Below are 72,089 nucleotides of genomic sequence, written 5' to 3' on the forward strand. Positions count from 1 at the left end.
AAAGACGACCATTTCCCCCATTTTTGGGAAATATTGTGTTCGATGTTTTTTTGTAACGTAAGTAGGATTGTGGCCTTAAAAGATCGCTTTATTAAATCACCGTATCGTTTACCCAACATGAGCTATTTTATTTTTCCTCAGATACTAAATTTTATGAAATTCCAAATTTAGTGGACTAGAACTTTTGTGGAACAACATGGAACAAAGATCTGCTTTCACAGAAAGATGACCGGGAGTCTCCTCTTTCAGTCCATATATACTTTTGTACCCGTCCCGTTCCGTCCGTTTAACACTTTTTTCAATTTATTGAAATTACCTGTGGTAAAAATGTGTGTTTTTCTATACTGTTTCCATATGAATTACAGATTTTTGACACAAATTAACATTTTTTGAGTATATGAGTTTTTATACGAGTTATATAAGTTTTATGGAAACCCAATGAGTATTTTTTTAATTTTTAAAAAAATTTAAATTTTTTTGTAAAAAAATTTTAATACAAATTTTTGAAAACAATTTTTTTCGACATTTTTTTTTTGTTTTTTGTAATTTTATTGTTTATTTGTTTGTGTTTGACCATCTTTAATACATAGGAAGACATAAAAACCACAAAAACACTCATATTTTGATGAAAAATAGTTAAAAAAACTCAAAAGTTTAACTTTGACCTTGAATTTCTCTGCAACTACCAGACCGAATTTGACCGTTTATAATTCGTCTAAAAGCTGGTTGTGTTATCTGTTTAACAAAAAAGAAATATGAAAATATCTCTATCCGTTCAAAAGTTACAGAATTTTGACCAGTAAAAAACGATTCTGAACCACTGTGCGCCGATTCGGTCCAAAATTTGTCCTTCGTAATATTTTGTCCAAACATAGTTTAAATTTGCAGATAAGCCGTATCGTTGCACTCCTTCAGGTACCTCCCCCACAAAAGTTCAAAAATGTTCGGACAAATTGTGCGCACGATAACTCTTGAAGGGAGTAACCGATGTAATCCATACTTTGCACATCCTTTTATATCTACCAGATATAGATCAGGTTCGAATATGGACTATATTTGTCTACTCCTTTTGGTAACTCGCACACACAATTTCGGATAAATTCACTTTAAGACCTGCTCTCGAATCACTTTGATTTTTGTTGATGCGATTTGCAGTCGCTACCTCCATTTCGACGGTAAAGGTTTTTTCAGGGGCAAGTCCATATTTCTTGGGACAGCCCAAAAGGTGTTAAAAATCCCTATGTCACCATATGTGGCTGTCGGAGAGCACGATAACTCTCGCACTGTTCAACCGATTTGGTCCAAAATTTGGTCTTCGTCATATTATATCCAAACTTAGTTTCATGGGGCAATACCTGTCCACAACTTCCGGTACATCTCCCCAATATTTAAAAAAAAAAATCACTAACATACTAGGACGATATCACTTGAATGGGGCAACCAATTTGGTCCAAACTTTGGATCTCCTAATATTTTGTCAAAATTTAGTTTAACTTCTAAAATGGCCCATATCGGTCCTCCCTAAGGGTACCACCCCCACAAAGGTTTAACACTTGTGCCTTAATGTAGTTAATTCCTAATCCAAATGTTTGTCGGCAAGTTCAAATGTCCAAAAAGGGCCACAAAATTCTGAAGAGACCTTAAATACATTCGATCTGTCCGTATGTGAAAGTTTCACTTCACATTGGCTGAGGGTATATATCTGTCGGTAAAGCCGACTGACACTTTTTTACTTGTTGTACCTAAATTCAAGGCACCTACTTCAATTAACGGCTAGAATTGGTTACTTTTTGTGAATTTTAAAATAATTTTTGATTATTCAATAGAAAACATGTTCCTTTTTTGCATAATGTTGATATATAAGGAAGAAGTATGGTAAATTACATTTTTAGAGTCCGTTGGAGAATGTTCAATGTCGATTGTAACATTTATATATCAAAACTTATAGTCAAGATACACTAATATTTGTACCAAAAATAATATTTGAAAAAAACTTTTACGGTGTCGGTATGAGAATATTTTGAACAGAAACGTGGCGAAGGCGCCCCATGTTACCATATGTGGTAGAATCCGCGTATGGCCGCGTAAACTTATAGAAACCTATTAATAGATATTGTGACACATAAAACTTTGGATATTTTTATGTATTGGGTTGGGCTGGGAGTGGGACTTGTCAATATGACACAAGTCGCCAATTTTGATAGTTATCTTAATTAAGTCATACCAAGTATTGAAATCCTTTTTGTTCAAGATCTCTTAATTTAGTACCCGGGACTACAAACTCTAGAAATATGCGGAGTTCTTCTTCCAAATCATCAATTAATGATAGAGGTCACAATTACTATTGTATTGTATACCTATACGTCTAATAATCTCTGAGATTTCGCGTTTGTCTAAACCCCGTTGTGGGGAAGTTCCCCGCACCCTCCATTTTTCGGTATAAAAACTATCTTACGATATATTCTAAGATCTAAAGAATCTACAGTCAAAGTTTTATCAAATTCGGTCCAGCCATTTCAGAAGATTTATATTTTGAACAGGTATGCCATCTGAATAATTTTCTATATATATGTAGATATATACCTGAACCGATCAGAACCAAATTTTCCGGACGTGATTCTAAATTGAACAGGATTTACCATATCAAATTTAAAAGCAATCGGATGCAAATTGTGATTTTAGTGCTGCTTAAATATAAAATCGGTTGAAACATATATATGAAAGCTATATCTATATCTGAACCGATTCCTTCCAAATTTTGCAGATGTATTTTTTGCTCATTATAAACATCGGGATGTAATTTGACAGGTCCAGCAGCTTCCAGTGACTTGTTGCCTCAAAAACCTGTCATTGGGCCCATAGTGCGATGGTTCGTACACGAATGGACTGATCTTCATATATTTGTGGGCGCTTAAAGAACCTTCTACTCTTGTCTTTAAGCGAAACAGAATTAGAAAACATCTACTTTTAACACGATTTAACGATTTTAACGATAATTATTTTGTGCAAAAAATCGACCAGTTTTTTAAATTGTATCGCTTAAATGCAAACCTTTTATGTATTTAATAAGCTCACCAAAACATGTGAAGATCGTTTTCGAGCTATGGTTGGTACTGTCTTCAAAAATGTCATTTCAAGAAACTAACTTTTAAAGTTTCTATTATTTCACAATAATTTTTTTCCTCCCAATGCTCATATCTCAGCCAATCCGATCGACTTAACATTTTTTGCGGTATACTTCATACTGCCTGTACTTCAACTAATCAACGTTTTAAACTAAAAATAGAATAAACGTTGCGCGTTGACAAAAAACATCAACCATATAGCAAAAACAAGTAAGCAAATGCTATAGTCGGACGCAGCCGACTATGTGATACCCTACACCACTTCCCCTGCAATTACCTACTAGCACATCAACATTCCTTAATTTATCAATAAACTCATTGTAAGAAATAACTTTGTGGATTCTACCGTGCCCTAGGAATCCACTTGTAAAGAAGTTGTTCAAGGAAATGTCGCCAACATTACTGAGGGATATTTTGCCAACATTAAACATTTTAAAAATTATTTTCAATTATACGTCAGGAGGCTATGGGTGCCTTCGCCTTCACCAAAATTTATATTAAAACAACTTTAACGACAGCCACACCTAGCACATTTTGCAAAAAATGGCTAAGCGACCCCATGCTGTAATATATGTATAAAAATCCAATTGGACAATTAATACGCTGAGGATCCACGTAATTTGCAATAATGCCAGAACTGGGAATTTCTCTGTCATGATAGAGACAATTTGTAGCATGGGAGGAAACTGTGGTTCTCTACAAAAAAAAACCCCCACGGAGTAGGCCGGTTATGTAGCAGACACATTTTCGCAATTTGCATCAGGGGAAGCGTCAGTAGCTCTTTTTTCATATGAAGGCTACTTTGCCGGTATACGAGGGGCACTAAAAAACTTTCTGGCCTAGGCAACACGCAGTGTCGCCAGGTGTCATTTGACATTTTTTTGGAAAGTTTGATAGTTTGACGTACGACCATGTGTTGTGTTGCTTACATTGACTTGGAAAATTCACTCAAAAAAATGGAATTATTTGTGAATCTTTTTGTCCTATAATTTTTCACAAATTTCGACATGGATAATCACGGCAAGAGTGCATGTATCAAATTAAATCTGTATATGTTGATAAAGGGTCATCCTATATCACTATGAAAAACTGCCATAATGAATTCAATCGTGGCCGACACTCGCAAAAAAAAGCGAAGGTCGTGGGGGTCGACCGAAATCGGCCGTTGTTCCAGAAAAAAATTAAGCCGTGAGTGAACGGATAATGCAAGACCGCCATGTTATATACCGTGAGATAGAGGCATCCTTGGGCATTTCTTCCACCATTAAGATTTGATATTTCATTATTTTTCTCGCTGGATCCATCAAAAATGCTCAATCGCTCAAAAAAGACTCTTGTGAATTTGAGCAAAAAATAGTGTATAAAAACGATCGCGGTGCTTAAAATGACATTTATAAGATCGCTATAGACGAATCTTGGATCTGCGGTTAGGATCCCGAAACAAAACATCAATCGACCATTTGGGTCTTCGAAAGCGAGCCACCTTTTGGATCGAATCGGCAGATCCGTTCGAGAGATATCTTGCGCTCCAACCACTACACACGGTGTCGTAGGGTTTTTTTATAACTTTCAGGCTATTTTCTCAGGAAGTATGGACTTGCCCCCCCATGACACTAATACCGTCGTATGTGGGACGGTACAATAAAAATTGAAGCGATTCGAGCGCTGGTCTTAAACTGAACTTTTCCGAAATTTTGTGTGGGAGGTACCCGAAGGAGTAGACCGATTGAGTTCAGATTGGAACACCATCTAAGTCTGGTAGAAATTTCACGATGTGCAAAGTATGGACCAAATCAGTTGATCCCTTCAAGAGTTATCGTGCGCACAAATTCTCCGAACATTTCCGAAGTTTTGTGGGGGAGGTACCGGAAGAGTGGACCGATATAACCCATCTTCGAACTTAATCTAAGTTTGGACAAAATATTACGAAAGCCAAATTTTGGATCGAATCGGTCGATCCGTTCGAGAGTTGTCGTGCGCTCCAACCAGCCAGACAGGCCGACAGACGGACATGGCTAAATCAACTCCAAATTTTCTGAAACACATGACAGTGTATATCACGAGTATTGTCTATTATTTCATATTCCATTTCAGAAAAAAGGATACATTTTTTCGCGTTACATCAACGATTTTTGATATGTAGGTTAAGAAAAAAATTCGAATCGAATCTGGTCGAGAGCCAATTTTTGGTTGTTGCGGACAAAAGTTATGGCGCTTTTATTTCGCTTTTTAAGAAAGAAAATATTATAAAAACGCTAATTATTTTAATGAGCACAATTGTTACAAAAAAGTCCTTTGGAAGTGACTTCAGCGAGTAGATTGCATAATACCTGCAAAATGTTATACAGAATTCGCGAAATGTAAATAAAATCGATAAATTACACTGTGAACCGAAATTTTGGGGGGGTGGAAAATTCCTTTTGGGGGTGAAAGCCCTTGATGAGTATATACAGAACGCCAAAGGACAGATCCGCCGTGAGTCGAACTTCTGAGTTATGGCGTGATGAATTTTTCACTGGAGACCCTATAAGGCATCAGCAATTAGCTTTCTATCTTTGTTCTCTGGTGTTTTGGCTTATTTTTGATATGACATATCTGCAGTCAAATCTAATGAGGAAAAATTTATCACGCCATAACTCAGAAGTTCGACTCACGGCGGATCTGCCCTTTGGGGTTCTGTATATACTCATCAAGGGCTTTCACCCCCAAAAGGAATTTTTCACCCCCAGACCTCGAGCTCCATTTTGTTGCACAGTGTTATTAAATATAAGTCAACTTTTTTAAATTTGATTGATTTTCATGTACAGCAAGATCATATCTATTAAGTTGTATATATTTTTCGAAATATAATTTGGACTCTAAGATGTAGCATCGGCTGCATCTTAGCATTAAAAAACTTATAAAATATCGGTAATTTGTGCAAAGTGCATGCAATTTTTGTCCGCATCCGATTTCAGTGTCCACCATGAAAATCTACATCGATATATATCTATTTGAAGGCGATCAATCAAGAACCTTGGATGTAGCATCACACACTATTTTTTGGGATAAAATGAATGCAGCTACCTTATCAGTGGAGTTTTCAAATCTCTGTTTCCGCTAAAACGAAGATGCTGCACTAGTTTTTTCATTGCAGTGCAAACGATCCGCAGAAAACGCGATAAAATACGCGATATTTTCAAAAACAATTTTAGGTCATTTTTCTAATTTGGAATTTCTCGTAACTCGCGCTTTAGTAGATGGATTTTCACGAGTAATGATTTTTTGGATCTGGACCGTAAAAAACCAAAATGTGCGATGGAGTACGAGGTATTCTAAGAATATGTTCGCACAAAATTTCCGCATTTGGATGCTGATTTCTATAAAGCTGTGCAGACTACATTCACAATATACGTATGAAATAACTCAGAATCGCAAGTACTACAATCCTATATATAATTTTTTGAAAAACCTGTTTGCGGAATGAAATCCCATCAAAATTTGACGGAAGGGGTTCTTTGCGATGACGTGATTTCATGTCATCTTTTGCATTGGTTCAAAGGAAGTCGTGGAAGATCCGATCTTTTCATTAGGATTTGAACCAATGCAAAGGAAGTCGTGAAAGATCCGATCTTTTCATCAGCATTTGTACCCATTCCATCGATCCAATAGAGATGATGTTTGTGTTTTTATTTACACACCTGTTTATTTTCATTTTGGTATGTTCCAGTACTGCAAAAATCTACTAATTTTTACTATTTATTCCGATAACATAAAGGAAAAATTTTTATCGTAGTAAAAATAAGTAGATTCTTGCAGTTTCTGGAACAGACCAAAGTTGTTAGAACTGTCGTAGTGATGTTGTCTTACATTTCCTGCATATCAAACAACTAAAACTTCTAAACAATTGGTATTATATGAAGTCCCAACCATCGAGCTAAAAATAGAATCGGACTGCACACATTGCTATTCTAAAAGTTCCCTTGTCTGTTCTAAATCTGACATAGAATGAAATCAATCAAATCTCGCTTCTTGGAATTTGAAAAAAAGTCCGAAACGAAAAGGAACAAGAATCTGAAAATAAAGAAGAAACTACTTTTGGAAAGAAACAATTAAAAATAAATTAATTAAGCATAAATGGCATTTTCCATAAAAAGTCTCTCCTCCCCGTTCGTTACATTTTGTTCTTAGAGATCCCTAAAGCAAGCCGGGTTGTAGATCCCTACATATTTCCGTCACTAAACAAAAGAGTATAAATTACCAAAATGTTGTTATAAAATAACAAAATTATAAAATGAAAGTAATTTACGAAATAAAAATACTTAAAGGAGTGCATTTGGAGTCCATGTCGAAATCTGAACTGGTGATGGGAAGATAATTGAAAAAACCTTTTATAAGATGAAAGAATATCAGTTGCGGAGAACGGAGGAAGAAATCTTTTGCGTTGCAGCGGTGGTGGTTACATTGCAATTTTGGATATAAACTTTTGAAAAACTAAACTGATAAATTAATTGTAGTTATTTCAGGAATTCGTTTGAATTAATAAAGAGTTTTGTTTTTCATGAAAACCATATTTCAATACAGCATTTCCATTTTCCAAACAATATGAAAATTTCATGCCAAGGGGTTGGTGAAAATGACATGCCAAAGCATTGGTTAAAATGACATGTCAAAGCATGGGTGAAAATGACGTGTCAAAGCATTGGTGAAAATGACATGTCAAATCATTGGTGGAAATGACATGCCAAAGCATTGGTGGAAATGACATGTCAACGCATTGGTTAAAATGACATGCTTAGGATCCAGAAAAGAACGTCATCTTTTGGGGTCCACGCTCATATAAAATTCATCGATGAAGATGCTAAAAAGATGACATGCTAGATCACTTGCACCCATGATTGAATGTCATCTTTGGCATCGAACATTTTGCTGGGATTAGAAGAAATTTTCAAAAAACACTGTAAATCTGGCTTTAAAATGTCAGCATCATTTAATGGTGAAAGCAGTTCAAATTTGGAAAAGTAATACAGTAGTGAGATGGTCCTTATTTAGTTTGCTTCTACTTCTTCTTCTTTGGCAGGAAAATCGAGGGAAGTGTAGTTTACTCACAAATCGAGAGAAAACAAAAAAAAATTTGGATTCAACCCATTTTTACCCATTTTTTAACATAAATATAGCCACAGCTTCCACGCAAATTATATTTTAATGCCAATATTTTTGCCACGTCCAAAAACATTTCATTTTATCCAAAAATATTTAATTTGTATAATATACGATCACAAGTCGCGTGTTCTCAAAGATAAACCTTGGCTTCAGCTATGTTAAATTTTCAAAAATATTTGTGATATACTCTCGTTAGCATAAATGCTGAGGGTATAAAAATATTCACAATTTTCCCACAAAAGTTGTTGTCCAATTGACCCTCTAAATATTATCTGATAATCATCTAAACTTGCGAGCTTCTTCTTTGTCATATACTCTTACCTTATTTAAAATTTCAAGGCGATCGGACTATTATTGTGACCTACAGAGCCTACAGAAAGCTGTCATGAACTACAAAAGGTCATGTCAAGCGTTTATTCTGTTTTCGTCATTATACTAGAAACCCAATGGCCTTATATGGTTTGGAGATAGACGGACGGACATAACTGAGCCGACTTCAAATTGTCTGAAACGGATTTAGCATTAACACAACTCTTTTTAGTTACCGACAGAAATCGGTAGCAGCCGAAAAGAGAAACCATAGATTCGGGCCATTTCCTAATTGCATACACCCGTCTAAATTGTTGGGAGTTTATAGACCCCCTTATTACAATGACAGAACCAAACAACACAGTCCACAAAAAAAAAAACAAGTGAAAAAGTTAAGTCCTGCCTGAGTCGATCTATACATGTCCGTTCGTCCGTTTGTGGTAAGCACTCTAGCAACCACAAAAATGGAGATAGGACACTGAATTTTTGGGAAAATGTGAATTTTGTTAGCAGGCTATATTGGTCCACGTTTTGGTATAGCCCCCATATAAAGGTATCATCCGGTCTTTCGACGTTTTGGACACATTTTCAAACCGAATAACCTATAATTTGACATTTATGGTTCCTAGAATTTTAAAAAAAAAATTATATTCCAAAAATTTTTACGGTACCTCCCTATTTTCGGTATTTACAGGATTTTAGCTAAAATTTTTATCCGAACTAGCAGTAATTAAACTGTAGACGTAGGGGATGAACGATACCAAGAAACGGTCCTGACCGGCTTTAACATGGCAAAGCCCAGGATCTATCTTGGTCTCTTTCATCTCAAGTGGACAGTGACCTCCCCGTGGTGTCACCTGGGGAGCTACCTTTAACACCCGTTAAATATAGCGAGCTAACATGTGCAGCGCGCTCACCCATAAGAACGTTAAAAAATTGGGGTTGAGCGTCCAATAGAAAAAAAACTGCCTACTATGAAAAAACGAAAGAAAAGAAAAACAAACCCCTCTAAAGTTGACGAACCTAGCAAACGTTTTAAGGACCATGAACTGCGAATCTGCACTTGGAATGTTCGCACTCTTTATAGAGAAGGTGCAGTTTAGGCATTGACAGATCTACTTGAAAATTACAAGGCCGACATTACTGCCTTACTACCACAACACTAAAGGTGACTGTATTATAGCTGCCATGCCACAAAGGCAGGTAGTTAGTCGGATGTTAAAACATCTGGTTTCCAGCTTCATACCAGTGAATTACAGACTTGCAACAGTACGGATCAACGCAAAATCTTCAACAGACCACCGATATATTCTATTAGCGCTTAGAAGAAACATACGACCGTTGTCCTGCCCATGACATTAAAATTATTCTAGGCGATTTTAAGGCCAAAATTGGAAAGGAGAATATCTTTGGCCCAACAGTCTGGAAATTCAGTCTCCACAGTGAAACATCTGACTACGGATCAGAAAACAAGAAACAAATTGATCACGTTGTGATAGATGGCAGACATTCATCAAGCGTGTTCGGACTACTTGTTGCAGCGAAGGTACGTACCCGGTTAAACGTAGCGAATAAAGCACGAACAGACACAACACGAAAGTTAGACATCGGTAAGCTGCAAACACAACAGATAGCCACAGCATATTCCACTCAACTGGCCAAACTGCTTAATCAAAGCACTCCTTGTCCCGATAACATAACAACACAATGGCAACATTTTGCCCACTCCATGCAAACAGCCGCAAAATCCATACTTGGATTCCAGAGACCTCCACAAAGGAATTCATGGTATGACCAGGAGTGTAGTGCTGCTACCGAAGAGAATAATGCGGCATATAGAGCTACTTTACAATCAGTAGCAACGCGTAGCGCACGAGAGAGATATCGGGAGAAAAGGAGAGAAGAGAAACGTCTTTTCCGCAAGAAAAAGAGAGAAATGGAAAAGCGGGAGTGTGAAAAAAATCGAGATGTACAGGAGCCAGAATAAAGTCCGAAAATTCTACCAAAGAGTGAAACATCAAACAGATGGCTTTGGTACAGGCACATCCTCCTGTAGAGACCAGCAAGGTAATCTGGTAACAGATACAGATAGCGTGCTCAGGATATGGAAGGCACATTTTTCAAACCTGTTGGTATCCAATAGCAGCGAAGACGACGAAGATACCACAGATCTAATCCCAGAAGATGGTATTGACTGTATACCGTCCAGTCAAAATGAGGTTAAGTCTGCTATAAACCGGCTAAAGAATAATAAGGCATCAGGAGCCGATGGCTGATAAGGTGTACACATCATCTAGTTAGCACCATCTGGCAGGAAGGACCCGTACCCGACGATTGGAAACTGAGTATCCTGTGTCCGGTCCACAAAAAAGGAGACAAGACTGTATGCTCTGCATATAGAGGCATAAGTCTTCTCCCTATTGTCTATAAGATAGTGCCAGGGATATAATGCGAACGACTAAAGCCTATGGTCAATAAAATAATTGGACCATACCAATGCGGCTTTAGACCTGGCACAATTGACCAGATATTTTCCCTGCGGCAAATCCAGGAGAAGACCAATGAAATGCAGATCAACACCTACCACCTTTGTGTCGATTATAAGGCAGCCTTCGACAGCCCCCCACGCCCAAAGGTATTCCAAGCCATGTCTGAATTTGGTATCCCCGCAAAGCTCATTCGGCTTTGTAAGATGACTTTAACTGATACTAGGTCTTCATTAAAATTGCAAAGAAAATATCCGAACAATTCAGTACCAAAAGAGTCTTCAGACAAGGAGACAGCCTTTTGTGTGACTTGTCCAACATCCTGCTGGAAAAGGTTATACAAGAAGCAAATGTCAAATGAAATGGCACAATATACAGCAACAGCCACATGTTACTTGCTTATGCTGATTACATTGACATCATGGGACGATCAGTAAAGCAAGTAACTGATACAAAGAGAATCAGCGAAAGTTGGTCTGGCAGTAAATGGCGAAAAGACAAAGTTGATGGTGTCGACGCGCAATGCTTCCATAGAGATAGGACCAACAGTGGAAGTTGGTTCCTATAATTTTGAGGTATTAAAAGACTTCGTCTACATCGGCACCGCCATAAACACAACAAACAACAGCAGTTGTGAAATAAAAAAAAAAAAAAATTGTGTTGGCCAAGAGATGCTACTTTGGCTAATTTAAGCAGTTTAAAAACAAGGCAACATCTCGTCATACAAAAACAACGCTTTACAAAACACTGATACTACCATGGCAATCATACAGGTACCCGCATCAGCCCAGCGCACGGTGGTCGAAACCACTAATCTAGCGGCGCAAAATTAATAACTTGCAAACGAATTGAGATACGTCACTGAAATTTGGTACAAACTCAGCTTGTACCTATGGGTAATAATGGGCCAAATATGAACAATATCGGCTGATGTTTTGGTATAGCCCCCTTATAACGGTACCTTAAGATTTGCGGTATTTTAGGGATTTAAGCCACAATTTCGTAGCAAATTACCTGTAATTTGGTACTTAGGGTTCCTAGTGGTCACAAAATATTTTCACCAAAAATTATGGACATAGGTGCATGTTTTGATATAGCCCCCATGTAACCGTACCTCCCAATTTAAGGTATTTTGAATATCATGACTACATTTTTAAACCAACTTGGCTGCAATTTTGCATTCCATGTTCTCACTGCGTAAAAAATCTTCTTACAGAACATTTTCAACACGGATTTATGTTTCGATGTAAGCCCTTTATGGTACCCCCGATTCGTTGAATTTGTACTTGTTATCCCATATTTAATAACATATTTAGCTATAATATGGTATTATAGTGTCTCCGGGGGTAGAAATCCTCCTTGCAAACATTTCTCAAGGTAGGTCCATATTTTGATTTAGGTCCCATACAAATGCACAGCTAAATTTGTATGCATTTCATGCAAAATCCCTTATTTTAAAAGTGCAGTCATCAAAAGATTTGCAAATATTTGCAGCCCTAATGTGGTTATTCCGTATCCAGAGAGTCCAATTTCATTCCCCAAAAAATTATTGAACCTAAGTTCGGCCAAGTTTACAAGATGCACTCTATAGAACAAGCGCGTACAGCCCATAAAAACACTAAAAAATTGAATTTTTTGAAAATTTATTGCTACATAACTAAGTACCTCCAGACCCCAAACTAATTTTTATAATTTAAATCACACCCTCTGCTATTAATTAAAAATAAGTCTTGTCCAGCTTCATTACGAATTTATTTAACATTTAAACAAAAATGAAGTTAATTTTTTTGCAAAAAATTTTTAAATTCTGATGCAACAAAAACTCTTGTATTTGATAGTGAATAACTGAGTGAATATTTACAACAACAAAAATGAAAAAAACAAAAACAATGGAAAATATTTCGCTATTTTATAGTTCGATTTTTTGACTTTCGCGCCGCTAGATCAGTGGTTTCGACCAGTGTGCAGCGGATGTACTGTGAGCTGTCAAAAAGTTGTTTTAATTGGAACACAGGCAATTAAAAAACAAAACTTTAAATGAAAAATTGTGATTTTTGATGGAATTCTGTCATAATGCATTTATTTATACGACCCTAATGAAATTTTGTTTAAAAATTTGTGTGAATCGCTTTATTTTTGGAAAACATTTTTGACATTTCACAGTACTAAGCTGGTTTTTGTTGTAGTTGTTGGCTGATGCATCTACCTGGTAATTGTGCCATGGATACTACCTATGCTATTGTATGGTTCCGATGGCTGGGTACGTGCACAAGCAGATAAAGCAGTGCTTGGTGTGTTTGAGAAAAAAATCTTCGAAAGATCTATGGGCTAATCTGCGAGCTTTATCTCCTATACAACGACATCAGTGTAGATAAACGTATCGAGATGCAACCATTGCGTTGGTTAGGCCATATCATAAGAATGAGCGATGATGAACCCGCTAAAAAGGCGTTTAAATAGGGACCACATGACAGTACACGCAGAACTGGCGGGCCAAGGCAAGACAATTTCTGCGTACGTTCCTGACTTCAATAAATCTTCAGCCTATAGACGACTTCACAAGGTCTTCCATCCATTGAGTCTTCTGTTTATATGGGCTGTTAAGTAGTCTTCTGTCTATAAAATATCCCAAACAGGCTTCTTGCTATAGATGACCTCAGAGTTTTCCTTTGTTTTAAGATATCTCAAAAGGGAACAAGAAATAATTTACCCCCAGGAATAACTCAAGAGATCGTCAATCCACAGTAGGCATCAAAATGTCTACCTTAGCCGAAATTTCACAACTTCAATTTAAAATATCAGATTTCAACATTATATTTTATAACTAATTAAAAACAAATAACAATATTTTAATGAAAATAAAACAAATGACATTCTAATGATGTTGATGATAAGCTTGTGGGACTGCGTGGAATTCCTTCACAATTGTTGGTTGTGGAGCAACATAAGTTACAGGGGTAACTTTCTTAACAACTGTCTTGACATGGTCCAAGGGATAACGGTTAACAACAGCATTGAAACCACTGTGTGGGTCAACGGTATATTGGACTACCCGTCTGAAACCATCAGCATCAATCAAGGAGTATTCACCATGAACAATATCACCATCACGTTCTTCCGATTGACTGTGGACATCACCGGTATGTTCATCATTAACATCGTAGTTGTAGTTATATTGAGAATGATCATCAAAGTGGGTATCATGTTTCACCAAAACAGGTTTAGCATGGGCATAGGCCACGGGAGCAACAGTTTTGACAACAGTGGTGGGTACCGCTGCTACTGGATGATATTCCTGATGTACTGGTTCGGCATGATAATATTGTGGCAATACTCCAGCATTGGCAACAGCGATAAAAGCAAGGATAACAACGAACTGCGGATAAAAGAAGAAGTAAATTTATTAAGTTATGTATACATTTGTTAATAATTTGTTTGCCTTCTTACCTTGAATGCCATGTTTTCGAATTTACAAAATATTGTTGTACAAATTATGTGTGTTATTTGAATGGTGTTATAATTTCGTATGATATGTTGAACAAATATTATTCAGTATTTATAGCCGCATAATAAAGAAAGCTAAAACAATTGATACATATTTTGTTTTGGTATTGAAGGTTTTTGTTGCTTTTTGATGTGATTTTAACAAAGCAAAACATTATGTGTAGGAAACAAAATAATTTGCTTTCATTTTGATTTTGAAAGTTATGAAATCATAATGCATTTGGCAAAGTAGAAATAAACACTTCATACCTATTGATGTAGATTAGAAATTGTCATGAAAGACTAAATCAAATAGTTATTTTTAGTTAATGTTCCAACATTATGTAATTATGGTCCCGTATATTGTTTTCCCTCACCAGGTTTATTATGTTGTGCCATTTTGGGGAATTATCTCAGGAAGTATGAACATGCACTCTTAGCGGCAACCTGCTTAGAAAATCAAAACGATTTGAAGAATGTCCTTAAATTGTACTTGTTCGAAAAAAACTGAATTATTGTCTGATATATAAATGTTTATAATTCTGTTTCTAACCCCTTTTTTTGTAAAAAAAAAATATTCTTGTTACGCAAATTTTCAAATTTTGTAGATTGATTGATCGCAAATGTAGATGGCTGATTTTTAAATAAGGAATTATTAACGATATATGGAACGGGTATAAGAAAAAACAGGTATGTATGTATGTGTTCTGCGAGCTGAGCTATTTATGCCTAAATTATTACAAATATAGACGAACGAACAAAAATTTGTTACAAAAACAGGGGGTAAAATTTTATTTTTTAGAATTTACAAAATGACAAAAATGTGGCGAAGCCGGCCCCTGGGTAGCTTCGCCATCAACACGAGACATACACCAACGGATATTAAACCTATAATTTACCATACTTCTTCCCTTCCCTATTAACCAAAAAATGTTTTTAAAATTTACAAAATGAAACAGCTAATTGAAGTAGATACCTTGATTTGGGTTATAGGTTTAGTATAATATTCGATTTTAACTTCTCATTATAGTCTGGTGTGTCTATAGCATAAACAATTTAAATTGAACACGATAAATTCTCATATTAACCCGTAGGCGTAGGCGCCCCAACCCCCCAACATATTTTAAAATATGAATTATTTTGGCATTTGTAATTATTTTTTCATACAAAATATCCCAAAGGCAAACAAGATATCACAAACTATAAACCGACCATTAACTATGTTCACTATACCCTGAAATACACGAAACCGCGTACATTTTAGCGAAACAGTTGGAGAACTGCCAAATATTTTTTTCTAATTTTTCTAATCAGAGTCCATATTTATATTAGGCAATTTTCCTTGCGGCAATTGTCAGTTTGAAGGAGAGAGAGGTGATGCATATTGCAACCCTTTTCCTCTCAACACCCTCTCTCACATAATAACATGGCATCTCTATAAATTAGGTTTCATATTTTTCTACACATTGTCTAGATTCGGTAGATATTTTTAATTTTTCTTCCTTAACCACTATACCAAAAATTGCAGATGTGCTCGTATTTTTTTTTTAATTTTGTTCAAATGGAATTGCAAAAGAAATTTGATTTTTACCATATAATAAAAATGATATATATGAAAAAGTTTACGTCATTTTGGTTATGTCGAGTGACTCTAAAGTTTTTTTTTTCTGCACGGAGGAAAAAAGGCATAGCTAACAGATGCCCCAAACATATTTTGCAGCAACCATATATTTGTGTGCAACCAGTCCCAAACATAAATTTGTTTGGATCCAAACATATTTTTAACATATAATTTTCTGCGTGTAGCAAAAGAATGGCACTACTACGATTTTTTAGCTAAATCCGGAGAACATGATGGATGATCCCAGCATTTTTTCCAAATGAACTATATGGAACTACACAGTAAAATATTCCATGCCAAAGATGATATTTAATCATGGGAGCAAGTGATGTGTCATTTCATATTTTTATCAGTTTCACTCATGAATTTTTGGATCCTATGCATGTCATTTTAACCAATGCATTGCCATGTCATTTTAACCAAAGCTTAGACATGTCATTTTCACCAATGTTTCGGCATGTCATTTTCACTACCCTTTTGGCATGAAATTTTCATGTTTTGTTTGGAAAATAAAAAATTATTAATTCAAACGAATACATGAAATAACTGCAATTAATTTATCAGCAAAAAAGTGATATCAAAAATTGCAATTTAATCACCGTCGCTGTACCGCAACTTCCCCGCTATCCGCGACTGACTTTGCTTCATCTTACAAAATATTTTTTCTATTATCTTCCCTAGGCCAGTTCAGATTTCGACATGGACTCTAACTGCACTCCTTTACGAAATTCTTGTTCGTGAATTACTGTTAATTTTTATAACGAAATTTTGGTAATTTATACTCCTATGTAGCGACATCATTTCTTCCCGACTTGCTTTTAGGGATACCTAGCGAGATTTTTTCAGGAAAATATCATTTATGTGTTACTTTATTTTATAAATAAGTGTGTAAATAATAACACAAACCTCATCTCTATTAGATCGATTGAAATGGTTCAAATGCTGATGAAAAGATCGGATCTTTCACGACTACCTTGAATGGGTTCAAATGCTGATGAAAATATCCGATACTCCACGACTTCCTTTGTATGAGTTCAAATACTAATGAAAAGATCGGATCTTTCGCGACTTCGTAAGAGAAAGTGTAAAAGATGACATGAAATCACGTCATCGCACAGTGTGTCCAAATTCAATATTTTGTGGCAAAAATGCGAAAAACAAATTGTTGAAAATTGCCAAAAAAAAATTACGTGAAGGGATAGAAAACATGCTAGCTAAGAGGTTGTACCTTTATAATTGAAGTAACGGTACCTATAACATGACTTTATTTTCGTTAAAACAAGTATTAAAAATCGCAAGGAATTCGTCGATTTTGTGTGGACCATATTATAATGAGTTTTTGGAATTTTTTAATGGTTCTTTTTTCTATCCGATAATACGAAATCTGACGTATTAAATTGTGCTTGTATTTCTGTTCCTGTTCTGTATAATAGCCTGAATTGTTTTGAACATTTTTACGTGTATATTTTTAATAAGTTCTTTTTTTAATAGGATATAACTAAAAAGTTCCACGGGGTTCCACTGTTGTAATGGTACCCAAATATAGAGGAGCTCTCGGACTATCAATTTTTCAATAGAGAAACTGCGACCAAGTGCGACTCCGGAAAATAGGCCCTTTATAACGTTACCACCCGATCTTACGTGTTTTGAGGATTTTACCTACAATAATCAACCGATCTTGCTAAAAATTTAAATATAAAGTTTTCTACGAGTAAACTACCTCCTTACTTAAAATTGTATATATAGGTCCACTTTTTGATGTAGCCCCCCATATAAGGGTACCAACCAATTATATATTGATATCGTCTGACCCGTTTATTTGTAGTTCAAGGAATAACTAAAAAACATAATTTAAACAGCGAACTATTTCCATTTTTACGCTAAATATTCATCAATGAATTTAATTTGTTCTATTTTTGTTATAGTTTACATATTAGATGAATTATTTTATGTTGTTAAAACACAAGTCCGTATTTGAGAATATATCGTTTTATGTTTCTATATCTCCAAAACGTATTCTAAATTACTCTAAGAAGTTATCAATTCATATTTAAATATATCTATATTACACAAATTTTAAAAATTCGAAAAACCTTTTTTTATTCAATAAAATTCTATAGACGACGTTGACGGAATAGCTTGTAACTACTTTGAATAAAAGATATATATCTGATAAACATCTCCAGCAAATTTCATACCTCTATCTTTATCCGTTTAGAAAATATAGATTTTTGACACAAAAACCCATTTTGGACACACTGTGCATCGCATAGAACTCCCTCGTTCAAATTGTGCTAGGTATTTACTTCACTACACAGTTGCAATCACCCACTTCATTGATATCAACAAACTGCGTATACGTACTATCCAACGTTAGATTTTATGACGTTACACAAACGTTTAGGAACTAGTACAGTGAACCAGATTACCCATCTCTACACCATTTTTACATGTTAATCGAATTATTTTAGTTGTAATTCGAAGTATTTCAATGGTAATTCGAAAATTCCATTTGTAATTCGTAACATTCCAATTGTAATTCGAGAATTCCAATTTTAATTCGTAGCATTTCAATTGTAATTCGAAAATTCTATTTTTAATTCGTATTATTTCATTGTAATTCGAATTTTTCTATTTGTAATTCGAATTTTTCTATTTGTAATTCGAATTATTTTAATTGTAATTCGAATAATTTCATTTGTAATTCGAATTTTTCCATTTGTAATTCGAAATGCTTAACATAAAATAACATAAGGCGGCTCGTATTTAATATATTTATATATTCCATTTATTTGTTTTTACAAATGTACATTTTTAAAAAGGAATAACATATTTTATATTAAGAAAAATAATATAAGAAAATGAAATGGATAAGAAAATGCATTATTCTAATTTTTAAAACATAAATAGTAAATAAATTAATTTTGTATTTTGTTAAACAAAATTGTTTATAAATTCAAGAAATGTCGATTAGCAGAGGAATAATTAATTAATAATAATAAAAACAAAAGGACAGTTGTTAAGATATAATAAAAATAATATAATTTTATGATAAAACGTGGATTATAAATAATAGCATTTAGGATCTCACTGGAATATCATCTAAAGATAAAATTAGTTCATGTTATGTTGTTGAATGAACTATAGCCCTACCGCAGTCACCTACATTAACATATTAAATAGCGTTCCGAACCAGGCCTTCCATATATTGCAACCGTTGTTCGGCCAAATTTAGAGGTGGTACTTGTGGAACTTAAATATTTGTACTGACGGATCATGCTCCTACTTTGGACCAACCATATTTACGGCTGCGAAAGAGGTTAAAATTGGTCTCGGCAACGTAAATAATTTGTTTCCCCAGTCTTATATGCTCGTTGAGTTTTCTTAAGTATGACACACTTTTCTCATTGCAAAATTACCCAGGTGGTGGCATCGTAAAATTTTGAATATGTTATGTCAAAACTTTCTTTATGTTGTTGGGGAAATTACAACAAAAATATTTTTTTTTATAAAGGGATTTGACTTTTCATATTCGATCAGCTGGTGTGATACCACTACCTGGTAGTTCTGCCATGACTTTTCTCTTTATTTCGGGTGCAATTCATTTCCTGTGGTTGGAATAAAATTGTCCATGCAGCATATTGGATACTGTCGAAATTGGTATCATTTTTGAAAACTGGCTGTAAACACGCTCTTTTATTGCTTTTAGTGTAATCGTTGGATTTTCTTCTAGCCATAATATAATACATAGTAGAAATTTCAACATCCGTCAGAATTCTATGTTTAATTCCTTCCCGATTCTCAGTTTCTTCTTTGTTTTTAGAAACCCAATAAAATGCCGTTGTGTATGGTATATCCATTAGGGTTATGACTTTTTTACAACCTCATAGCGTGATGAGTTTTGCCATAAGATTACATAAAATCTTAATTATAAGGTGATTCGCTGAAAAAACCTCACGCACAAAATGATTTTAAAATTTGAATTTATCAAAATTATGGACAATTTTTTGAAGTCACTGAAAACAGATATATAATTGAAAATAAACTTTAGAGCAACATGCGATAATTAAAATGACATACAATTTATTTCTCACTATTTTTCTTCAATTCTGAGAATCGTAAAAATGTCGTAAACGCTTTTATTTATAAATACAATTTTTTAACAAAAAAACAAAAAAATTTAAATTTTTTCAAAGTGGTTTGTGTATGACCTTTTTCAATATTTGAATGAAATAAACATTATTATAGTTATTAGTAGGCTTATATTTATTCATTCGTGTAAAAAAAATAATTTTTGAAAAAAAAATTTTTTTTCATTTCATAAATTTTTTCAAAAAATTATTTTTTTTAAAATCGATTTGTGCGTGAACTTTTTTATATTTCAATGGAATAATTGATAGCGTAGTGATTATTAGGCAAAAATTCATTCATCCCTGCTACAGGAAATCATTTTTGAGAAAAAATGTCAAAAAGTCATTACCCTAATATCCATACTTTGTGCAAGCTCAATCAAATTGTTGCCTTTATTTGCACATTCAATTATCCGTTTTCTGTCTTGCGGAGTATACGCGTTGTATTTCGTCCGTTCGACGTATTCTAAACTTTCAATTCTTTCCCGACAGAGAGGGCAGAGTTCAGTTTGCAACTGTTAAACACATTTTGAATGGGAAAATGTCCACATGCAAAAATTTTTTTATTTTTCCGCGGTTCATTTTACGTTGACAAATAGCACATAAATCTTTAAATTCCATTTTTGTTGAAAACGTAAAACATTCTCACAAATTTAATTGATGATTCTTTTGCAACTAATTTTTGTTTCGATGTTTACAAAAGTTGGAATTTTGCTAGGTATATAATAAGTATACATATTTAATAAGTATAAATATGTAATAAGTATAAATTTATATTAAGTATCCAACAAATTGTTCAAATCTTTTTTATTCAAATTACCAATGAGATCATTTTAATTACAAATGGAAAAATCTATTTCAAAGTCCATACTTTCCGAGATATGGGTCTTGACATTTCGGAAATTTCGTACTTTCACACATTTAGGTTGTTTATGGGCAACTCTCGGCTCGGGCTGAAAATTTTACAGTATATAGCCCTTGGTATCCTGAATACAACGATATATAATTTTTCGTGGGAAGTCCATACTTCCTGAGATATGGGTCTTAACATTTCGGAAATTTCGTACTTTCACACCTTTTTACAGTAGATAGCCCTTGGCATCCTGAATCCCACGATATATAAATTTCCGGGGGGAAGCCCATACTTCCCGAGATATGGGTCTTGACATTTCGGAAATTTCGTACTTACACACCTTTAGGTTGTTTATGGGCACCTCTCGGATAGGGCTGAAGTTTTTACAGTAGATAGTTCTTGGTATCCTGAATACCACGATACATAATTTTCCGGGGGGAAGTCCATACTTCCCGAGATATGGGCCTTGACATTTTACAATTCTAACGTGGGCAATATGGGCATCGTTTTAAAGCTTATGGAGAGTACTTTTATGCACGATAAATTCCTTTCAAAGCCGGACACTTAGGAAACTTTAAATTTACAAGAGAGTTTTGATCGCGTAGACCACTTTTGACCCTGTCCATAGGAGAAAGTCTTAAATCCCCGGCCAAAGGCCGGCTACTTAAAAACACTTTCAATTTAAAAGAGAGTTTTGATCGCGTAGCCCACTTTTGACCCTGTCCATAGGAGAAAGTCTTAAATCCCCGGCCGAAGGCCGGCTACTAAGAACACTTTCAATTTAAAAGTGAGTTTTGATCGCGTAGCCCACTTGTGACCCTGTCCATAGGAGAAAGTCCTAAATCCCCGGCCAAAGGCCGGCTACTTAAGAACACTTTCAATTTAAAAGAGAGTTTTGATCACGTAAGTATGAATTATCTATTTTTGATTTCTACTAAGTGTTATGATTTGTCATATGGTTATATGAACAACTGTCATCGCGAATTCCGTTTTTTATGTTTTGTGATTTCCATATGTAATCGTGAATTCCGTTTTCCAATATATTGTAATTTGTAAAAACAACAATATTTTGTAATATGATCAGCTGATCGTGTAAGTTCCCTTTTCTAAAATTCGAGTTACCGTTACTTTTAAATGTTTTTTTGATGGAAATTTTGCTTTAAATTAACAAAAAATTTTTACAAAAGTGGTGGAAATAGCAAAATTATTCGAACTAGAAGAAAAAGGTCAAATTTCGATGATCGTTTTAAAAAGTCTACAGGAGTGGGGGCTTATACCGGACGAAGGGGTTTTACAGTGCCCAAGGGGACATTTGTTGGAGTTGCGGCCCTGCAATAATATTGATGGTTGGCTGTGGAGGTAAAGTATTTGAAGAAGAAAATAAAAAAAAAAAACAAATGAAGAAATCTTTTCTTCTTCTTTTCTTCTTACTAAGATGCGCACAGCGTTTTAGGTGCCGTAAAAATGGCAAATGCGATTTGAAGCGTTCCCTCTGGAAAGGAACGTTTTTCGAAAATTCGCATTTGTCATTATATCAAATTATTCTTTTTTGTTTTTTATGGGTTAAGAGGAAATGTCCATTATCCGATATAATGGAAGAAACAGGAATAGGAAACAAATGTGCAGTTGACTGGAACAACTTCTGCAGGGAAGTTTTGGTTTTCAGCTCATTTCAAACGTTATTGCAAATTGGTGGCCCAGGAATATATGTCGAAATTGATGAATCGAAAATAGGCAAATGGAAGTATAACCGTGGGCATGCCGAAGAGGGACAGTGGGTGTTTGGTGGCGTGGGGAGAGGCACTAACAACTGCTCTATAGTGCCTTTAATAAGGAAATATACTTGGTCGGGCTCCATCATCGTATCGGATCTTTGGAAGGTAAGTGGTTTTAGATTGATCCTTTCTTAATATTAATGAAATTTTTTAAAGGCGTACGACTCGTTGAAAATTGAGGGTCACACTCACTATCGGGTTAACCACTCAAAAAATTTGGTGGACCCAAAAACAGGGCAGCACACGAATACGATCGATTGGATCGGATTATGGCGCCATCTCAAGGGATCACATATATATATATATATATATATATATATATATATATATATATATATATATATATATATATATATATATAATTGTTCCACAAACATCCCAGATGGGACAAGGGAGACTTCTCTCATATCAATGAGTGCACGCCGATTCATATTGGCTCAATGATATGGGACCTACTTTTTATTGTCGAGTCCGAACGGCGTGTCTTACGACACCACTTGTAGAGAAGTTTTTCATGGCTTAAATACTCAGGAAATGTCGCCAAGCATTACTGAGGGGTAATTTTGCCACCGTTGAAAATTTGATGTTGCTTGGCCTGGTATTCGAACCGCAGACCTTCTGAGTGCAAGGTGGACGTGCTAACCATTGCACCACGGTGGCCCCCCGATCACTGAATATAACAGTCGAAAAATTTATTTCAACGGTTATATGCAGAAGTTTATCTTTTTGAGATGGTGCAAAACGAATAAAAAAGACCCATTTCTTGAATTCCTAAAATTTGCTAATCAGCTGTATGACCCAACAAATCTACAGATGACAGCTAATTGGATGAATTAAGAATGAGTCTTACAGAAGACCCTATAGCACTGGATGTAAGCTGCCCCGTGGATAATTGTGAGGAAGACGAAGTTGCTGCCGAAAACCGCATATTTGGTTTTAATTATTGTGTTTTTTTTTTATTATTGTTTTCTTTTTTATTATGTTGACGTATAATAACTTAATAAATTATTATTGAAAAATCTAATTACCATTATTAATTATTGGCGGCATTGGAAAGTACTCTTCGTGAGCTTTAAAACGAGTCCCATATAGCATAGGTTTTAAAAATAATGATGATAAAAGTAAAGAAGTCAAGACCCATATGTCGGGAAGAACGGACTTCCCCACGGAAAGCTATATACCGTTGTGTTCAGCGTGCCAAGGGCTATCTACTGTAAAAATTTCAGCCCGATCCCAGAGGTTCCCCTAAACAACCTAAAGGTGTGAAAGTACGAAATTTCCGTAATGTCAAGGCCCATATCTCGGGAAGTATGGACTTCCCCCGGAAATTAGATATTGTTGGAATCAGGGTTACCTATGGTAAAAATTTCGGACCGATCCGAGACGTGTGCCTAAACGACACTTGTTCCTTTAAAAAACCCTGGAAATCCGTTTCCAGGGCTTGATAGAAACCGCGAATACCCAAAACCTTACCTAGCATGCATACAACTGAAAAACATAAAGCGTTCCAATTTATTTGGATATTCACAATTAAGTTGTTGTGTCGTTGTAACATTGATGTATTAATAATAACATTAAATATAATAGAAAGTCGGGTAATAATTCAACAGTTTATTCATAGATAACTAATAAAAAACAATTAACAATATTCTAACAAACAGAAAACAAATGACATTCTAATGATGTTGATGATAAGCTTGTGGTACAGCGTGGAATTCCTTGACAATTGTTGGTTGTGGGGCAACATAAGTTACTGGGGTAATTTTCTTAACAACTGTCTTGGCATGATCCAAGGGATAACGGTTAACAACGGCATTGAAACCACTGTGTGGGTCAACAGTATATTGGACTACACGTCTGAAACCATCAGCATCAATCAACGAGTATTCACCATGAACAAAATCACCATCACGTTCTTCCGATTGGCTGTGGACATCACCGGTATGTTCATCATTAACATCGTAGTTGTAGTTATATTGAGGATGATCATCATAGTGGGCATCATGTTTCACCAAAACAGGTTTAGCATGGGCATAGGTCACAGGAGCAACAGTTTTGACCACAGTGGTGGGTACCGCTGCTACTGGATGATATTCCTGATGTACTGGTTCGGCATGATAATATTGTGGCAATACTCCAGCATTGGCAACAGCGATGAGTGCAAAGATCGTAGCGAACTGAATAATGAAGAATTAATTTTATATAATAAAATAAAAAAAGTTGCAAGGGCTGCCTTAGTATTTTACCTTGAATGCCATTTTTACAAATTTATGAAATATTGTTTACGAAGTTGCGTGTGTTATTTGTGCTGCGTTTTGATTTGATATGCTCACTACTCCCATTTAATGAAGTATTTATAGCCACAAAATTAAATAGTAAAATTCCAAGTGATACATTTATCTTGTGTGTGATTTAGTTTTGTTGGTTTTGGATCAACAAACAATGCAAATCATTGTGTGTAGGAGACAAAACTATTTCCTTTCATTCGAAAGTTTTTGCATTGTTTTATGTTAGAGTTTTTGTCTTTAAATTAGTGTTGCAGACATTTTGATAAAAAGTTCCAACTATTTAGCAATGGCAGAAGGATAGTTTTTGGGGTGCAATGGAAACTAAGATGTACCATTCTGTTCTCACAGGATGGGAGGATGAAAAATGATCTCTTGAGCCAGTTTTACATGGAGAAGTTTTGTAACCATTTAGAACCTCAAGTGCTACATAACCGGTAGTTCGGTCAAAAAAGTAGCTAAAATCCTCAAAATACGCGGTGCGCCTGAACTAAATTTAAATGAAAGTTGCTTAGGCAAATTTTCGCGGATTCTGAAACTATTATGTTCAAAGATGAGAAAAATAAAAAAACGCGGCAGGGTTTTTTTTTTTAAATTGACCTTTATGATATTTTCACATGTCTTATTGTTTTTGAGATATAGAAGATCAAATTGGGACAATGCACTGACTGTATCACCTCCTTATAAACAATATCATACACGGTCTTTCAACTTAGAATGAAAACCACATCAATGTTCGTAGATGATAAGAATAAAAAAACTAAAAAGTTGCTGGAGGGACTTTTAAATAAATCGCGGTCAAAGGCACATTTTTAAGGTTTTTTAGGTTTTCACGGTCTTGCATGGAAATCGCAAGTCCCATCGCAGTGAAAATTCTCTACAAAATTGACCTTTATAACATTTTCGTAGGTTTCACCATTTTTGAGATATAGAAGTTCAAACTGGGACAATGTACTGACTATATCGCCTCTTTATAAAACGGTATCATGTACGGTGCGCCTTAACTAACTTTAACTGAAAACCGCTTATATCTGGGAAGTGTTCACGGATTCTGAAACAGCAATGTTAATAGATGAGTCCCAATTCGATAGGGCTTGAAATGTCCAAACAAAATCGTAAAAACCTAAAAATATGAACTTTTTACGCGATTTATTTAAAAATCCCTCCAGCGATTTTTTCTTGTTTTTGGATTCTTCTTCTCTATAAACGTTGCTGTTTCAGAATGCGCAAAAACTTCGCAGGTGTAAGTGGTTTTCATTTAAAGTTAGTTAAGGCGCACCGTATATGACACTGTTTTATAAGGAGTCGATATCCAAATGTCCAAATTTGAACTTCTATATCTCAAAAATGGTAAAACCTACGAAAATATCATAAAGGACAATTTTGTATAGAATTTTGACAGCTATAACATTTTTTATTCCCATTTCGATAGGTCTTGCGATTTCCAATCAAAATCGCGAGAACTTAAAAAAAACCTTAAAAATGGAAATTTTGACCGCGATCCCTCCGGCGATTTTTTTGCTATTTGATTTTTCTCATCTATGAACATTGTAGTTTCAGAATCCGCTAAAACTTCCCAGGTGTAAGCGCATCCGATTTCAATGATCTCCATTAATAATACATACATCATTCTATGACGTTTCAGTGCGATCCATCAAGAACTGAGGATGTAGCATCGTACTCAATTTTTAGAAAAAAATCTATTATATCTCCGGATTCGCAATAGTTTTTAAATATTTGTTTTCGCACAATCTAAGAAGACGCATAGCTCTACTTTTTTTGCATAACCCCTTGTAGTCCTTTCCCAGAACAAAATATATGTTAAGCTGTATTTTTTTGGTATTTTATATTGGGTTTCTTGATCACCACACTCAATTCGAACATACTCGGTGAGAGCATTCCGTCGTCTATATATAATTAGTCTATGCGTTTAGATAAATCCAGCTGCGCATCCGGATTAGTGCAAAAATTAAATAAACACATAATTTTTCATTCTTCAAAATGTCAGCATCCGTTTGAGATAGATACAGTGGATATATAAAAAAACATACATTAGAAACCTTATCATTTAAGTGTATTCTTCAATTTACTCTTTGAACATTGAGCTCTACATTGTGTTGTAAAACCACTAATTGAAACTTTGTCGACAGACCTATAGCCTCAGCATATAAGAATTGAATGCTTCATCTGCGGATGGATCGAATTCTGGCTACAAACCCAAAATCCTTTTTCCCAACAATTATGTATATAGAACTTTGTAGCCCTTTGGGACATTTGAACTAAGGATACGTAAGTCGACTTTCGATTAATCGATTGATCGACTTTTTGCAGTCAAAAATCTAAAAATCGTAGTCGACTTATGAATGGAGGGAAAATCGCATAATCGATTATCTTGTGATCGATTTTCGAGTTTGCCCATAGATTGTTGACTTGGCGGTTTTACAGTAGGTCTGTACGATAACTTCGCAAGTAAAAAGTACTTGCAAGTACTCAGCAAGTTCTCAGTAACTTCTCTCCACTTATTTTACTCTCTCGAAACTGAAAATTTGAAAATTGTTATAGAACAACAACTTGCAAAAACTTGCAATAAGTCAGCTGATTTGACAAACAAGAAGTTTGGCGGATAAGATTTAACAATCGAAGATTGTTAACAAGAATTGTTTGATTACCCATTGCTACAAGAATAATTCTCTTTCCATATCATAAATTAACGGCTGGCCGTCCACATAGTGTTCCTCCTACTCCATGGATGCGCCGCTTTTTGCTGGGATTTGATACCTTAGAAATAAAACAATCACCACAAACTACAAAATAAATTATTTTACAAAATAAGTCGTTTTCCATAATTTATTTAGTTATCCCTTCTCTTTTTTATCTTGTAATTATTTTAGTAACCAAATGCTTGTTTATATGTTTGCCAAGAATTGCAAAGCCCGCCACAAAACATTCGAATTTAAATCAGCTGATCAAACTTGCAAATTCTTACAAAGAAAATTTTGCTTGCAAAAACTTGTTCTCTCACAATTCTCTCCAAATTCGCTCTCTTTTACTTTACAATTTTGTTATCGAACAGCATTTTGTAAAAGTTTTTACAAATTTTTACAAATTTCTGGGTTATCGTACAGACCTAGTTTCAAAAGAAAACTCGAAAATCGACGAATAGTCGATTATAATCGATTTTCTGCGGTTATAAAAAGTCAAAAGTCGAGTTTGAAGACAACTAAATAATCGCCAGACCGAAAAATCGCATTTTTAGTTTAAGACCAAAATCGAATAGTCGAAAAACTCGATTATTGCTTTTCATTACCTATCCCCAATTTAAACTTGCGATATTTTAGGACCACTATGTGAGAAAGCATGGACTTGCCCCCGAAAACCATAACATCGCTGTAAACAGGACCATAAGATGAAGCAACGATTTAATGTTCCACAGGATTTTCACTTAAACAAAAGTGTTGAACTTTTGTGGGGGGTACCATAAGGAGACGACCGATATGAAAAAATTTCAAAGTTAAAATGCATTTGAGAAAAATATTAGGAGATCCAAATTTAGACCAAATACCGTAAGTTGTGGACCGGTATTGCCCATCTTCGCACTGAAACTAAGTTTATTCAAATAATGACGAAGAACAAATTTTGGACCAAATCGGTTCAAACGTTCGTGAGTTATCGGTTGATCAGTTCGAGAGTTATAGTGCTCTCATCTCACTATATATGGTGCCATAGGGGTTCTTTACACCTTTCGGACTGTTTTCTCAAGAAGTATGAACTTGTCCCTGAAAAACTTTTACCGTCGTAATGGAGGCAGCGAATGCTAGTTGCTTCAACAAAAATCAAAAAGTGAGTGTGATTCTCATTCATATGGGAATACTAGACACTTAAAGAGTTCGGTTTTTCGCTAAAAAGGCATCATTTCAAAAACTGAGAAGCCAATTGATAATTCCCTTCGCCGGGATGAAATCATGATATTGGTAGCGATCAGTAAAATTTTGCAACTCTGTCAGTTCGTTTTGAAAAACATTACTCTCTGTAATAGAGGGTAATAAATGAAGTTGAGCCAATGGGGGAATACTCCACTCAAGCAATCGAAAATGAGATTGAATCTTCAACAATAAACAAAACAATCAAAGTGATTCGAGAGCAGGTCTTAAAGCGAACTTATCCGAAATTTTGTGTGGGAGGTCCACGAAAGATTGAAAAAATATAGTCCATATTCGAACCTTATCTATATCTGGTAGATATATTAGCGAGTGTAAAATATGGACCAAATCGGTGACTCCCTTCAAGAGTTATCGTGCGCACAATTTTTCCGAACATTTTTTAACTTTTGTGGGGGAGGTACCTGAAGGAGTGGAGCGATATGGCTTATCTTGGAACATAAACTAAGTTTGGACAAAATATTATGAAGGCCAAATTTTGGACCGAATCGGCAGATCCCCATCGGTAAATCGGGCTAGAACAATATATTTTACCGAAGTGCGTTTAAAAGTTCTGGTATAATACAACGGCCCGCGAGTTACAATACCCCATACCTCAGTTTCGACATAAGTAAATTTTCTACAAAAAGGCTGATATGAAGCCAGAAAAGTGTGGTATTCCAAATTGTAAAGAAAATTATTTGGCCGCAAAAATTGCAAACGTGTCTCAAATTCGGTTTATGGCACAACTATTCTGATATATTTCCAAGGTCTAATTTCCGACTAAAACTAAGTGCTTTATAGGCCTAGTAAAAATAAAAGTATAGGTTTCAATAATTTTCAGCTATATTCGTTTCATTGGATGACTGCATTTATGAACTCAGACAAACCTTCTGAGATCTACAATGTTTATTTCATTGAATTATAAACATAAATAACTTCAAAACAAAGAGCCAATATATTGCTATGACACCTACAAATAATCACATCGTTTGTTTAGCATTGCATAATCAACAAAAATGCCTTTCACATTTAGAGTAAAAAATATTTGAAATTATTTGTTACAACTGACATTTTGTTTTCATTATTAATTGGCTATAAATATTCAGTAAAATGTGGATAAGAAATCATATCAAATCGCAACACCACACAAATAACACAAAAATAATTTGTTAAACAATCATTTACAAATTTGAAAACATGGCATTCAAGGTAAAAGAGCAAAAATATTATTAACAATCTTATACATACTTATGTTATAAATTTATTTCTGCTATTTTCAGTACGTTACAATTCTTGCATTAATCGCTGTTGCCAATGCTGGAGTGTTGCCACAATATTATCATGCTGAACCAGTACATCAGGAATATCACCCAGTTGCAGCAGTACCCACCACTGTGGTCAAAACTGTTGCTCCTGTGGCCTATGCCCATGTTAAACCTGTTTTGGTAAAACATGATGCCCACTATGATGATCATCCTCAATATAACTACAACTACGATGTTAATGATGAATATACCGGTGATGTCCACAGCCAATCGGAAGAACGTGATGGTGATGTTGTCCGTGGTGAATACTCGTTGAATGATGCTGATGGTTTCAGACGTGTAGTCCAATATACTGTTGACCCACACAGTGGTTTCAATGCTGTTGTTAACCGTTATCCTTTAGACCATGTCAAGACAGTTGTTAAGAAAGTTACCCCAGTAACTTATGTTGCACCACAACCAACAATTGTTAAGGAATTCCACACTGTCCCACAAGCTTATCATCAACATCATTAGAATGCCACTGTTTTCTTTGTTAAATGTTTGTTTGTTATTTGTTTTTTATAGTAATAAAATAAACTGTTAAATTCTGTAAAATAATGCTCCTTCTAATGTTATTTCGAATCTAAGAAGGGAACATCACTTCTGCAATTTTGTAGATATATCTTCAGTGGGCCAAACTATGAAGACAATATAACCAAATGGGAATCTTCTCCCACCCATTTCAGGTATTGAAAATTATGAAGGATTATCCTCACTCACACAACATAGCCGACGCTTATACTTTAGAAAACAGGGTGAAATCTAACTGGAGCATTGTGTTGGCGATATATTGTGTATTGTGGTTCTTCTAAAGAACACATGGGCAAGTACCGTTATAATGTGAAGTAGAACTCTTGAACCTTGGTTCTTGGTTTCCGTTAATTGGACATCTCCTCCGAAGCGAAATGTGTGAAAAATTTCTGCGCGTCCCTGCAACCTTCTGAGATATATCAATATTTTAATGAATAGTCCATTTTACTTACTTACCGCCATGTGGCATGTATTCATACGCCTTTTTAGCGAGTTCATCATCGTTCATTCGTATGATATGGCCTAGTCAACGCAATCGTTGCATCTCGGTACGTTTAACTATATTCATGTCTTTGTATAGTTTATATAGCTCGTGGTTCATACGACGTCGATATTCACCGTCAACGCAAATCGGCACGTAGATCTTTCGAAGAATTTTCCTCTCAAACACACCAAGCACTGCCTTATCTGCTTGTGCAAGTACCCATGCTTCGGAGCCATACATTAGCACGAGATGTGGCTTTGTTTTTAAATTGCTTACTTAAACCATAGTAGTATCTGTTGGTCAATACAATTCTTCTTCTTATTTCACAACTGATGTTGTTTGTTGTGTTTATGGCAGTGCCGAGGTAGACGAAGTCTTTAACTACCTCAAAATTATAGGTACCAACTTCCACAGTTGGTCCGAGCTCTATGGACGCTTTGCGCGTCGACACCATCAATCATTTCGCCGTTTACCGCCAGACCCACATTTGCAGATTCTCCTTCGACCATCCTAAAGGTATCAGTTACTTCCTTTACTGATTATCCTATGATGTCTATGTCATCAGCATAAGCAAGTAACATGTGACTATTGGTGTAAATTGTGTCATTTCTTTTGACATTTGCATCTCGTATTACCTTGTCCAGCAAAATATTGAATATGTCACACGAAAGGATGTCTCCTTGTCTGAAACCTCTTTTGGTACTGAACTGTTCAGAGAGGTCTCCTTGTCTGAAACCTCTTTTGGTACTGAACTGTTCGGAGAGGTTCTTTCCAATTTTAACTGGGGACCTAGTATCAGTTAAAGTCATCTTACAAAGCCGAATGAGCTTTGCGGGGATACCAAATTCGGACATTGCATGGAATACCTTCGATCGGAGGGGACTGTCGAATGCTGCTTTATAATAGACAAAAATATATGTGTCGATCTGCATCTCTTGTGCCTTCTCCAGGATTTGCCGCAGGGTAAATATCTGGTCAATGGTGGACTTGACAGGTCTAAAGCCACATTGATATGGTCCAATTATTTCGTTGACAATTGGCTTTAGTCGCTCGCACAATATCCCTGACACTATCTTATAGGTAATAGGGAGAAGACTCATGCCCCTATATGTGGAGAATACGGTCTTATCTCCTTTCTTGTGGACTGGACACAGGTTCCATTCGTCGGGTACGCGTTCTTCCTGCCAGATGGTGCTAACTAGCTAATGCATACACCCTATCAGCGCGTCGCCTCCGGTTTTAAACAGCTCGGCTGGTAAGTCATCGGCTCATGCTGCTTTATTTTTCTCAAATGGTGCTAACTAGCTAATGCATACACTTTATCAGCGTGTCGCCTCCGGTTTTAAACAGCTCGGCTGGTAAGCCATCGACTCCTGCTGCTGTTTTTACCTCATCTTGGCCGGGTGGTATACATTCTATACCATCTTCTGGGATTGGATCTGAGGTATCATCGTCTTCGCTACTATTGGATACCAGAAGATTGGAAAAATGTTCCTTCCATATCCTGAGCACGCTATCTGTATCTGTTACGAGATTACCTTGCTGGTCTCTACAGGTGGATGTGCCTGTACCAAAGCCATCTGTTTGATGTTTCACTCTTTGGTAGAATTTTCGGACTTCATTCTGGCTCCTGTACATCTCATTTTTTTCACACTTCCGCTTTCCCATTTCTCTCTTTTTCTTGCGGAAAAGACGTTTGTCTTCTCTCCTTTTCTACCGATATCTCTCTCGTGCGCTACGCGTTGGAATAGTCCATTTTATATGAATAAAAATCTTTACATTTTCTCCTTCTTTATGACATTGTTGCCACTTCTTTTGCAAAAAGAAGGATTTGACCTGGGTTGCTGAATTTTTGTACAAGTAGTTATGATGGCATAGGAATGAAAAATTCCAATTTTGGTACATTTTCTTTGTCCTCTTTTGTATGGAAGCGGCAACACTGTGCGTACTTCTAGTTACTCTTTTCCTAATAGTCGTCTCCCCAATTGTTGAGTTTATAATTCTACATTATAGCATTTTATTTATCCAAGGGTTTTTGACGTGTTAACATTTCTGAGGAAGTTTACATTGTTGAAAGTTTCCTCTATGCCAAGAAAAGCGTGCAAGGCAAAGCTTGAATTCTGCATGTTCCTCTACCAACCAAATCATAAAGAACTCTTTTTACAGATTTGCCTTTAATGTAGGTATGTTGCAAATTGCTAAGAGAGGTGGTGTTCATAGGGCTCTTTATCTCCAAGCCAATCAGGATAAGCTAATATGTCATTCGGCGCAGAGTGACAGGGTTTCTCTATCTGGGATTAAGGTGATTTTTAACTCTTTCCACAGACCGTTTACTCAAGAAAAAGAGAGACAAGCCTTCTCCTTCAAGATCCAGTATATTCGCGGTGAAGCAAATTAGTCATCGCCGGCTAAATTCATTTGGACCAGATGACTTATACCATTTGAATGTGTTGACTGTCCATGTTATTTTTTTCTGCATATTACCTTTACTTCGAAGTCGAAATCCACATCCAATCAAAATTGTAAGTTGTCACACTTTGCGCTAACGGTTCCGACGTCTTTACAAATCCGCGCTAGGTGGCTTAGAGTCTGAAAGCCAGAGTCGATCCACCTAGCATCTGATTACTTAAAGCTCCCAATGAATTTGGGGTCGTTGGAAAGTATTCTTCGAAAAATAGGTGCATCCGATTTTAAGTATTTTTAAATTTTTAGAGGCTGTGTATATGAAATTTGTCATTCCGTTCATGCATGGAAGATTTCCAGAGGTCAGAAAACTTCTCTACCAACAATTGGGGCCATGTGTTGGTATAACCCCAATAGCACGTTACCTCACGATTTTAACTAAATTGCCATTTAAAGTGGCTAGATGTTAGACTACTTATCCGCTAAAAAATTAAACATATAAAGGTTCCCCCTGGCCGAAATTGCTGTAATCTGGTATTACGGTCTATTACATTAAAAGGTGCATCCATTTTTTTCATGTCTGTTTAGTTCAAATCTAGTAACTAATTTTTAACACCGTTGCAGGTGACCAATCCAACTAAAACTTTGTACACTTTTCAGATTTCGATGACAATACATGACTCAATAAATTATCACAAGAATTGAGTTTAGAAATAAAACGATTCAAAAATCAAAGCTGCAACAGATACCTACAAGGTCTTAGCAATGATAAAACGACGGATTATTCTCTATGGAAATCGATGAAAAACCTAAAAAGACCAACATCACTAGTCTCTCCATTACATATGTCAGATGGCACTTGGGCTAAATCCAATATTCAAAAAACCGAATTATTTTCCACCCATCTCGCTAAAATATTTTCCCACGATACGAATTCGTCCACTAGATCAGATAATATAAATGTAAATTATGTCAATGATGTCGCCATTCAACAAGTAACACCACATGAAGTTAAACAACTTATACACAAAGATCTTAAACAGAAAAAATGTCCAGGATTTGATTTAATTGCATCCGAAGTGCTTAAACATCTCCAAACAATATAATAAGTAAATTAACACAAATATTCAACGCATCATTAAAACTCTCATATTTTCCATTATACTGGAAAGTTGCGGAAGTTATTATGATACTTAAGCCGGGAAAACCTCCAACAGAAGTAACATCGTATAGACAAATTTCTTTACTGCCGACACTGTCCAAACTATATGAAAAACTACTTCAGGCTCGCCTTAAACCCCTAATCGATAGCAACAATATAATACCTAGCCACCAATTTGGCTTTAGTAATTCTTATTCCACAATTGATCAAGTGCATCGGATCACAAATATTATTGAAAAAGCCCTAGAGGAAAACATGTGTGCTCAGTCGTATTTTTGGACGTGTCACATGCGTTCGATAAAGTATGCCACGAAAGTCTACTGAAAAAACTTGAATCATTGTTGCCTAGAAATTATGGCAAACTACTAAAGTCGTATCTAAAAAATCGGTTGTTCCGCGTCAAATATGAAAATGAGTATTCTCAACTACAGGAAATTCAAGCAGGAGTCCCACAAGGAAGTATCTTAGGCCCAATGTTATATCTCTTATATACAAATGATGTTCCGGAATATGCACAAACGACTATGGCCACATTTGCTGACGATACGGCAATCTTATCAGTAGGCAGAACAGAATATGAGGCCAAACAGAAATTACAAAGTGCTGTTAATTCTTTAGTAGAATGGACTAAAATATGGCGTACCAATTTGAATAGTTCCAAATCAATACACGTGGACTTTACTAACAAATCTACCACAAACAGCCCAATATTTATTGACGACGTTCAAATTCCTCATGAAAATTCGGCTAAGTATCTTGGAATGACACTCGATGCAAAGCTTCGTTGGAGTGAGCATGTTAAAATAAAATTAACGGAATTACAACTAAAATGGAAAAAACTAAATTGGCTAATAGGCAGGAAATCCAAACTTTCAACGGCAAACAAAATAATGATATATAATCAATCTTTGAAACCGATATGGACGTATGGCGCTCAATTATGGGGGTGCACAAGCGAAAAACATATAAATATGATCCAACGATTTCAAAATAAAGTGCTAAGATGCATTGTAAACGCACCATGGTATGTCCGTACACAAGATTTACATCGGGATCTTGGGATAAAAACTATAAAAGAAGAAATAGAAAATATAGCAAGAAAACATAACATCCGATTAAGAGGCCATGTGAACACAGAAGCATCAACCTTAGCTGATGAGATTGGTTCGGACAGAAGACTTAAGAGAAGGAAGCCATTGGACCTAGTTAGAAGTTCTATGTAACCAGAATATAATGTAAATTTTATATACAAACACATAAAAAAATATTATGTATTGTTTAAATTTGTTTTAAATTGCTTGTTAGTTAAATGTAACTAGTTGCAATAAATAAATTAAAAAAAAAAATACATGGGTATGAAACCAAATTCAATATGGGTCAATTTTTTCTATAGCGATTTCAGGTATTTTGAGGATTTTTCATTCATTCTTTGCCCGAATTGGCAGTAACTTGGCATTTGGAGTTCCACTAGTACCCTACCAAAATTTTTTGACATCGATCTATGTTTTGAGATAGCCCCAATATAACGGTACCACCAGATTTCAGACATTTTAAAGTTTTTATCTACATTTTCGGCCAACATTGGCTGCAATTTGGTTATGGGGTACTCAGTAGTCAAAAAATTGTATTTACTAAAAAGTTAAAAATAAGAAATAATTAAAATAATTAAGGTTAGCATCAAGTAGTATACTCTTCTTCATGATGGAATTTCTCAAATAAAACGCTTGCATTTGGAATAAACGTTATTTTAGTGATTAATAGGTTCATTCAGGATTACAGGATTAATTTTTGAAAAAAAAAAAATTCGAAAAGTCACAACCAAAAAGCGAGCAAAAAATTTTTTTCGGAACTCTTGCTCAGGGTTTAAAAGCCAGCATCTAAAAACATTAGCATTAGCTGTACACTTCAACTGCTACACAATATTCACACACACGGCTAAATAAGCAACCGAACTCATATTTATTTTTGTACATTTTTGCCATATCGTTTTTTACGTCTAATCTTTTTTTCGTTAGGCATAATCGACAAAACACCGTAAAGAGCCAAAAGGCGACAAAAATTTTAACAAAGCAATGATGGAAATTTCTTCAGGAATATTCGATCCAAACTTCCAAAATAGCAACTGCCGAAATTTCTGGCATAATTAAATGTGGGACTTCTTGTTGTTCAAGAGATTAAACATTAACTCCGAATTTCCAGGAGGCACACACTGGTCGAAACCACTGACCTAGCGGCGCGAAAGTTAAAAAATCGAACTATAAAATTGCGAAATATTTTCCATTGTATCGATTACAGACACTTTGCAGACAAAGATTATTTTTTTCATTTTTGTTGTTATTCACTATCAAATACAAGAGTTTTGGTTGCATCAGATTATAAAAAAAAATTTGCAAAAAAATTAACTTCATATTTGTTAAAATGTTAAATAAATTCGTAATGAAACTGGACATCATTTCTTTTTAATTAATAGCAGAGGGTATGAATTAAATTATAAAAAATAGTTTTGGGTCTGAAGGTACTTAGTTATATAGCAATACATTTTTAAAAATCAATTTCTTAGTGTTTTTATGGGTTGTACGCGCTTGTTCTATAGAGTGCATCTTGTAAACTTGGCCGAACTTGGGTTCGATTATTTTTTGGGGAATGAAATTGGACTCTCTGGATACAGAAAAACCACATTAGGGCTGCAAATATCTGCAAATCTTTTGATGACTGCACTTTTAAAATAAGGGATTTTGAATGAAATTCATACAAATTAAGCTATGCATTTGCTAAATCAAAATAAGGACCTATCTTGAGAAATGTTTGCAAGGAGGAGTTCTACCCTGGAGACACTATAATACCATATTATAGCTAAATATGTTGTTAAATATGGGATAACAAGTAAAAATTCAACGAATCGGGGTACCATAAAAGGGGCTACATCGAAACATAAATCCGTATAGAAAATATTTTGTTAGAAGATTTTATACGCAGTGAGAACACGGAATGAAAATTACAGCCATGTTGGTTTAATAATGTGGTCATGATATTCAAAATACCCTAAATTGGAAGGTAAGGTTACATGGGGGCTATATCAATATATATATATTTTGCGACTACTAGCAACCCTAGGTACCAAATTACAGCTAATTTGCTACGAAATTGTGGTTTAAATCCTCAAAATACCGAAAATCGGAAGGTACCGTTATATAAGGGCTATACCAGAACATTAGCCTATATTTGGTCCATTATTATCCACAGGTGTGCAAAATTTCAGTGACGTATCTCAATTCATTTGCACGTTATTAATTTCGCGCCGCTAGATCAGTGCTTTCGACCACCGTGAGACGCAAAGGATGGTAAACAACTTGAAAGTTGCGAACAACATACATAAAACGGTTGATATTTTATCAAATTTTATATTTTTGCATAGTTTAATAATAAAAAATTGTATTACGATACCATATTTTTATACCCTACACCACACTGTCATAAACGGTTTCAATAACATAATAATCTGCTGAATAAATCGACGTTAAACTGTCAACAGTCTTAGTTTAGAACACTTTAAGTATTTTTCGATAGTTTTTCCAACTTTAAATGACAATTTTACGACTTTTATGACGATTTTCGGTTAAAATCTTATTTCATATTTTGCATATTTTTTGCATATTTTTTTGCATATTTTTTGCATATTGTTTGCATATTTTTTGCATGTTTTTGATATGACCCCAAATATCAAATAATTGACCCTTAAAACGCCTAGATCCAAAATTTGAGTCCAATCGGACAAGAAATAAAAAACATGCAAAAATCCGATGTCTACTAATTATTATTGTTAAAAAAATGTATTTTGAACGGCTTAAACAAAAACTCACATGTCCTTTGAACGAAAAACTGGAATTAATTATATCGTGATCTTTAATGCATTACACTGGTAACCCTTATCTCAAAAACAATTGTTTGCTGAAAACATGACTAAAGTCCTCGACACATACGGTCCGTTTAGTGACACGTTGGGACATGCGTTGTCCCAAAACAGTTAAATTATGTTTAACTTTAATGCGTCAGCCATATTGTTGTTTTTAAAAAACTTGGCTTCACTTACACTTTTATCATGTGTTTGTTGTAACGAACGCACAACGTACCGTATGTGCCGAGCGCTTAAGCCGTTGAAACTTTGTTGTTTATTCTCTTTTCTGATATGTGTTGATCATGTGTGCTGCAAAATATGAGTATGCGTGTCCGCCGCTTTTTTATTATAGCAACAATATCAAATAGCATAAGCATCGCTAGCAATATTTTTGTGAAATTTGTTGCTACATGTTGCCGCTGTTCATTGTTGCTAAAAATATTTCGAAGAAATTTTAGCAGGCAAAGCTGCAAATATTCGATGCTTTTGCTAATATGGCGTTAGCATTTTAAACCCTGCTCTGCCCCCTAATTTTTTTCCTTTTGACCCAAAAACCCTATATATGAAATTTTATGACAATCGGTTATCGTTAACCCGTGCTACCCGAGCAATTGTTGTTTCCATGGTAATTTGTATGAAGCCAAAATTGCATTTTAAGGATAATTTTCTAAAGTACGCATTTATGGTCCAATCGATGAAAAATATTGACCAATTCATTTATTTAGCTAAAAGCGAATCATACAACACGTTTTGAAAGTCGGATCTGAGTTTGACAAAATCATAAAATTTCATGTATAAGGTTTTTGTATCAAATTAAACAAAAAAAAATCGACCTATTGTACACGCATCATCAGGTTTGTCTGTTTCTTAGTCTTATGCCAGACTATGAAAATTTTCATTTCCAAGTAATGGGAAATCTACCCACTGATAGAGTGAGAGCTTTACGTCCTTTCTTAATAGTAGGCGTAGACTTTTGTGGTCCCGTTGATATTACATTAAAAATACGCGGGCGACCACCTACCAAAATGTATATTGCCGTCTTCGTTTGTTTTACGTCCAAAGCGGTTCACCTTGAATTAGTATCTGATTTGTCATCTGATGCTTTTATTCTTTCTTTTAAAAGGTTTGCCGCAAGGCGTGGGCTCCCATGGAAGATATGGTGCGACAATGCGACAAATTTCGTCGGGGCCAGCCGAGAGCTGAGGGAACTGCAAGAGAGGTTCCTAGCAAGCCACAAAGCCGTGGAGGAATACGCAGCCTCGTGCAGCGTGCAATTCAAGTTCATTCCTCCGAGGGCTCCTCATTTCGGGGGCCTGTGGGAAGCTGCCGTGAAACAGGCGAAGTTCCTGCTTCTGCGAGCTGTCGGCAAAGTGTTGCTGACACAAGAAGAGATGGTAACGATGCTCGCAGAAGTAGAGGCGGTGCTAAACAGTCGCCCCATAACACCGCTGTCTCCAGACCCCAACGACGAGGAAGCTCTGACACCCGGGCATCTACTCGTCGGAGCGGGTCTGCGTTCGCTGCCGCCAGAATTCGTCGACGAAGACAGCGTCAACAAGCTGACGTTCTGCAAGCGTTGGCAGATGCTCTCCGCTCTCAAGCAGAGGTTCTGGCGGGTCTGGTCCAGGGATTATATCCTAGGACTGCAGGACAAAGGCAAATGGAACCAGCCTCAATCCAACCTGGAGATCGGACGCCTGGTGGTAATACACGAGGACAATCTACCGCCTCAAGAGTGGCTGACCGGCCGAGTCGTCAGCGTCACCGAAGGCCAAGACGGAAAGGTCAGGGTGGCGGAGATAAGGACGAAGAGAGGCATATGTAAGAGGCCAGTTGCTAAACTTGCTCCATTGCCAGTAAATTGAAGACCTGTGGTCCTTCAATGGGGCCGGAATGTTGGAGCGTATTAAACATTTTGTTTTTATTTTTGAATTTGGTTTTATTTTGTTTTAATTTTGATTTTTTCTTCTCCTTCTATTTTTATTAATTTCATTTTTTACATATTTTAATTTGATGTTTTTTAATGTAAACATACTTGAATTTCGTAGTTGTAATAAATAGTATAAAAATAGTATGTAAGTAATAATGAAGTTAGCTGTAAAGAAATAGGATAAGAAAATGAATTAGAAAATGAAATATGAAATAAAAGTTAGTTGTGTTGTAACTTACCCGCCAACTACAAGCGTTTTTCCTTCAACTTTCTCCACCGTCCGAAAGAATCCCAACCTAAAAAATAATAGTAAATAAAATTTAGATCGAAATCATAAATAAATCGTTTTTTTTATAATTCTTTACTCACCGCTTAAAATAAAGTGGAACAACAAGAGTTTTGGTTGCATCAGATTTTAAAAAAAATGTTGCAAAAAATTAACTTCATATTTGTTAAAATGTTAAATAAATTCGTAATGAAACTGGACATCATTTCTTTTTAATTAATAGCAGAGGGTATGAATTAAATTATAAAAATTAGTTTTGGGTCTGGATGTACTTAGTTATATGGTAACATGGGGCGCCTTCGCCACGTTTTTTTCAAAATATTCTCATATCGACATCATTAAAGTTTTTCCAAATATTATTTTTGGTAAGAATATTAGCATATCTTGACTATAAGTTTTGATATATAAATGATTATAATTTTGCTTTTAAAATATTATTTTTGAGAATTTACAAAATGTCTAAAAGGTGGCGAAGCCTCCCCACCCATGGGGTAGCTTCGCCATCGACATAGGACATATATCAACGGACTCTAAAACTGGAATTTACCATACTTCCTCCTCAAATATCAACATTATGCATAAAAGGAACATGTTTTCTATTTAATAATCCAAAATTATTCTAAAATTTACAAAAAGAAACATATTTTAGCCGTTAATTGAAGTAGGTACCTTGAATTAAGGCATAAAAATGAAATTTTTGCCAAATTAGATAGGTTTAGCACAATATTTGATTTTAACTTCACATTATAGCGTGGTATATCAATAGCATAAACAATTTAAGTTAAACCTGACATATTTCTCACATTAACCCACAACACCTCTGTCATGGCGTAGCCGCCCCACCCCCTATATAGTTCATAATATGAATATATTGACATTTGTAATTACTTTTATCATGCAAATTATTTGAATTTATATTCTTCAGTAGTTGTCTATTAACGGTATAAAATATAATTTTGATATCGCAAAAGGTATACAAGATATCGCAAAATATACCTACCATGAATATTTTTCGCAATACCCCAAAAACATGAAACCGTGTGCATCAGCAATCATATATTTGATAGAATTGCCAATTATTGGGAGATGAAAGATCTTCGTTAAACTCACAATTTTCCCTTTAACGGCATTTCTCTAGCAGTTATAGTTATCAAGAAAATCGGCGCTGGCGAAGGCGCCCCAGTGGCGAAGCCGCCCCATGTTACCATATAGCAATACATTTTTAAAAATCAATTTTTTAGTGTTTTTATGGATTGTACGCGCTTGTTCTATAGAGTGCATCTTGTAAACTTGGCCGAACTTGGGTTCGATTGTTTTTTGGGGAATGAAATTGGACTCTCTGGATACAGAAAAACCACATTAGGGCTGCAAATATCTGCAAATCTTTTGATGACTGCACTTTTAAAATAAGGGATTTTGAATGAAATTCATACAAATTAAGCTATGCATTTGCTAAATCAAAATAAGGAACTATCTTGAGAAATGTTTGCAAGGAGGAGTTCTACCCTGGAGACACTATAATACCATATTATAGCTAAATATGTTGTTAAATATGGGATAACAAGTAAAAATTCAACGAATCGGGGTACCATAAAAGGGGCTACATCGAAACATAAATCCGTATTGAAAATATTTTGTTAGAAGATTTTATACGCAGTGAGAACTCGGAATGAAAATTACAGCCATATTGGTTTAAAAATTTGGTCATGATATTCAAAATACCCTAAATTGGGAGGTAAGGTTACATGGGGGCTATATCAATATATATATATATATATATATATATATATATATATATATATATATATATATATATATATATATATATATATATATATATATATATATATATATATATATATATTTTGTGACTACTAGGAACCCTAGGTACCCTATTACAGCTAATTTGCTACGAAATTGTGGCTTAAATCCTCAAAATCCCGAAAATCGGAAGGTACCGTTATATAAGGGCTATACCAAAACATTAGCCTATATTTGGTCCATTATTATCCACAGGTACAAGCTGAGTTTGTGCAAAATTTCAGTGACGTATCTCAATTCGTTAGCATGTTATTAATTTCGCGCCGCTAGATCAGTGCTTTCGACCACCGTGAGACGCAAAGGATGGTAAACAACTTGAAAGTTGCGAACAACATAGCAGGGCGTTTGTAAGTAGTCAGCTGTACCCAGATAGCTCCAAAACCACATGATGTCTGACGCTTGTATAAATTTAAACTAGAACAAAATGTAAAAGACATTTGTTTTCATTTCAAAAATTGATAAAAAAGGAAGAAAATGATTTTTTTGAATACACTCCATTTTCACGTTTTTTGTGACATTGTCTTTATTATCTCGAATTCAGTAATACATACGTATTTTGTTGTTCAGCAAGAAATGTTAAGAATAGAATGGCTTTTAATTTAATGCCTAATATGCACAACAAGTATAACCATTGCAGAGAAATGGGTCCTCGAAGTCGCTAATTAGCCAAAAAATCGAGATTTTCATAACTTCGAGGCCCCAGTGGCACGTGTTAACATATTCTGATTGTGCTCAAACTTTGACAGTCTTAAAATCTGACCAAGCTCAACACTATGCGGCATAGATTTGTTCCCTTTGAACAAAAACCAGCCCAATACTACAAATTAAGACACAGAAAATATTGAATTTACATAAAACGGTTGATATTTTATCAAATTTTATATTTTTTGCATAGTTTAAAAATAAAAAATGGTATTACGATACCATGTTTTTATACCCTACACCACACTGTCGTAAACGGTCTCTATAACATAATAATCTGCTGAATAAATCGACCTTAAACTGTCAACAGTCTTAGTTTAGAACACTTTAAGTATTTTTCGATAGTTTTTCCAACTTTAAATGACAATTTTACGACTTTTATGACGATTTTCGGTTAAAATCTTATTGCATATTTTGCATATTTTTTGCATATTTTTGGCATATTTTTGGCATATTTTTTGCATATTGTTTGCATATTTTTTGCATGTTTTTGATATGACCCCAAATATCAAATAATTGACCCTTAAAACGCCTAGATCCAAAATTTGAGTCCAATCGGACAAGAAATAAAAAACATGCAAAAATCCGATGTCTACTAATTATTATTGTTAAAAAATGTATTTTGAACGGCTTAAACAAAAACTCACATGTCCTTTGAACGAAAAACTGGAATTAATTATATCGTGATCTTTAATGCATTACACTGGTAACCCTTATCTCAAAAACAATTGTTTGCTGAAAACATGACTAAAGTCCTCGACACATACGGTCCGTTTAGTGACACGTTGGGACATGCGTTGTCCCAAAACAGTTAAATTATGTTTAACTTTAATGCGTCAGCCATATTGTTGTTTTTCAAAAAACTTGGCTTCACTTACACTTTTATCATGTGTTTGTTGTAACGAACGCACAACGTACCGTATGTGCCGAGCGCTTAAGCCGTTGAAACTTTGTTGTTTATTCTCTTTTCTGATATGTGTTGATCATGTGTGCTGCAAAATATGAGTATGCGTGTCCGCCGCTTTTTTATTATAGCAACAATATCAAATAGCATAAGCATCGCTAGCAATATTTTTGTGAAATTTGTTGCTACATGTTGCCGCTGTTCATTGTTGCTAAAAATATTTCGAAGAAATTTTAGCAGGCAAAGCTGCAAATATTCGATGCTTTTGCTAATATGGCGTTAGCATTTTAAACCCTGCTCTGCCCCCTAATTTTTTTCCTTTTGACCCAAAAACCCTATATATGAAATTTTATGACAATCGGTTATCGTTAACCCGTGCTACCCGAGCAATTGTTGTTTCCATGGTAATTTGTATGAAGCCAAAATTGCATTTTAAGGATAATTTTCTAAAGTACGCATTTATGGTCCAATCGATGAAAAATATTGACCAATTCATTTATTTAGCTAAAAGCGAATCATACAACACGTTTTGAAAGTCGGATCTGAGTTTGACAAAATCATAAAATTTCATATATAAGGTTTTTGTATCAAATTAAACAAAAAAAATCGACCTATTGTACACGCATCATCAGGTTTGTCTGTTTCTTAGTCTTATGCCAGACTATGAAAATTTTCATTAGAAAATTCTTTGTTATTCTCTTTTAAATTTTCATTGACGTCCACACACACATATGAAAACATATGAAAAAATTGATATTTTCATTGCTTTGTATTGTACACAAAAAATAATTTCAGATTACAGAACTTTGTGTACAGAGTTTCACCACCTTCACACCTCTTGCCTATAAACTCATTTTCACGTATATCAAAATGTTCATAGTCTGGCATAAGATATAGTATTTCATATCCATACTTTAATAAATGAATGGAAACTAATGGTTCCATTTTTCTGCACGTGGGGGAGGGTATAAAAAGTTCGGCCTGGCTGATCTTAACGCTGTTCTTACTTGTTATTTTGTATTCATGTTAAAAAGAAACTCCGAAGTTATATATACAAACATACTTTTTTAAAAATGCAACAATTTATTCTACAAACTATAAAAACAAAAATCACAACCATGAACAATGACATTCTAATGATGTTGGTGATAAGCTTGAGGTACTGGATATTGTTTGACCAAAGTGACTGGAGCCACCTGTTTGACAACTGTTTTGACATGATCTAAGGGAATACGGTTAACAACGGCGTTGAAACCGCTGTGAGGATCGACAGTATATTGAACAACACGTCTGAAACCATCAGCATCAATCAAAGAATATTCACCACGGACAACATCACCATCACGTTCTTCCGTCTGACTGTGGACATCACCGGTATGTTCATCATTAACATCATAGTTGTAGTTATATTGAGGATGATCATCATAGTGGGCATCATGTTTCACCAAAACAGGTTTAGCATGGGCATAGACCACGGGATCAACAGTTTTTACCACAGTTGTTGGTGCAGGATGATACACTTGAGGCAATGGCAAGAGACCAGCACTTGCAACAGCAATGAAGGATAAGATGGTGATGTACTGCAAAGACATGAAAACAAAGGATATAAGGTTTAGGTAGTTACAGATTCCCTAAATATATATAAATATATATTTACCTTGAATGCCATTTTTAAATGTTGAAAGATATATTTGCAGCCCACTAAAGCTTTAAAAATGTGTTTTGATTTTGTGTGATACATTTTCGAAATTAATTTCATATTTATACCAAAGTTTGTAAATTGTTTTTACACACCCCCATCCCACATAAATATTCATTTATTGTTGATACACAAAAGTTTTTTGGGTTTCTTTGCAACTGTCACTTTCATTTCGAATCCAAATCTGATAAAAATTTATCTCCCTATTAAAAGATATGACCTTCAGTTTTTTCATTAAATTCAATAAAATATTTATTTTTGTGTGTCTTTGCAAACAGGTGTCTGTCTATTGGATTTTTACTCTCCCGAATATCTACTGAGATATTACTCACTCTTAAACAATATTAGTTATAAACACTATCTATCGCATCATGGATATAGGGCAATCAATACTTATAACGAAAAATATAACAACTTGCGGATTAATGTTATTGTTTCGATTTTCAAATTATGTATTACCAGTAATCAATAAACATAAATATGTAGGTCTAAACCATTGCACAGTGGTTTCATTGTACCGTTGAAATTCTTTAAAATAATTTAAGTGCAAATAAACATCATCAAAATATCAGGAACACTATAACCGATTTAATAAGAGAAGGCATTTGGAAGGCGTGTGGTCGAATTGTAGTTCGCTATATGTTCTCTTGGTGTAGTGCCAATTCGACCCTATGCTTAAATTTGACATACAGTTTTATTTGTGATGCCCACAAGTGCCCACCACGGAAATATTTTTCCAATGTAGGTCATGTGTTTAAGATTATCCACTCTTAATATGAGCTGCCGACTATTGCCTGAAATTAACTGATGGGTCACGTACTAATGCTGCACCAAAATATTGGTTCTTTAATTAAAACTGTGATTGCTATGACTTAATTATTGAAAGTGTTTTTATTCATTTTTATTATTATATTTTTAAATTCAGTTATAACAAGTAAAAAAGTATTAGTCGCCTTTGCCGACAGAGATATAGCCGCAGCCAGTGTGAATTGAAAGTTTCATCTACGGACGGATCTTTTTAGAATTTTGTGGCCTTTTTTTTTAAAATTTGAACTTGCCGACAAAAATGTGGATTGGGATTTAAGTTCAAAATTTGTTGCGGATGTGGATCTTATTTTGGAAGTCATGTCATGACCAAATTGGTTCACCCGTTCAAGAGATATCGAGCATAGCATTTTATTGGGGGGAAGTACCGGAAGTTGTAGACCTGTATTGCCCATCTAAGTTTGGACAAAACATGACAAATTCGGGCTGTTTTCTCAATTTTTCACAGTTTTGAACTTTTGTGGGGGAGGTACCTGAAGGAGTGGACCAATATGGCTCATCTTCGAATTTAAACTAAGTTTGAACAAAATATTGCTAAGGCCAAATTTTGGACAAAACATCAATTTTGGACCGAACTACTTTTGATTTAACATTAGAGGTTCTCAGCGTTCACAAAACATCTCTACTAAAAATCGCCAACATAGGTCCATGGTTTGGTATAGCCCCCCATATATAGGTACCTCACGATTCTCGGTATTTTGAGGACCGAGTAACTTGTTAATTAACAGTTGAAGTTCCCAGTAGTCACAACATATTTTCAGCAAAAATGTTCAACATAAGTCCATGTTTTAGTTAGCCTCAGAGTTCATCATTGTTCATTCTATCCTTTGACTAAACATAACACCAAATTGCGGCAATCTCGGTTCGAAAAACTGACCAAAAACCCTCGAAATACGTAAAATTTGGCAATACTGGTCCGTGCAGGTTAGTCTTAAACCCTGCATATACATATGTATATGGATAGGTTTTTGCGAGTAGGTTTTCTATCTTCTAGGAACAAAAAATTCCAATTAACAGCCAATTTGGGAGGAAAAGGTGACTAGAATCTTAAATTGGGTCGTACCTTTACATGTGGCCTTTGGAAAAACGTGGACGTATGTTGTCTGCTTTTTTGCAAGGAATGTTTTGTACCTTTTATATTTGTTTATCCCTGGCTGAAACTTTTAAAATATCGACAATTTTTGAGTGCCGTTCTATGGGGGCTATATAAAGACCTATGCCGAAAAATCTTAGGTGGAAAGTTTTGTAGCCCCAACGAAGACTAAATAACAAATTTCAGCCAATACACTTGTATATTGGGGCCCAAATCTTCAAAATACCGAAAATCGGGAGATTCCGTTCTATATGAAGACTTTTACCTATAACGACAAATTTAAGGCGGAACGTTTTATACTCCCAACGAAGACTTAATACCAAATTCCAGTCATTTCAGTGGTATATTGAAGCTAAAACCTTGAAAACTCCGAAAATCGGACTAAGTACCAAATTTCAGCCATTACGGTGGGATATTGAGGCTAAATCCTTCAACGTACCGAAAATCGGGAGGCACCGTGTCGTTGGGATATTGATGCTAAACCCACCGAAAATCGGTAGATAACGTTCTATGGTCGCTATATTGAGACGTGTACCTATACCGACAAATTTCGAGTAAAAATTTGTATACCCCCAACGAAGACTAAATACCAAATTTGAGCCATGTATATATATATATATGTAACTAGTTATTCTATTTTTAGAACAGTTGATGTAGAGAATTTGTTTTTAATTTCATCACACTTCTTACTTTTATTAAATTTCGCTGTTGAACCCACGTACCCTCTGATTTCTAGCCAAACACACTACACACTATGCCACGCACACGAATTTTAAGGGTTGCTTAAGAACTTAACTTATTTTTTAATTAACAAAAACTCGCGTGCCGACGCTGAGCGTTGAACACACAACCCTAGGATTTATAGTCGGACACACACACTGTACCACCGTCCTCATTACTTAGTGAGGAGTAAAGAAAGTAGGTTTGCCTTGTAATTTTTTAAGAAGTAACCTATTACTTTTCAGATTACTTGTAATGCGAAAAATAGCTTGTTTACATTACTTTGTAATGGGTTACGTGATATGAAGACGTGGAGTTACACCGCAAATTTCAGGTGGAAAGTTTTATAACCACAACGAGGACTAACAGCGTGTTTTTGTAAAAAGTTTTTGCCCATTCGTTCGTCGATTTCATGAACGAAGACACAATTTGGTTTTCATAGCGGTTGACGTTTGTATTCGTGTGACAAACAAATGAGAGTTTTTTATTTTCGTAACTTTTTTGGTTTTCGTAACAAAATCAGACGAACGAATACGTCAAAAATAAACGAATGGAAAATACCCATCGTTTTGAATGAAAATTAAATAATTTGAGTAATAAATGGCACAAAACACACGAAAACTGGAAGGGAATCAAATTTTATTTATTTCCATAGAATCACACCCGTATATGTACATCCGTTTCTTCATATTATCATAATTATTTTTGGACAAATTTGATTATTTTTTTTTTTTTTTTGTTTGTCATCTGTTTATCGGGGTTGCCATCAAGTAATACATTTTACGTGCAGATGCCTTCGCAAAATTCACAAAATAAGTGTCATGGAAACCCTGAAATATAAAAGCTTTTATGAAATAGACGAAAGCTTTCAGATAAAAACGAATGGTTCGTAAAATTTTACAAGAACCAAATTTTGAACGTATACGTTTTAGTACGAACGGTTCGTGTGACAGGCAAGCATTTTTACAAAAACACGCTGTTAGTACCAAATTTCAGCCCTTTCGGTGGGATAATGAGCCTAAATCCTTCAAAAACCTGAAAGTCGGGTGGTACCGGTACAACTTGTACCGATATAGCTCATTTTCAATACCAAACATTCTAGTAGTAATAGAAACTTTTATATCGAATTATAAATTACACATTTTCTGATTTTATTTAGGCATTTAGGTATTCGTGGTCACCAAATATCTCCACCAAAAATTGTGGACAGGAAACAAAACTAACTAGTATTTAATGGTGTAGGATATGAGAAGCTCGGCCCAGCGAACCTAACGTTTTTTTACTTGTTTTTAATTAATTTTTTATTAGAATACTAGCAGGCACCGGTCCGCGTTGCTGGCCCGTCGTAATTAGTTTTATTGTTTTTTGTGGACTTTATGCCTGACAATTCAAACACAGGTACTTGCTACTCCACTTCTTCGCTCCATTGTCATACCGAGGGGAATTTTAAATTTATCAAAAGATTTTGTCTCTAACCTTTATTCTGCTCTTTGTGCCCATTGATGCTGCTTAGGATTTATTATCATCCACGTCCCATGTCTTTACAATAAAGCAGTCTAATTATAAAAGTTAAAAAATTAAGTCTAATTCTCCCGCTTATTGAGACTTATATGTTTTAGGAAATTTTGTAAATACACTGCCTCTCACTTGAATAGAACCCCCCTGCAAAATTGTTTTCAACTTCAATTTTTTTCCGAATTATACAAGATATGAAGTTTTTTAAGTTTTATTTTATTTTGCTTCATGTATTTGGAGTAAACTTAGTGATTCATTTGCATTCAAATCCAAAATAAAGCCAAAAATCGAAGTAAAAAATTTGGTTCATTTGAATAGAACCCTCCTTTAAAACTTGGGAAAATAATCAGGTGTAATGCCTAACAAAGCTTGCTTTTTTCTTTCAACAAGTTTATTTTTGGGGCAATTTTGCATGTTTGTGTATGCGTATTTCCCACACCGTTTGAGATATTTATAAATACTAAGTGGGTGTCGGTAGATTAATTTCAGAAGAATAAAAAAATGGAAATTACTTTTAAATAAATAGCTCGATTGGCGAAGTTATGCTTGTATAAGTATAAGTAGTCGAGTACAAATTTGGACATGAAATATTTTAGGGATTTTATAAAATGCCGTTAAATGTCAAACGAATTGAATAATTGCAGCTAACATTTTTTGAAAAATCTTACTAAGATGATTATCTAACAAAATAAAAAAGAAACATACAATTTACAGTTCCAATTAGTAGTTAAAAATTTTTGAAATTTGGAAATTGCCTGTGGGCAACGTTGGGTCATTGTGGTAATAAAGTGGTTACATTGGTGGAAGTCGAAAATGCTGGTTAGTGGTATTCAATGTAATACAAAGGGTAATTGCGACATTCGGGGTTGTGAAAAATTTTGTATTTATATTGTTATTCGAAGATTGGACTTGAATCAAGAGGAGATTGATTGTTATGAACTTGTATGATATCAAGCGAATATCTGTTCAAATATCGATGATGATAATTTTATGTATTGGATGAAGGTCAATATTATCAGGTTTAGAGTCTGTATACAAAATAGAAATTATTTTGCAAACGCTTCTACTCTGAAAAATGTCAATATGAGCATTTCAGGTTATATGAACACCACCATATGCGTCAAAATTGGCTAATTTGTGAACTATATATGATAAATATAGACCAAATTTCCATTCCATTTCTATCAATTTACTTCTAGAATTAAACAAACTCATCAGATTATGCTTTTCCACATCATGAATAATGAAAAATATAACGATAATAAAAAGACTTAAGAAACAAACATTGTTCATTTTTATAACCACAATGGCCAGATGTTGCCCACAAGCAACATTTGGTACCTCCCTAACCGCAAGGAATTGATAAGAATTTTTTGCATAAAGGACTTATTTTGCGACTACTAATCATAATAAATATGAAAAATATTTTTATGCATCGATATTCTAATACAATCTTTCTGTATTCTCAAGTTTTAAAGGGGGGTTCTATTCAATTGAGCCAAATTTTTTACTTCAATTTTTGACATTATTTTGTTTTCCTTGTATAATTCTTATACAAATTGGATTTGAATGCAAATGAATTATGTACTAAGTTTAATTCAAACACATGAAGCAAAATATAATAAAACTTAAAAACTTCATATCTTGTATAATTCGGAAAAAATTGAGATTGAAAACAATTTTGCAGGGGGGTTCTATTTAAGTGAGCGGCAGTGTATATCGTTATTCTTGATCGGGGGCGCAACCATCGCAATTTTCAAGCCGTTGCACTTATACGTTTACCAAATATAGCGATTAGAAAACAATAGGCCCCCGAAATTCGTCTACAAATATATAGCATTTTGGACCACGGGACATTCCTGAAGAATTTTTAAAAATTTCATGAAATAAGGTTCAGTGGTTTTCGAAAAATATGTATTGAAAAGAGTGAGAGTGGTAGTCAGTTTTCTAGATATAACATATTTATTTTGGCTCCAAATCATAAGTTTTGCTTATACATATAGCGTTTTAAAGACAGACGTGGGAAAGGTACCAAACCTCAACGTAATTTTTGCAAATATGAAATTGAACATGCCGTGATTTTTATTTATATAGATATAGCATTTTTAAAGAAAATGTTAGCCTATTTTAATTTCAGGAAAATCGGATCAGTAGTTTTTGTAGAAAAGATTAAAATTGAAAAAAGTGGGCGTATACGTGGGCGTGGTCAAATTTCACAGAAAGAATTATCGAAATCAGTCCACCCCTTCTCAACTGATGCAATTACCAACGAACGACATTTGATTTTTATTTATATAGATATTTTTAAAGAAATAGGGTATAGGGGAAGTACCCCGTCCCTTCCGAAATTCAACTACATTTGTAGCATATTTAAACCGGGGGCCATCCCAATACATTTCCTGACAATTTCCGGAAAATCGGTTCAGCAGTTCTTACAGAAATGATAAAAATTGAAAAAAATGTCAAATTTTCCTTGCATAAAAACCCAAGTCGGGTTATGGCGCACATTTTACAGAAAGAATTATCGAAATCGGTCCAGCCATTTTCAAATGATGCCATTAACAACGAACGATATTTGATTTCTATTTATAAAGATAATAAAAAATTCCGTGGTGTCCCCTTCTTCTACTGATACACAAATTTGGAGAAGCTTTCGAAGTTTCAATTTCTCAATATCATAGCTCTTTCTTTATCCGTTTACAAAATATAGATTTTTGACAAAAGAAGCCATTTTGGACACATTGTGCATTGGTGAAGAAGTACACAAAAAACACTGATAGAACAACCGCAAATTTTAACACTATTATTTTGATATTTTCATAGGCTTGGACAAATAAGTCGGTTTGAAAATGACATGATAAGCCGTAGTAGACATTATCAACCTAAAACAGATTTCGTATGCATGCGCTACGCCAGGCCATTTTACTCAGTTTGGAGGTCCTTAATTATATATTCTTGGTTCTTATATTCTATGTGGATTTGGTAACAAAATATTGACTAAAAGATTATGTTCGAAGGATGTAATGGCATTAATCGGCAAGTTGTTTAATTTGTCGTTATAAGAAATCATTACACAGTGTGTCCAAAATGGGTTTTTTGTGTCAAAAATCTATATTTTCTAAACGGATAAAGATAGAGCTATGAAATTTGGAGGAGATGTGCATATATCAGACATGGATTCTTTATTCCATGTAGTTACAAGCCATTCGGTCAACGTCTTCTATAGAAATTTAATGAATAAAAAAAGTTTTTTTTGAAATTTTAAAGTTTGTGTAATATAATTATACCCTACACCACTATGTGGAAAGGGTATTATAAGTTTGTTTTGGGAAAAATTCATGTAACACCGCGAAATATTCGTCGGAGACCCCCAATGTGGTATACCAATCTTCATATCTCGGCGAGATAAAGCGATTTTGAGATGTGTGTCCGTCCGTCCGTCCGTCCGTGTGTCCGTCTGTCCATTATAAATTGTAATCAAACTCCAGGCCGCAATTATGGACCGATCGTCACGAAATTTGGTATGGAGGTCGGCTTCACATCAGAATAGACCGCTATTTTGATTGGTGATGATGGTGAAATATTTAGCGGGTGAAATGGACCAAAAACATAATTTTTATCAGATTTTGTAGCTGCTCTGTAGGTCGCAATAATAGTCCGATCGCCTCGAAATTGTAAATAAGGTAAGAGTATATGACAAAGAAGAAGCTTGCAATTTGAGATGGCGATCAGATAATATTTAGAGGGTTAAATGGACCACAACTTTTGTGTGAAAATTGTGAACATTTTTAATAATCAGCTTATATCTTTGTTCCTGAAAGACACCTTCCCCACTCGTGAGTTATATTTGGAAGACGATCTCTTGACCTTTCAATTGATGTCAATTATGTTGATGTACGTGATCAGATAACAGAGTTACAGCCTAATATATCCAGTTTTTTGTTTGTACAGTAATCATAAACCCACTGGAGGTCGCAATTATAGCTCAATAGTCACGAAATTTTGCACGAGGTAAGATTTTAGGTTGAAGAAGATGCCTATAATTTTGCATGATTATTTGATATTATTTAGCGGTTGACATAGACCATTACTTTTGTATGAAAAATATACAAATTTTATTTTTGGTCCATATTTTCATTCCTGGAGGGCATATACCGGCAAAGAAGCCTACATATGGAAAAATGATGCAAATTGCAATAATGTGTCTGCTAGATAATGCACCTTCTGCCTGATATATAATGTGTTTTGTGTAGAGAACCACAATTTCCTCCCATGCTACAAATTGTCTCTATCATGACAGAGAAATTTTCAGTTCAGATGGCAAATTTGATTTTTATACAAATATTGCAACAAACAAAAGACGACCAAAGATGTGTCTCATCGAAATATAGGTTTTAGACCCCAAGTATATTTGGACGAAATTAGTTTCAGACAATTTGGAGTCTATTTAGCACTGTCCGTTCATCTGTCTCTCTTAATGTCTTGCTGGCTGGTGCGCACGTTAACTCTCGAACGGATCTACCGATTATAACTAAATTTTATACTTCGTAATATTTTGCCCAAGCTTTGTTTAAGTTCGAATGTAGGCGATGTTGGTCCACACCTCCCCCAAAAAGGTTCAAAATTGTTTTCGAAAATTTGTGTGAACGATAACTGGCGAAGTGAGCAATCGATTTGCTCCAAACTTTCCATATATTATTATTCCTTCCAGATATAGATCGGATAAGACTATATCGGTCCTTAGGGTACCTCCCACACAATATTCGGAAAAGGGAAATTTAAGAGTTCCTTTGAATCGTTATGAATTTTTTCAGCAGATTGTACTTGCTCCGGAAATCCGCAAGTTAACTCTCAATGGGATTTTCTGATTGGTCGAAACTTTACACATCGTATTATTTCATCCAGTCATGTGTCAGGTGGGAATATGGACTATATCTGTCAGTCCTTCGAGCACCTCCACACAAAATTTGGGAAAGTGCAGTTTGAAGACCCGTATCGGATCTATTTGATTATTATTTTATTTTTGAAGAAGGTTCTTTTTACGTTCCGTATTCTGGTCCCTTTCCCGGGGTAAGTCATATTTCCTGAGATAATCGTTCAGAAGTTCCAAAAACCCCTGCCGGCTCCAACTAAAATTTCAAATTTGAAAAAATAATTCTCAAATATTTCTAAAACTTAGAATTTAGCTTACTAAAATTGATTTGGTATATCCCCATATTACGATACCTACAGATCCCACGTATTTTGAAGCAAACTCGTGTTACAAAATAAATATATTTTTAGAGGCTAAAGGTATATCACCGTTAGCGCCGCTGACTTACCTTCTTTGCTGTTTAATTAATATGAATAATTTTGGGATTTATAAATTTGTTAGCATGCTACATTTTTGAATTTCTATTCATTGTTAGCTATTTCTACCGGTATAAAATATATTTCAGATATCACAATATATGGCCACAATGAACTATTTTCGAAGCATATGTGAGGTACAAGTGCACAATTTTGGACGATAGATCTTCAATAAACTTCCAATTTTCCCAATTATGAAATATACCAAATGGCGTGGTATATATGTATTTATTTTAAGTGTATTCCAAAGAGGAACCTGATACTCAAAGTCAATTTGAAGATGTAGCAGGAGGGTCTAATCAATGTGAATTTTCCAATTTTCGAATATTATTTAGAAATGTATAATTTATATATTTTTCCACAAACATCCCAGTAAAGATAAGAGAGGCTTCTCTTATATCAATGTATTCATATTAAGTTATTGATATGTAACCTAGTTTTTATCGCCGAGTCCGAACGGCGTGTCCTAAGTTGCCACTTGTAGAGACGTTTTTCATGGCTGATATACACAGGAAATATCGTCAACATTACTAGGGGGTATTTTGCCACCGTAGACAATTTGATGGGAATCGAACACGGACATTCAGCGTGCAAGGCGGTTGCGCGTAGCTAATTCCTACAGGTTGTGGTGTAGGGTATCACATGGTCGGCCCCGTCCGACTATAGCCTTTGCTTACTTGTATAAATACATTTAAATAAGAATTGATAATTTCTTAGGGTTATTTTAAACATGTTTTGGAGTTATAGAAACATAAAACGTTATATTCTCAAATACAGACTTGTGTTTTAACAACATAAAATAATTTAATTAATATGCATACTATAACAAAAATTTAACTAGTTAAATTCATGGAGGAATATTTACTTAGCGTAAAAATGTTAATATTTCGGTGTTTATGTTTTTTTTTTTGTTTATGGGTGCTATTCAAACACGTGGGGCTATGTTAACGACAGCTGATTCATATACCGCAGCTGATCGTCAGTATCACCAACTAAGGGCTATTATCAATGAATGGCAACGTCATTGTTGCCATAAATAAACGAATGATAAGCTGTCAACAGTGAAACTATTTTCGTTATTTGATTTCGTTAAATATTAGCAAATTTTATTTGCAAATATTAAACAGTATATAATTCGGTCGAAAAATGTATCTTTGAACTCCAAAGTACCAAAAATCAGGGGTACCGTTATATGAGAGTTCTATCATAAAGTGGACATCTGCCCACAATATTGTGTGAGCAAGTTTATTGACCACCAGGAACCCTAAATGCAAAAGTGTAACAACTTCGTTCCGAAAATGTATTTAAAACCCCTAAAATACCTGAAATCGGGCGGTACCCTTATATAGGGGCTACATCAAAACGTGAACCTTTATATACAATTTTTGGTAAGGAGACAGTTTACTCGTAGAAAACGTTATATTTAAATTCTTAGCTAGATCGGTTGATTATTGTAGGTAAAATCCTCAAAACACGTAAGATCGGGTGGTAACGTTATAAAGGGCCTAATTTCCGGCGTCGCACCTTGTCGCAATTTCTCTATTGAAAAATTGATAGTTCGAGAGCTCCTCTATATTTGGGTACCATTACAACAGTGGAACCCCGTGGAACTTTTTAGGTATATCCTATTAAAAAATAACATATTAAAAATATACACGTAAAAATGTTCAAAACAAATCAAGTTATTATACAGAACAGGAACTCAAATACATTTACTTCTAAGCACAGTTTAATACATCAGGTTTCGTATTATCGGAAAGCAAAAAGAACCATTAAAAATTCCAATAACTCGTGATAATATGGTCCTTACAAAATCGACGAATTTCCTTGCGATTTTTAGTATTTGTTTTAACGAAAATAAGATCATGTTATAGGTACCGTTACTTCAATTATAACGGTACAACCAACGTAATTTTTGTTTTTCTCTCTTAGCTAGCATGTTTTCTATCCCTTCATATACAATTTTTGGCAAATTTCGACAGTTTGTTTTTTGCATTTTTGGCACAAAATATTGAATTTGGACACACTGTGCATTGGTCTATATTAATGATGTGATTGATTGAGCCTATAACTAATATTGTTTCATAGCCTGTGATATTTGAGGAGACCTACTACGAAAGAGAACAAATCCAAAAAACACCCGCTCTCCAAAGTGAACAAACAAATATTGTAAGAAATTAAATAAAACAAAAACCTGAAGGTCGTTCTTTTGAATAGGGAGGTAAAGGTTTTTTTGTATTTGATTTCAAATAAAACTACTTTCTTAAACAATAAACAAAACAAAATATAAATGAAAGTGACAGTTGCAGAGAAACACAAATCTTTTGTATATCGACAATAAATGAATAATTATTTGAAGTAAGGGAGGGGGTGTGTAAAAACAATTTGCAAAAATTATTTGGTATAAATATGGAGATAATTTCGAAACTGTATCATACAAAATTGTAACACATTTGTAAAGAATTAAATTTAGTTGACTGCAAATAACATTTTATATTTTGAAAATGACATTTAAGGTAAATATAAATTAAAGGCATTTTAACAGAAACTTATATCAGTCTTTAATTTAATGTCTTTCCAGTACATCACCATCTTATCCTTCATTGCTGTTGCCAGTGCTGGTCTCTTGCCATTGCCTCAAGTGTATCATCCTGCACCAACAACTGTGGTAAAAACGGTTGCTCCCGTTGTCTATGGCCATGCTAAACCTGTTTTGGTGAAACATGATGCCCACTATGATGATCATCCTCAATATAACTACAACTACGATGTTAATGATGAACATACCGGTGATGTCCACAGTCAGACGGAAGAACGTGCTGGTGATGTTGTCCGTGGTGAATATTCCTTGATTGATGCTGATGGTTTCAGACGTGTTGTTCAATATACTGTCGATCCTCACAGCGGTTTCAATGCCGTTGTTAACCGTTATCCCTTAGATCATGTCAAGACAGTTGCCAAACAAGTGGCTCCAGTCACTTTGGTCAAACAATATCCAGTTCCTCAAGCTTATCACCAACATCATTAAAATGCCATTGTTCATTGTTGTGCCTTTTGTTTTTTAGTTTGTAGAATAAATTGTTGCATTTTGAAAAAAATTTATTCGAGTTTTCTATTTCTACAAGTCTAGGGAGGGCAAAAGTCGCATTGATATTCTGTTTTGATGAAATACATACATCCATATAACGGACGGAAGATATTTATGTGGCGATGTAAGGATATGGGATATATGTATGTACATTCGACTCCATATTACTGAATCCTGCCTGGAGAACTAAAAAATTATTTTTATCACTACTTCGGTATATATGGGTTTTATTGATTAACACTTATGTTAAAAAGTGATAGGATGAAAGGATGGGAGTGATCAAAGTAAGGACGATACTAAGCCCAGGACTTATGTTGCTCCCTCTTTCATATCATGTGGACATTGACCTCAACGTGGTGCCACACCCGCTAAAGGCAGGGATTTAGCAAATGGCAGAAGGTGGTGAGACGCTGCAGACACAACCGGCAGTACAATCCTACTCCGCTCACCTTACCCACATGGTGGAAGACAGCACTAATCGAAAATGTGAAAGCGCGGTGGCAAAGAAAAACCAATTCTGTTCAAACTGTCGCAAAAACTCTATTCTTGGGTACTAAAAACCACCACCTAAAATCCATGATACGATCAGGAGAATCGTAAAGCTAGTGAAGAAGCATACAGAAGAAAAATGCGACCGGAAAACTTTACGAGAGAAACTAAAAGCAGAAGAAATAATAGAGATTGTTTAGGATACATGGATTACAACTAGCTGTGCACCGATTTGGTGATATTATCCAGAAAGCAGAAGTCGGAATGCGGGTAAACGTCGTTATTCACACACAGAAAGCTGTCACATATCTTGGAACACGATTCGATAACAACCTGTCATTCTCATCCCATTAATGACAGAAGAGCGACTAAAAATCTATGAAGCAAACGCTCCCAGGAAGTAGCTGAACACCTTGCTCAAATACTCTCCCTTATGTCTATAAGAAGAAGAGGACACAACAGATGATGCAGACACACTTATTTGCATATGGTCTGTGCTCAGGGCACTTATTGAACAACAAACCGGCGCAATAACATACCACAGACCACATACATAGATAAAAAATGATGATGAGCTGATGATGAGTATTGGCTCGCAGTTTCAAGGTACTTCGAAGGACTGCTAAGATCTAAACAGAGAGATCTGGATAGCGCAACCAATGATGGCTAGGAAGGAAAAAGCAGAACTGGGACGAAAGTAAAACTTCGATGAAGGTCATAAAGATCTGGGAGCTACTTCGAACTACTACGAAATTGGTGCCGGTGGGCGACATACTGAAAAGGAGAATGCATTATTCAGTTGGTTGTAAATATTTGGCTGGAGGAATGCATACCCACTGATTTGTGCCTCAGTCTGTTATGTATCGTGCACAAGAAAGGAGACGAGACGGTGTGTGCCAACTGCACAGGCAAAAATGTTCAACCCATCATATAGAAAATGCTGACGACCGTACTGTGTGAACGTCTAAAAACCATTTTCCTGTCTGTAAAAGATCGGTATGGAATGTGAGCAATTTCTTGCCATTAATTTTTCAATTATTCTCATAGGCATTGTAACGATAGCAATAAGGATTTCTCAGGACAATGCACAGTGGCCAATTTTACGAAAAACCTGGCCAAAACTCTAAAAATAAATGGATTTAGACCCAACCTTGGTTTCTTATGTTTTTCGGGTCGCTGGTTTAATTTTTCAAACTTTTTAACCAACAGACGGTCATTAAAGGGGACTTTTTGGTCCCTTCTCCTTTAAATGTGATCAATTTTTACCAAACTCTATATCTTACCTAAGCTCCAGAGCGTACTTCATGTAAGTTTTGGCAAAATTGTCATACGAGGCATCATTTTAGAAGAATGGTGGCAAAGACAAAAATTTTCTCCGCTAAATTTCACTATAAGTTACCAACGAAATGAAATCTCTATTTGCATTACATACCTAGAATATATCGGTACCAAATTTGCCAAAAAACCAAGAAACTAAAATGGGGATGCAAACTTCTACCATTTCTACAGCTTTGAAAATATTTGAGTTGAGATCACGTGGGACCCTTGCACTTTAGGTGTATAATGTATTTGGTAACTTTACTGACAAGAATGTGAGGAATATTTTTCTTAAAACAATTAACTCTCGTGCGAGTCATAAAGGGGTCTTTTTGGCCCCTTTTTCCACAAATCTTTAAAATCTCCTATAAAATGTGATGGAATCAAATCAAAATATTCTAGAAATTTATTCCCCATAAAATTCTACTATAGGTCCTAAAATACATCAAAACTCTAAATTATACCCAAACGCCAGAAAGTGACACTATACAATACTCTGACATTCTGGATCAAAGAAAATCTGTACATATGTATATGCAAGACAAAATGCCACGTAAAAACGAAAAGTGCAAATATGTGCAGGATTTTTCGATAAAAATTTATGAAATGATAAGACACACAGCATAACTTCATCTTACTCACAACTTTTTTCTTAATTTATTGTGAAAATTTACCTTGAAAAAATCAACAAGTACGGACATCAATTTTTAAAAAACGCTCCCTTCATTGGTGATACTGAACATTGTAAATGCGTTTCACATACCTTTCATTACAATTACAAGAAAATATTTAAAACCCGCTGTTTATTTTGGATATTATCATAGTTTTATAAACAACTTAAAAATTGATTACAAAAACTTCAAAATAGGGTCACTTTGACCTGGTTTTACGTCCACTTACTAAACAAAAAACGTATATATTTTTTCATATGTAACTACACGAGTTGGTTCTTATGAATAACATTATTAGTTTCCTCGTTTAGAGTTAAGCTTGATGATCGGAAATTATTTGCAAGTGAAAAAGGAAAGCCAAGGACTCGAACCCACATAGTCACCAAATTACGCTACCTGGTTTCACTGGTGGTAAAGCAGATCTTCAGACGTATCGACTATGTAATGGCTTCTCTGTCCTAGAACTTTTCATTTTTCAAATGCAAATGTGTTTTATACATTTAGGCGGATATTTCGCCGCTGAAATGTATTTTCTTCACGACAAACGCTTTTTTGATCTTCGCCCCAACAGGCAAAATTTCAAAAAACAAAATAATTGATATTTAATTTTATATTTGACTACAATTACCATCACCAACATCAATGTGCTTCTATTTATGTGAGAAATTTTCGTGATGAACCGATAAAATTCCGACCTGTAGTGTGATTGCGATATCTCTATTATTTGACCACCGATGCCAACCTACTTTGCATAATTTTAAGGATGGGATTTTCTACTTTCATAGTCAGGCTTTGCTTTTGGAAAGTCTCCAACCAAAGCTGTGATATTAGTCATTATATTTAAAATCGCAAAAATGAAAAGTTAGTTTTTATTTGCGACTATTGTGATATCTTCGTTGTTTGATCGCCTATGATAACCTATTCTACATCATTAGAAAGGTGACATTTTCTACTTTCATTGTTCATTGTATAGACGCTGAGATATTTGCTTTGGAATAAAATATTGACTTTTTCTCCAAATAAATTTTTTGCTCATTCCTACCTCTAAATATTATCCGACCATCACCAAAATAAATTTCTCGAAATTTCGTGACGGTCCGATCAAAATTGCTACCGGTAGCGTGATTTCCCAAAAAATGAAAAATGGGATGTATTGACGACTATTCCGATATCTCCGTTAGTTGGTCACCTACGCCGACCTAGTTTGCATCATTGTAAAGATGGGATCTTCTACTTTTACAGCCAGGCTTCGCTTTTGGAAAGTCTCCAACCAAAGCTGTGATATGCGTCATTATAATTAAAATCGCAAAAATGAAAAGTTGGTTTTTATTTGCGACTATAGTGATATCTTCGTTGTTTGATCGCCTATGATAACCTACTATACATCATTAGAAAGGTGATATTTTCTACTTTCATTGTCAGGTTTTGCTTTTGGTATACCCCATATAGAAGATGAGATATTCGATTTGGAAAAAACGTTGTCTTTTTATCCACATAAGTTTTTTGCCCATTCCGACCCCTAAATATTATCCAACCATCACTAACATCCGGGACCCCTATCAACATCCAAAATTTCGTGACGATCCTATCAAAATTGCGACCTGTAGCGTGATTACAAGGTTTAGATGGACAGACGGACATACAGACGGACACACCTACCCAGATCGACTCAGCTCGTCGAGACATTCATTTTGGTATATATAAGTATGGGTCTATGAACATTATTTCGATGCGTTACAAACTTTTTGGCTAAAACCAACTCGCCACATAGTGGTGTAGGGTATAATTATAATAATATAGAAGTTTCTATTACTCCTAGGAGTATGTTTGGTATTGTAAATGGGCTATGAGCGTTTTGATATAGCCCCCATGGAACGGTACCACCCGATTTTCGGTATTTTGAAAGTTTTAGCTTTATTATCACACTGAAATGGCTGTCTTTTCGTCGGGGGTATACAACTTTTCCACAGAATTTTATAGGTATAGATCCACGCCTTCATATAGCCTCCATAGAACGGTAGCTCGTGATTGGCGATATTTTGAAGTTTGTGGCCTCAATATTCCACCAAAATGGCTGAAATTTGGTATTTAGTCTTCATTTGGGGTATACTTTTCTTATGAAATTTGTCGATATAGGTCCACGCTTTCATATGGCTCCCATAGAACGCTACCTCCCTACCTCGGTATTTTGCAGCTTGTGGCCTCAAAATCCCATCGAAATATCTGAAATTTGGTATTTAGTCTTCGTTGGGGGTGTAAAACTTTCCACCTGAGATTTGTCGGTTTGTCCGTATAGGTCTACGTTTTCATACACCCCACACAGAGCGTGACCTCCCGATTCTCGGTATTTTTAAGTTTTGAGCCTCAATACACCACTGAAATGCCTGAAATTTGGTGTTTAGTCTTCGTTGGGGTTATACAACTTTCCACCTGAAACTTGTAGGTATAGGTCATCATATAGCTCCGATATTTTGAAAGTTTTAGCCAGAGGTACAAGACATTATAACAGGTACAAAACATCCCTTGCAAAAAAGGGTAAGAGTACCAACCGATTTAATTTTTTTTAATATTTTTGTCAAATCTTCGTTCCGAGATTGCTGTAATTTGGTATTGTGTTTAGTCAGAGGATAGAAAGAACAACGATGAGCTCTTTTAAAGAGTATTACTACATTTTCCTTTTTAAGTGGATGTAACTTGGTATCTCAGTGGTCAGAAAACCTCTACACAGAAAACCTCTATCAGTATCAGGGACGTACGCAGGGGGTGGCCCTGGGGGCCCCCCGAAATGGTTTGGTCGACTACAATTTTTTGAGCTACTTTAACAAATTATTACGTTTTTTCTCTAAAATAATTTTTATTTTTGGAATTTTGAAAAGAAAAGTTAGATTATTCTGAAGGTTATATGCTAAAAATGTGCTGTAAGAACAAGTTGTCTAAGAAATATTTAATTTTTTTTGTTTGAATACTCTTTTTGAGAAAAACTATTGAATTACATCTTTATTTCAAGTAATTTCATTATCAAATAATAAAGGGTCGAAGAATTCTATAATGAATATAAAGATATTGAGGCTTTAAACTCATTCTGTAATTAAAAAAATGACGAGTTTATTATTGTGCGGATTGGAAGTGTATGAAATGATATGTTTACTGGACTATCGTACATTTTGTCCAGTAAACATATCATTTCATACACTTCCAATCCGCACAATAATAAACTCGTTATTTTTTGAATACAGAATGAGTTTAAAGCCTCAAGTATTTTTCGTGGAGTATATCTATCTCTACAGCCAATTAGAAAATTGTTTTACTACCTTAATTTTTTATTATTCATTTAATGGAGAAAAATTTATTGCTGTGCGTCATAAAGTGCTAATATCTGCTATAAGTAGCATACCCACCAGATTTTTTTCCCATCATTAACAAAGTTGTACCTGAAAACAACCGTAAACGAAATTAATGCTCAAACATTTGTTTAATGGTATTAAAATCTGCTGTAATTTCGGCCTTAAGGCTAACGATAAAAATGTACCTCATCGAAATAATAGCCTTTGACTTCTAATATGTTTCGACTAAAGCCGCTTCAAATAATTTGGCGTCGATTTAGCCCAGTTCGTTCTTCTGTCTGGATCGAGCGCATGAGAACTCTCGAACGGATCAACCGAATTTTAAATCATATCGGTCCATTTCGTTTTTCCTACAAGACTACAAAATATATCGCTAAAATAGTGCGCACAATAACATTCGAAGGTCCAAATCGATTTCTTCGAGACATAGATTAGGTTCGAATATGGATTATATCGGTTCACCCCTTCAGGCTTCACCGAAACTTTGAACGTCCTAAAATTACGTCCAGACGTACATATGTATATCAAGTACCAAGAGGGTCTATATGCGCAACATATTCGGATACCGGCCTCACAAAATTTCAACATAAGTGCAAATTATGGGCTGTTCCAGAATCCATTGGACATTTTGACCAATGCTACTGCTTCGATCTTGGTAACAGCGATATTCTATTTTTCGTGGTAAGTCCATGCTTTCTGACATAATGGTTCAAAAGCTCTAAATCTTACCATGACCAACTAAAATAACGGCTTCACACCATAACTTTCAAAAGGAATGACTTCCACTTAGATCCACTTCCACTTCAGGTATCTTCCCCACAAAAGTGCAAAACTTTTGCGCTCTTACCGAAGCCAAATTTATGAGCTCAGCATAAGCATTTATTCGCAACGCCCACAATCGTGAAGTTTTATACCCAAATGTTTCGATATTGTTGTCGGAAAGTTTTGGCCACAAAATTCAGAAAGTTCCTAACTACACAATTTTTAGGACAAAAATTTTGGTTATGCGATCTGTCTATAAATAAAAGTCTCACTTCACACAGGCTGTCGGCAAACCCGACTGATACTTTTTGACTTGTTTTCGAGAAAACAAAAGTTATGAATTTTCATAAGTTTGCATCCGCTGTGCCCACAGAAGTCATAGTCCTTGGAAAGTTTCAAATGTCAACGAGTTCATAAACATCTAATCGTACAATTAAGATAGAAATAAGGCGGAACAACAACCATTGGGATATCAGTGATTCTCTAACTCAATTTTTGAGTTACCGACAATTGTCGGTAAAATTAAAATGCTAATAATTTCGGTAATTACCGATTTTTTCGGTAAGTTAGCGACGAATAAAAAGCAGTCGTAAAGTTCTACCGTTGATGAACTTTTCATTCATAATTTTGTGTTTAAATTTTACCGATTTTTGTCGGTAACTCAAAAAATGTGTTAGACAATCGCACTACTGATGGAGTTTTTGGACTAAACCTATTTTGTCAGGACTTAGCTAAAATTTTTCCGAGACCGAATGTGGATTTCGTAGTCTCAAACAGTACTGCGAGTAGAATTCGGAGTCTATGAGTCGTAGTTGGTATAGCCCGACTCCTGTTAAAATAGTTTCTCTTTTCTTAAATGCCTGTTCCATAACCTGCAAGAATCTACACATTTTTACTACTTTAAATGAGTAGTTTCTTGCAGTACTGGAACAGACCATTAATGTAATTTTCTGAATTTTTTAGTTGGCTTGCATGGACTCTATCACTTCTGGTAAAATAGTAAAGTTTAGGTGTTTTTATGACATAAAAAATTTTTATTTTCTTACAATAGTTCGGTACAAGTCCAATCTGCATTCGCGGATTTGAGTAATTCTTTTTTTGGAGTTATTTGTTTCAATTAATTAATGGTATACAAATAACATTAAGAGGCTTTTAGATAGATCTTCCATCAGAATCAGTCCTCGTGGTAAAAATGTGTTCAATTGATAACTTAATAAGGCAAAAATAAGACAAAACTTTTTTAATGGGACTGACATCTGAAATCTGAAAAATCTGGGATACATTTAAACATAAACCTACATGGATAATCTTCATTTGAAAGATGTTTTAGTTATTGTGTCAATTGCGTTGGAGAATTTGGTTAAAATCTTCAAAATACTAGCCGGAATTTGTGTCGGGGACTATACTGAACGTGTTCTGATATGGTTCATTTCAATTCTAAACATCCAAAGACTAATTTATTATACTCTGTTCCAAATTTCAAAGTTATATCTAAAATATTGTAAACTCTCTCTATTGAAATTAAACACTTTGCGTCAATATTTCATATGAAATCAACTAAAAACTCTTTGAAATAGCTTTATGTAACGCTACACAACATTTTATAATTTCATAATTTTTGGTCCTCCCAGGAATACTTAACGTAGAGAAAGACGGTAGACTATTTACTTCAATATACTGATGGTGTAGGGTACAAAAAGTTCGACCAAGCCGAATTTAATGTCGTTCTTACTTGTTTTTTATCTACTTGAAATGGGAAGAGATCAATTATTTCGATAGTCGTCCTGCAGTTGATAATGCTTAACTCTAATTGTGAAAAACGTTAATATTTTCCGTAGCGATTGAACATATTTTGGAAATAGATTTTGAATTGTCTTCCCTACTCTTTATGATTAATGGGTGAAAATACCAAAATTTTGTTTTCAAAAATTATTTACATTTATTTAAATTAAATTAAAACTGGTCAACAACGGAAGCCACAAGACTCAACAGGCTGATTCCTTAGAAATGTCTGACGGCATAAGCAGCTGGGGCAACAACGGGAGCGGCAGCAACAACTGGAGCAGCTTTAACAGCGGCAACAACTGGAGCAGCAGCAACAAGAGGATCACGACGGACTACAGCATTGAAACCGTTGATGGGATCGGCAACATAGCTGACGGTACGTTTGTAACCATCAGCATCGATCAAAGAGTATTCACCGCGAACAATATCACCATCACGTTCTTCAACATGACCCTTGTTGTCACCGGAGAGAGCATCTTGCACATCATAACCGTATTTGTATTGAGGATGAGGATCGTATTCTTCGAGTTCGACAGTCTTGGCCAAAACAGGAGCACTGGGTACAATGACAGCAGCGCTGGCGGCAGCAATGAAAGCGAGAGCGATAACGAACTGTAGATTTAAGAAATTGATTAGATTCTTGTAAACATTTTTTATTTTAAGTCAACTTTTATTATCCATTCCTATAAGGAATTTATTTTATTATTTCATTAATACATTTTTGTTTTGTTCGAATATTTTTTATTTCACTTCCATTTTTCTTTTTTAAGTTTATTTCTTTACACACCTTGTAGGCCATTGTTGTTTGTTTGATTGTTTTGTTTGGTTGTTCTTTACACTTTGTGTACTTAATACGGAATGTGTCGTCTACAAGCGTAGGGCTGATAATTTATAGTTAATATTTTGTCATTGAACCATCGTCATTGTTATGCACTGTGCATAAACCCCAAAAATTTATAAACGTTGAACATTGAACAGAAATAGGTTCTTCATGTGATGCTACTGCCATAGCAACGGACAAAGTTTGGAATCAATGACCTTTGGGTAGACAACCTATTTCAAATAGCGTAAATTCCAAGAATAGCTGTAGTTTTAAATGTTAGCACAACACAAAGCTCCGTAATTCCTGAAGTCACTTAGTAACACCAACACCAACTTAGGTACCTAATACACTACAAACAAATTTGCCATTGTTCCCAAAATGTACTTAGAATATTCTAATACTTAGCGTAATATGCCATGCTCGTATTTAACCCATAATCATTCCAGCTTCTAATATATCCATACCTTCATGTAATACCTTCGGTGGTATCGTTTGAAAACGACATTTCCCTTCAAATCTTCTATAAACAGAGAACCTTCTGAGGCCTTCCGTAGGCAGAAGAACTCCTGAGGTCTCCTATAACAGAAGATCACTTGCGAAATTCTATAGGCCGAAGACGTCTTGAGATCTTCTCTAGACAGAATACCTTTTGAGGTATTCTATACACAGCAGACCCATTGAGAAATTCTATAGACAGAAGAACTCTTGAGAAATTCTATAGACAGAAGAACTCTTGAGGTCTTCTATAGACAGTAGAACTCTTGAGGCCTTCTATAGGCAGAATAATTTTTGAGGTCTTCTATAGACAGAAGACCTCTTGAGGTCTTCTATAGACAGAAGACCTCTTGAGGTCTTCTATAGACAGAAGACCTCTTGAGGTCTTCTATAGACAGAAGACCTCTTGAGGTCTTCTATAGACAGAAGACCTCTTGAGGACTTCTATAAATAGACGACCTTTTGAGGTCTTTTTTATACAGACTACTTCTGGAGGTCTTCTATAGACAGAATACCTCTTGAGGCCTTCTAAAGACAGAAGACCTCTTAAGGTCTTCTATAGACAGAAGACCTTTTGAGGTCTTCTATAGACAGAAGACCTCTTGAGGCCTTCTATAGACTTAAGTTCTCCTATAGACAGAAGACCTTTTGAGGTCTTCTATGGACAGAGGAGCTCTTTTCTTTCTATAGAAGACCTCAAGAGTTCTTCAATCTATAGAAGACCTAAAGAGCTCCTCTGTCCATAGAAGACCTCAAGAGGTCTTCTGTCTATAGGAGCTCTTGAGGTCTTCTATAGACTGAAGAACTCTTGAGGTCTTCTATAGAAAGAATACCTCTGGAGGTCTTCTATAGACAGAAGACCTCTTGAGGTCTTCTATAGATAGAAGACCTCTTGAGGTCTTCCATAGACAGAAGACCTGTTGTAATCTTCTATAGACAGAAGACATCTTGAGATCTTCTATAGACAGAAGACCTCTTAAGGTCTTCTATGGACAGAAGGGAGAAGTTCTTTTGACGTTTTCTATAGACAAACGAGCTCTTGAGGTCTGATATCAACAGAAACCTTCTTGTGTTCCTTTATAGAGAGAAGATATATTCAGTTCTTCCATACACCGACCTCTTGAGCTCTTCTTTAGGTAAAAGACTTCTTGATGTCTTCTATAGATAAACTACGTCTTGAGGTATTTTATAGACAGAAGACCCCTTGGGGTCCTCTATAGACAGAAGACCCTATGAAGTCTTCTGTAGACAGACGACCTCTTAAGATCGTCTATAGCGAAAGGACCCCAAGAAATTGAAGACCACTCGAGGTCTTCTATGGACAGAAGACCATGTGAGGTCTTCTATAGACCTCTTGAGGTCGTCTATCGGTAGAAGTCCTGGAGAGGCATCAAAAGGTAGAAGACCTCTCGAGGTATTCTATAGGCAGAAAACCTCTTGTGATCTTCTGTAGGTAGAAGACCTCTGGAGGTTTTCTGTAGGTAGTCGACCACTTGAGATATTCTATAGACGGAAGACCACTTGACGCCTTCTATAGGCAGAAGATCCCTTGGGATATTTGATAGAAAGAAGACATCTTGAGGCCTTCTATAGAGAGAGGACCGTTGGAGGTCTTCGAGAGGTCTTCTACAGAATGCCTCTATCTATCTTCATCAGAAGACCTTTTGAGGCTTTCTATAAACGAAAGACCTATTGAGGACTTCTATATACAAAGACCACTCGCGGTTTTTTTCGGCAAAATACCTCTTGAAGTCCTCTGTAGAAAGAAGACTTTTTGGTCTTCCCTGGACCTTTGACGGCTCTCTATAAGTAGAAGACCTCATAAGAGCTTATGTAGAGAAAGAATCGCCTGAGGTCTTCGATAGGTCTTTTACAGAATACCCCTATAGGTTTTCTCTTTTTCCTCTATAGGTCTTCTATAGACAGAAGACCTCTTGAGGGCTTTTATAGACAGAAGAAGGTCTTCAATATACAGAAGACCCCTTGAAAATGGTTATGTAGGGTATATCATAGTCGATCCCATCTATCATAGCATATTTTTTAACAGTTCCTAAAACATCGGCATATTTCATACTACCAGTACACATCTGCATACAATGTAAATTCGATTTCGGTTGACCTCTAACTACTTAACGGAATTATTAACTTAGGTCATATCTACGGAATATTAAATAACTTCAAAACATTCTAAAAAACGTTTAAGACATAAAATATGTTGACAAATGCCATAGCATAGTGTTATTGAGTCTCCCCAAACCTTGCATTATGTGCACCAACTACCGATAATTTTATACGTACTTATGGGCATACATACTTATTTTAATAATATTACTTACTACCCATTCAAATTTGTAGGGTGGCTCTTTGAATAATAATGATGATGATTCAATGTCGTATTACTAACTATAAATTAATGGCCCTGCGCTCCAAGAAGGCACATTCAGTGTACTAAACACCAAGTGTAAAGAACAATTAAACAAAACAACTCAAATTTATCAACAATGGCCTACAAGGTGGGTAGAAAACCAATTTATTTAAAAGTGTGAAAGTGAAAGCAATACACTCATACTATTTAACTGAGAATGGAGAGGAATGAAAACGAAATGTGAATTAATTTGTATTTCCTTTTATAGTTTGTGTTCGCTCTCGCTTTTATTGCTGCCGCCAGCGCTGCTGTCATTGTACCCAGTGCTCCCGTTTTGGCCAAGACTGTCGAACTAGAAGAATACGATCCTCATCCTCAATACAAATACGGTTATGATGTGCAAGATGCTCTCTCCGGTGACAACAAGGGTCATGTTGAAGAACGTGATGGTGATATTGTTCGCGGTGAATACTCTTTGATCGACGCTGATGGTTACAAACGTACCGTCAGCTATGTTGCCGATCCCATCAACGGTTTCAATGCTGTAGTCCGTCGTGATCCTCTTGTTGCTGCTGCTCCAGTTGTTGCCGCTGTTAAAGCTGCACCAGTTGTTGCTGCCGCTCCCGTTGTTGCCCCAGCTGCTTATGCCGTCAGACATTTCTAAGGAAACCGCCCGTTGAGACTTGTGGCTTTCGTTGTTGACCAGTTTTAATTTAATTTAAATAAATGTAAATAATTATTGAAAATAGATTCTTCTGAATTTTGTAAATTAATTTTTGAAAAATATCATGGGAATTTTTGAAATTTTTTGGGAAAATCCAATATGATTGATAGCACTGTCTGAAATCATACCTCTGAAATGGGATAAGGAGAAGAAGATCAACCTTTTACATTAGCCCAGATTCAGAAAGTCTGAACTGAATGGTCTTGGGCACTTTAATGCTGATCATGAATTTCGACATTCAGTCCCCGACAATGACCAGAGGGGTATACTGCTGGCTGAACAGATTGATAGCTCTACGTTATGTACGGTCCCTACCAGAATTAGAGGAGAGTGTCACAGTTCGCCAGATATAACAATCTTGTCACCTGCTCTGACATATGACTTCACCGGACAACCCGGAATTTTTATACCTTCACCATAGCATGGATGATATATAAAGTTTGTTTTTCCGTTTGTAACGCTTTGAAGTAA

General features: G+C 35.2%; 7 protein-coding genes across 8 annotated transcripts; 3 read left to right on the forward strand and 4 right to left on the reverse strand.

The window, feature by feature from the left end:
* Positions 1 to 13,937: 13,937 nt before the first annotated feature.
* LOC141389797 (larval cuticle protein A2B-like) lies at positions 13,938 to 14,521 on the reverse strand. Its single transcript, XM_073961890.1, has 2 exons — positions 14,510 to 14,521; positions 13,938 to 14,438 (listed from the first exon to the last, which is right to left on the reverse strand). Exons 1-2 carry the CDS (start codon positions 14,519 to 14,521, stop codon positions 13,938 to 13,940), a joined length of 513 nt encoding a protein of 170 aa, XP_073817991.1.
* Positions 14,522 to 24,600: 10,079 nt separating this feature from the next.
* Positions 24,601 to 25,182, reverse strand: LOC141389802 (larval cuticle protein A2B-like). Its single transcript, XM_073961906.1, has 2 exons — positions 25,171 to 25,182; positions 24,601 to 25,101 (listed from the first exon to the last, which is right to left on the reverse strand). The coding sequence occupies exons 1-2, from the start codon at positions 25,180 to 25,182 to the stop codon at positions 24,601 to 24,603; spliced, it is 513 nt and encodes a 170-aa protein (XP_073818007.1).
* Positions 25,183 to 30,211: 5,029 nt separating this feature from the next.
* LOC141388836 (larval cuticle protein A2B-like) lies at positions 30,212 to 30,910 on the forward strand. Its single transcript, XM_073959257.1, has 2 exons — positions 30,212 to 30,338; positions 30,410 to 30,910. Exons 1-2 carry the CDS (start codon positions 30,327 to 30,329, stop codon positions 30,908 to 30,910), a joined length of 513 nt encoding a protein of 170 aa, XP_073815358.1. The 5' UTR covers positions 30,212 to 30,326.
* Positions 30,911 to 45,687: 14,777 nt separating this feature from the next.
* LOC141388838 (larval cuticle protein A2B-like) lies at positions 45,688 to 46,146 on the reverse strand. The gene has a single exon (XM_073959260.1). The coding sequence runs from the start codon at positions 46,144 to 46,146 to the stop codon at positions 45,688 to 45,690; it is 459 nt and encodes a 152-aa protein (XP_073815361.1).
* Positions 46,147 to 58,108: 11,962 nt separating this feature from the next.
* LOC141388837 (larval cuticle protein A2B-like) lies at positions 58,109 to 58,789 on the forward strand. Of its 2 annotated transcripts, XM_073959258.1 has the most exons (2): positions 58,109 to 58,271; positions 58,337 to 58,789. In XM_073959258.1, the coding sequence occupies exons 1-2, from the start codon at positions 58,260 to 58,262 to the stop codon at positions 58,781 to 58,783; spliced, it is 459 nt and encodes a 152-aa protein (XP_073815359.1). In that variant the 5' UTR covers positions 58,109 to 58,259; the 3' UTR covers positions 58,784 to 58,789. The 2 variants fall into 2 exon arrangements, with proteins under 2 accessions (XP_073815359.1, XP_073815360.1); XM_073959259.1 differs by lacking the exon at positions 58,109 to 58,271 and having other exon boundaries at positions 58,325 to 58,789.
* Positions 58,790 to 67,427: 8,638 nt separating this feature from the next.
* On the reverse strand, positions 67,428 to 68,010 carry LOC141389803 (larval cuticle protein A2B-like). Its single transcript, XM_073961923.1, has 2 exons — positions 67,999 to 68,010; positions 67,428 to 67,823 (listed from the first exon to the last, which is right to left on the reverse strand). Exons 1-2 carry the CDS (start codon positions 68,008 to 68,010, stop codon positions 67,428 to 67,430), a joined length of 408 nt encoding a protein of 135 aa, XP_073818024.1.
* A 3,020-nt stretch (positions 68,011 to 71,030) lies between these two features.
* On the forward strand, positions 71,031 to 71,558 carry LOC141389807 (larval cuticle protein A2B-like). The gene is made up of 2 exons (XM_073961936.1): positions 71,031 to 71,042; positions 71,163 to 71,558. Exons 1-2 carry the CDS (start codon positions 71,031 to 71,033, stop codon positions 71,556 to 71,558), a joined length of 408 nt encoding a protein of 135 aa, XP_073818037.1.
* Positions 71,559 to 72,089: the final 531 nt, after the last annotated feature.

This window comes from Musca autumnalis, unplaced genomic scaffold, assembly GCF_047663935.1.
Source record: "Musca autumnalis isolate F117 unplaced genomic scaffold, ASM4766393v1 scaffold_1, whole genome shotgun sequence".
NCBI classification, from domain to species: domain Eukaryota; kingdom Metazoa; phylum Arthropoda; class Insecta; order Diptera; family Muscidae; genus Musca; species Musca autumnalis.

Excerpts from the sequence above, each read along its gene's own strand:
- LOC141388838 (XM_073959260.1), bottom strand. The coding sequence starts at position 46,146 with ATGTCTTTGCAGTACATCACCATCTTATCCTTCATTGCTGTTGCAAGT.